At 34.2% G+C, this 72,089-nt stretch overlaps 2 protein-coding genes, 2 long non-coding RNA genes and 2 pseudogenes across 7 annotated transcripts; 3 read left to right on the top strand and 3 right to left on the bottom strand.

Moving 5' to 3' along the window:
* Positions 1-5,888: 5,888 nt before the first annotated feature.
* LOC142644635 (uncharacterized) lies at positions 5,889-9,631 on the top strand. Its single transcript, XR_012845950.1, has 4 exons — positions 5,889-6,093; positions 6,212-6,343; positions 6,436-6,506; positions 9,472-9,631. It is a non-coding gene; the product is annotated as an uncharacterized LOC142644635 (long non-coding RNA).
* An 8,674-nt stretch (positions 9,632-18,305) lies between these two features.
* On the bottom strand, positions 18,306-63,623 carry LOC142643761 (protein HIGH CHLOROPHYLL FLUORESCENCE PHENOTYPE 244, chloroplastic-like; annotated as a pseudogene).
* LOC142643105 (protein FAR1-RELATED SEQUENCE 5-like) lies at positions 36,788-40,377 on the top strand (annotated as a pseudogene).
* On the bottom strand, positions 40,730-43,424 carry LOC142642828 (uncharacterized). The gene is made up of 2 exons (XR_012845743.1): positions 42,744-43,424; positions 40,730-41,017 (listed from the first exon to the last, which is right to left on the bottom strand). It is a non-coding gene; the product is annotated as an uncharacterized LOC142642828 (long non-coding RNA).
* LOC142643758 (uncharacterized) lies at positions 61,216-68,344 on the bottom strand. 4 transcript variants are annotated; one of them, XM_075818474.1, is made up of 11 exons: positions 65,350-68,344; positions 65,018-65,237; positions 64,747-64,927; positions 64,529-64,605; positions 63,789-63,894; positions 63,440-63,690; positions 63,121-63,310; positions 62,537-62,629; positions 62,344-62,439; positions 61,777-61,915; positions 61,216-61,494 (listed from the first exon to the last, which is right to left on the bottom strand). In XM_075818474.1, the coding sequence occupies exon 1, from the start codon at positions 67,908-67,910 to the stop codon at positions 65,367-65,369; it is 2,544 nt and encodes an 847-aa protein (XP_075674589.1). In that variant the 5' UTR covers positions 67,911-68,344; the 3' UTR covers positions 61,216-61,494; positions 61,777-61,915; positions 62,344-62,439; positions 62,537-62,629; positions 63,121-63,310; positions 63,440-63,690; positions 63,789-63,894; positions 64,529-64,605; positions 64,747-64,927; positions 65,018-65,237; positions 65,350-65,366. The 4 variants fall into 4 exon arrangements, with proteins under 4 accessions (XP_075674589.1, XP_075674587.1, XP_075674590.1 ...); XM_075818472.1 differs by having other exon boundaries at positions 65,018-65,215; positions 65,350-68,343; XM_075818475.1 differs by having other exon boundaries at positions 63,806-63,894; positions 65,018-65,215; positions 65,350-68,343.
* A 1,315-nt stretch (positions 68,345-69,659) lies between these two features.
* LOC142644567 (uncharacterized) lies at positions 69,660-70,385 on the top strand. Its single transcript, XM_075819151.1, has one exon. The coding sequence runs from the start codon at positions 69,660-69,662 to the stop codon at positions 70,383-70,385; it is 726 nt and encodes a 241-aa protein (XP_075675266.1).
* Positions 70,386-72,089: the final 1,704 nt, after the last annotated feature.

Below are 72,089 nucleotides of genomic sequence, written 5' to 3'. Positions count from 1 at the left end.
AAAGGAACATCATTATGACATTTAATATGGAGTCAATCATAAATGATTTCCAAAATTTAAAATTAAAAAAAAAAAAAACATTGAGATTCCTTTCTTAAATGACCACATAATTATATATATAAACAATGAATACATGCTAATGTATTAAGAAATAATGATTTCGTGTCTTTGTCTTTGTTACGGTTTGTTTTTGTTTTTGTTTTTTTCTTTTTTTTTCTTTGAGGGAGTTGTTACGGTTTGTTAATACTAAATGAATGCTTATCTTCTTGTGCATAAAGATTTTTTTTAATTTAACAAGTATTTCATATTTTTATCCAATTTTTTTAAAGAAAAATAAAAATAAAAACAAGTACTTCATGTGGCTTTGAAGCCGGCCATGTGAATTTAGTACTACACTGGATTAAGAGCGCTAGTATCTATTGACTGTGCTAAAGTCAAAGAATTATTTCTCATTTTCTATGAGAAACGCGAACGATTATTTCATTGAGCTTGTATGGAATAAGTGACCTACTTTTTAACTTATAAGTGTAGGGTTGCTATTGGTTTAAATTATTACTGATTGGAGGATAGGAAACAAAAAAGGGCGAGAGAAGGAATCCAAATGAATAGCATTCCTCTTTGATGACTGTTATCAGGTATCAAACTTGTTGTCTCTCATTTATGGTTACATTTACAGTTAAAAAATTGGCTTCATTCAGATGTAGATGTCAGTTTGCTTTGACTGTGCTTTGAGATCTTTCAATTTCTTCAATATGTTTGTGAAATAATCTTGCAAATAAAATATGTCTCTAGGGTAACTACATCTTTCACATCCACACCTAAATCTCTCTCTCTCTTTCTTCCCCACATGAATTCACATTGGTTTTTGGCTTCATTATTGTTTAGGGGTGGCAATTTGTGTTTACATATCGAATTCGTGTCGTGTCAACTTATAAGTATCAGACATTCAGACTATATAGTTCAACACTAACCTGACATATTTATTAAACGAGTCAAGATTCCTCAACCCTAAACACAATCAATTCATTAAATGGGTCAATCACATCGACTTGTTTATCAAATTTTATCAAAAAATGAAAAAACAAGCAAATAAATATTTTTAATATAAAATTTAGAACAACGAGTAATTGCATCACAAATAATCATTCAAAATTAAAGTATATCTCAATATCACAAATAATCAATCACAATATATCAAAGAAAATAAACTACAACAACTAATAAGTTTATATACTTAAGGTTTAATTTGAAGGCTATACTGGTAAAATGTCATTTAACTAAACAGGTCAAATGAGTCAAACGGGTTTTATATGTTGAACACTAACTCGACTTGTTTTTTCAAACCTCAACTCATAACCTACTAATTTCATGTCGAGTTCGCGGGTCGTTTTCAATTTTATCACCCCTATCATTGTCTATATATGTTGAATTTTCTTGGCTTTGTTTTTATTCTCCACCGTTTATCACTACAAAAAAAATGTCTATTAGCGACCAAGAATTTTTGACGGACCCAAAAAGCCCTCTCAAAATTTCTTATTTGAGATGGCAAAATAAAGCCCTCGCAAATACTTGGTAAAATGTGAAATATTTGTGACCAACAAAAAAAACTGTCGCAATTATGTGTTATAGCCGTCACAAATACTAATATTTTGGAGGGAAATTTTCCTTCCATACTATTTGCGAGAGACAATTAAAAATCTCTCGCAAAAAGTGTATTATTTGTGACGGTTAAAAAAAAACTGTCACTAATACTACATTATTTGTGAAGGCTATGATCGACCTTCACAAATAATCATTAAAATGTCAAAAATTTTGGAGGGAAATGTTCCCACCAAATTATTTCCGAGAGACCATAAAAAGCCCTTGCAAAAAGTTTATTTTTTGTATGGGTTAAAAATATGCCCTTACTAATACTAAATTATTTGCGAGGGTCACGATTGACCTTCGCAAAACATCAATAAAATATTAATTTTTTTTGGAGATAAAAGTTATTCTAAAATTTAAAGAAAAATAAAAAGAAACCCATAAACATATAGCACTTTGTATTCTTTAGATTAACCTTTTGTTTACAGTAAAAAAAAAAAAAAAAAAACTATTATACACATCCTATATAAGAAAGGTCTGTCCTTATTTTCTAAATAATTGTACCCATAAAAAAATGATAGCACTTTCAACTTTAAAATAGTAGCCTAAAATTCAAGAATTTCAGCCTCTTGTACTCTCTCTCTCTCTCTCCAAAAAGTGAATAAAAATTTCTCCCCATTAAAATAATGCATAAAAGATGAGTTCATAAATCAAATGGTAAATTACATCTGATTGACATGAAAATTGACATGCATGTTAATAACATATAGAACATGTAATCCATGGTTGAATTTTCAAAACATGAATTCAATTATAAGTAATTGGGTGATGTAACTTTTTTAGAGCTACAACACATGTAACTTAAACCCAACTCTATATTTTTTAATTCGATGTGAATTTTGAAAAATTTACCGTCAAATTACATTATCTTCATATATTTTTCAGGCTTATAAAATTTCAAGGTAATCAAATATTAATTGTCATGTCATCAATCAATTGTTTAAATTCAAATTTTTGTAGTTTAAAATAATGCATAAAAGATGAGTTTATAGATCAAGTGGTAAATTACATCCAATTAGCATGAAAATTGGCATGCATGTTAAGAATAGATAAAGCATATAATCCAACGGTTGGATTTTCAAAATATGAATTCAATAATAAGTTATTGGGTGGTGTAACATTTTTTAGTATTACGTCAAGTGTAATTCGAACCCAACCCTATATCTCTTAATTCGATGTGAATTTTGACAAATCTGCCGTTAGATTACATTATCTTCATGTATTTTTCATGCTTACAAAATTTCACCTGATCAAAGATTAATAGCTATGTCATCAATCAATTGTCTAGATTCAAGTTTTAGTGATTTAAAATAATGCATAAAATATGTGTTTATATATTAAATGGTAAATTACATCTGATTGGCATAAAAATTGGCATGCATTTTAAGACCATATAGAACATGTTATCCAATGGTTGGATTTTCAAAATATGAATTTAGTAATAAATTATTGGGTAGTGTAAAATTTTTTAGAGTTACGTCAGGTGTAACTCGAACCCAACCTTATATTTCTTAATTCAATGTGAATTTTGACAAATCTACCGTTAGATTACATTATCTTCATATATTTTTCATGCTTACAAAATTTCAAGGTGATCAAAGATTAATAACCATGTCATTAATCATTTGTCTAGATTCAAGTTTTAGTGGTTTAAAATAATGCATAAAATATGAGTTTATAGATTAAATTGTAAATTACATCCGATTGGCATGAAAATTGGCATGCATGTTAAGACCATATAGAACATGTAATCCAACGGTTGGATTTTCAAAATATGAATTCAGTAATAAGTTATTGGATAGTGTAACAGTTTTTAGAGTTTCCTCAGGTGTAACTTGAACCCAACCCTATATTTCTTAATTCGATGTGAATTTTGACAAATCTACCGTTAGATTACATTATCTTTATATATTTTTCATGCTTACAAAATTTCAAGGTGATCGAAGATTAATAGCCATGTCATCAATCAATTGTCCAGATTCAAGTTTAGTGGTTTAAAATAATGCATAAAATATGAGTTTTTAGATAAAATGGTAAATTATATCCAATTGGCATGAAAATTGGCATGCATGCTAAGACCATATAGAAAATTTAATCCAACGGTTGCATTTTTCAAAATATGAATTCAGTAATAAGTTATTAGATAGTGTAACATTTTTTGGAGTTACATCAGGTGTAACTCGAACCCAACCTTATATTTCTTAACTCGATGTGAATTTTGACAAATATACCGTTAGATTACATTATCTTTATATATTTTTCATGCTTACAAAATTTTAAGGTGATCAAAGATTAATAGCCATGTCATTAATTAATTGTCTAGATTCAAGTTTTAGTGGTTTAAAATAATGCATAAAAGATGAGTCTATAGATCAAATGGTAAATTACATCCGATTGGTATGAAAATTGGCATGCATGTTAAGACCATATAGAGCATGTAATCCAACGGTTGAATTTTCAAAATATGAATTCAGTAATAAGTTATTGGGTAGTGTAATATTTTTTAGAGTTACGTTAGGTGTAACTCGAACCCAACCCTATATTTCTTAATTCGATGTAAATTTTGATAAATTTACCGTTAAATTACATTATCTTCATATATTTTTCATGCTTACAAAATTTTAAGGTGATCAAAAATTAATAGGCATGTTATCAATCAATTATCTAAATTCAAGTTTTTGAAGTTTAAAATAACGCATAAAAGATGAGTTTAAAGATGAAATGGTAAATTACATCCGATTGGCATGAAACTTGGCATGAATGTTAAGATCATATAGAACATGTAATCCAATGGTTGGATTTTCAAAATATGAATTTAATAATAAGTTATTGGATGGTGTAACATTTTTTAGAGTTACGTCAAGTGTAATTTGAACCTGATGATGAGAAAAAAATCAATAGGCTGGATGCTTCAGACTTGAAAGGACTAATGGCTATCTTGATGGCCTGAAAAAGGAAGAAAAACAATCAAAGGTGACCTGGATCGCCAGCCAAGAACCCTCCGATGGCAAAGTTAGTTTTTTTCTCTCAAGTTTTGGAGTTCCAACTTTTTAGGATGTGTAAAAACGTACCTTTTTCTGGTCTAAATGAGCCTTTTTATAGTGTCTAAAGAACAGTTATTAGATTTGTAACCTCTCCCAGTTTTGAGGAGGTGTGAAGGTTCAGTGATAACTTCCATAACTGTATAGGAGTTACATTTTTCTCACATAACGGTCATTGGAAGTTATGCGTGTGATACAGAGTTGCTGTACACACTCAAGAATTTTCCTAAGTGTCAAGAGCTCGTCCAAGGGTCTTTCTGTCGAGCGCGATTCGTTTATGAGGATGGTCGTTCCCCTATGGACGACCTTATTCAGGACGAGGTTTATGACTAACTTGGATGAGACGGCACGGTTTTGCCACTTGGCCATGCAAAGCTCGTCCAAGCATCTTCCTACGCAGACGAGCTTTTCATGGACAAGGTTCTTGTAACCTTCACTTTACTGGCCTTGTCCTGAACGACCTCCATGGACGACGTTGAAGTTGGTATTTTATCATACCCCATCAGAACCCAACTCTATATTTCTTAATTCGATGTAAATTTTGATAAATCTACCATTAAATTACATTATCTTCATATATTTTTCATGCTTAAAAAATTTTAAGGTGATCAAAAATTAATAGGCATATTATCAATCAATTGTCTAAATTCAAGTTTTTGTAAATTAATAGGCATATCATCAATCATAAAAGATGAGTTTAAATATCAAATGGTAAATTACATCCGATTGTCATGAAAATTGGCATGCGTATTAAGAACATATACAACATGTAATCCAACGGTTGGATTTGCAAAATATGAATTCAATAATAAGTTATTGGGTGTTGTAACATTTTTTTTGAGTTATATCAGGTTTAACTTGAACCTAACCCTATACTTCTTAATTCAATGTGAATTTTTACAAATCTAAGTGTATGATGAATATTATACATTTGTGAGTGAATTTTTTTTATCACTCTTTAGTTTTTTTTTTATAATTAAAAAAAATGTAATAATCTCAAATTATAATAAATACAAATTATTAACTTTACCTCTTAGCTACTAGTACAATAGTCCAAAGGGCACTTGAAAACTGCTGCAATAATATTAAATTTCAGCAAATTTTTTTTTTTGCCTTTTCCCGCATAGAATTTCGTTTTTCCCACCCACTTAAAATTTTTTTCAGCACTCCCTCTAAACCTCACTCACTCCCTCACAACAAAACCCTCTCTTTTTCCTTTCTCCTTCTCTCTCTGTCTCTCTCTCACGGCCCAGCCACCATCACCGCTGCCCAGCCCAGCCACCGTCGCCACCCCATCTCCTTCAGCCGCCGCCTCACTCTCTCCCTCATGATCGTTCCCTTCTCTCTCTCACGATCTCCTTCTCCCCGATCTGCCCTCCTCTCTTTTTCCCTTAGCTTTTCCCTCACTGTAAGTTTTGATTTTTGTGAAATCTGAGTTTGGAATTGGTGAAAGTTTTATGGGTTTTGTGGCTTTTTTCTTCTAAGTGAAATTTGACAAACTACTGTATTTTAAATTTTTTCCATAGAGAGTGGCTTGCCTAAGTGTCGAGGTGAGTGCTTGGCTCACCTTTGACTACGCTGAGTAGTAGGAGGGGATCTTGGAAGCTACTGTAACGTCTTTGGCAATATCATTCTCTGATACCTATTGTGTTTTTATGGTGATAGAAAGTTTTAATTTAAAAGAAATTCCTAGTTCCTAAGTTTACAAAATGGCTAAACTTAACTTCTTATTTCTTGTTTATCTGGAAAGGTACCAAAGCGAATGAAGCAGCCTATATATGTGTACTATCAGCTTGACAATTTCTACCAGAATCATCGCAGGTATTCTCCCCTGCCTTTGCCATACCCTCCAAATATTTTCTATATGATTAATGCAAGATACTATTTCATGAAATATGGCATCCTTTCTACAACCAAAAGATTTGCATATAAAATAGCTAGTCCTTTTGCATTTATTTGTTTATTATTTTGGCTGAGGAATTTGGAATAGCTACTAAAAAATTATTGGTTTTGCATATTGTTTATTATTTTGGCTGAGGAATTTGGAATAGCTACTAAAAAATTATTGGTTTTGCATTTATTTGTTTATTACTTTGGCTGAAGAATTTGGAATAGCCACTAAAAAATTATTGGCTATGCCTTAGATTCCACTCCAATCCATCCATAATAAGATTCAGATAGCATATTAAGTCTTTGGCTGTGGTTAGAGACACCAATTGAGTCAATTGACCCAAAACTTAAGCCATTAGATTTGGATCTAATTTCTTCTAAAAAAATAAAAAAAGAAAAGAAAAGAGAGTTGGATACAATTATATTATATTAACCTTATATTATATTAACCAATCTAACTACTCATTTTTGTCGTTAGTTTTCAATGTTAAACTCTATTACTTAACTAACCATACGGCTCATATGTGAAAATTGTAACAATTTAGACATATAAAAATACTTTTTTAGAACCGTTGGGATGTGGTAAGTTATGAATGAAAAATAACAAAGGGACGTTAGTAGTGGAATCATGTGGGAAATCAATAACAACTTATCACCTCACTAGAGTATGAAAAATCGTAAAAAAAATGTTGTGTATCTCGCATTACTAATTTGTTTTGCAGCTATGGATTAAATTGGTCATTATCCTTATCCACCAGCTTTATGCCTAACGTCCCATCTCTACTTTTGGGAATCAATACACCTACATAGAACATTATCAAACATAGAAGCCTATTATTTTACAATTATCAAGTTAATCTTTTTTAGGAGTTAAATATAGGCAAATTAAATCATATATGTACTTAAAAGTGTGGTCAAAAATCCAAATGGTCGCTAATCAAGGAGTTTGCTAGGAGATTGGCCTACATAGTTTTGATTCCCAAGTAAAATAATATGTAAATTATTATACTTCTTAACCCCAATTTACAGTTGTAATTTGTGAGATTGTTTTATAGGGGACTTTGGCACTTTGCCTACCAAAATGCCATCCAATGATGTCTTTGATGAAAATAAAAATAAAATAAAAACTATGTAAATTTGGGAAACCATGCTTTTATTTTTATTTCATGTATATTTTCTATATTTTTTTTTCTTTCTTTGGTGGCCTTTGAAACTTCGATCTCTAAAGAGCAGGAAGTTACGGGTACACAATAGAACATGGTTAATCCTGTCAATAATGGTATGTAGTGAAGAGTGCACCTTATTAAAATTGTTGCTGCACGTTATGATTTAAGAAAGGATTATTGGATTTGTGGGTGCCGTAACATGAAATTTTTTTAATGATGGTTTTCTTACCATTTGAAAACACAATATTGTGCCCGCTTCTTGGTAGGTAAAAATCATTGTAGTTTGTACTACAAGGAAGTGATTCCATTCATTAATTTGTGAAAAATAGCATCACAGAACTATTGGAGCATAAGAATGTGCATCTTATCAACTATATTTGGTTTTTTAGTCATATATATCTATACTGATATTGATTGAAGCTATTTATTTATATATGTTTTTTATAATTAGTTTATTTTTTTTTATTTTTTTTTTTATGTCGTATACAGGCAAATTCAAACTTTTGTATCTTATTGAAAATATATATATTGTGGTAATTTTCGGAACACTATAAAGAATGTTAAATGTAGAAATTTTGTAGAGTTCTCTGATGTGAGTTTTAAATGTGTAAGGCTTGTAGTGAGCTGAAAATCTATAGATTACTTGAAAAAGTTAATTAGGATGACAATGTTGACAACATATTTGTCCAATCTCAATTTTTTGGCTTGAGATTTGCTTTAGGCTGTGTTGATATTTCTATTTTGTGGCCAGATATGCGAATCTTTGGTATTTCTATTTATCAAGACCTAATGTTAACTGTACTAGTTATTTTTAAGAGTGAATAATTATACATGTGTTAGCAACCATTATAGTTGTTAGTTATATAATATGATGCTTTATAGAGAGTAGATAAAATGTCAGTTGATAAATTTTGGATGCATCATTCTACTAGATATATTAATGGGGTTGAAAATTTTCTTGAGTATTCATTTAAACATTCAATAAATAAAGATATGAAAATCAATTATTTGTGTGTTGATTGTAGCAATAAGTATTGTTGGATTGAGGATAAGGTCTAGCATCATCTTATACCAGAGTATCATCTTTTACTAATGGGTCATGTCTTTAACACAATCATACTGAAAATACATATTTATATTATATAATTTCATCATATTAATACTAACTAATAGTAGGTAGACGTGGCAACGACTTATATAAAAAAAAAAAGACAGACATGGCAAGGGAAGGTAAAAGTAAAGGCAGAATCATCACACCAAAAGCTACTCAAGAGATTACTATTCTTTTTTACCAAAAACTAAATGGAGCCTGGATGGCTTTTAGTGAATACCCAAGATCTGAGCTCGAAACTCTATATGCTTGCTATAGAGCTCAACATTTCAAGCATAAGCAACCAGATGAGGAAGTGAAGAATGAATTTGTAGAATTGGTGAAACGTTGTTATTCTGATTGGATGTTTCACATTAAAAATCCTATTTTTAAGAAGTACACAGAGAAAGAAGATTGTTATAAGAATGGTCCTTCCTTCATTCCTACACTCTTTTGGAAAAAGATGGTGGATAAATGGATGGATGGAGATTAGGGGGTGAGTATAAATGAAATACATGTCATGAATTCTCTCTATCTCTCTTGCACTCTCTTTAACCATTATTTGTTATTATTTTTATAAAAGTCAATATTTTAGTGTATGAATTATGTTTAATGTTTTGTTTTGTTTTGTTTTTTTAAGGATGGTACTAGTAGAGATGAAGAGGACAACTCAATCAATAACATGAGAGAGGTTGAAATCAGCTTGGAGGGTAACTCAGAGGAAGACTAGTATAGATCCTGTCACAATTCTAGTTGTTTGAGTTTAAAACAAAGTTTAATTTCAGGATTTCTTTGTATATTCTATATTTTAAAGTTTGAACTTATATGAATTTTTATCTTTCAATTGATCAATTTTTAGTAATTATTGGACTATCGTAACATGATAGTTAAAAAAAATTATATAAAATAATTAAAAATAATTAAATATTACAAAAATTATATAAAATATTATCACCGATGACACAAAAATTTAGTCATAAATAATTTTATAGTGACGACAAAGTCCCTCGCAATTTATAGAATAGTGATGCCAATTAACCCCTTGCAAAAAAATTTTAAGCGACAACTTAATGTCATCACTATTATTCATAACTAATTGCGAGGGGTTAAAAGCCCTCACAAATAAATTTTAGCGATGGCATTATTTTTCTTTAAAAAGTATGTCGTTAATTTGAAATTTGCAAATAACTAATTGCAAGGGTATAAAGGTCCTCACAAATAGTTGTTAACGACGACTGCTTTCCCTTGCTAAAAATAAGTCGTCGACTTTTCTCGTTATTTGGTAATATATTTGTGAGGGTGGATTTGTTCAGTAACAACGGTGGATTGCCCTCGTAAATTATCTATTTGCGAAAGTACGATCGCAAAATCTCCATTAGCAACAAGAGCAAATACGACGGCCTTCGAGGGCCATATGCCCTCGCTAATAACCTTTTGCGACTATATTTGAATTTTTGCGAGGGTATTCTATCCTCGCTAGTAGACTCTTTTTTTGTAGTGTATGTATCCCTGCTAATTTGATTCACCATCTCCTCATCCAGCATCCATTGCTCACTTTGCGAATACAACTCTTTCAATTTCTTCGATTTCTTTGTCTTCTTCTTCGATTTCTTTGTCTCCTTCTGAAGAAATTAAAATTTATAAGACATAAATGAAAAATGCAAACGACAGAATCCGCTAAAATAGAACTCCTCATTCGTTGCTAGCTAGGAAAGCCTAATAATCATGTCCAGTATTAAATATATAAATTTGACTTGAATTATAACAATAATAAATTTTTTTTTTTTTAAAAAAAAAAGAACGATAAGGATACTTATATATCACATTGTCTGCCGAGAAAAAACATGGTAGAAATTGAGTAAAAGTAACCAAATTCAATTATGCTAAGAATTGAGTAAAAATGCTAATAAATATTTTTTTAAATCAAGTTTAAATTGTTGAGGAGATAAACACCTTGGAGCTTCCTTGAGTAATTAATTAATTTTTATTAATTAATTAAGTAATTAATTATTAATATAACATATAGAGACACACTTAAATCCAAAAGCCTAAGTCCAATAGGCATGTGCTCAATTATGTTTTTTATATATATATATATATATATATATATATATATATATATATATATATATATATATTTGAAGCCGGAAGCAACCAATTTTCATTAATTTAAAGCATTAGCATCCAAATACAAAGTATCCACCACAGGTGAGGGATCCTCCTCTAACCAAACAATATCATCATCAATTAATCTAGCAAATCTAGCCAAAGCATGAGCAACACTATTAGCATTGCGCCTAACACAATTAATCGAACTGTATCTAAAGCTTGCAGCCAAGTACCAAATATCTTCATAAATTAATCCAAGCCATGAAAGATTCGGTTTAGCCTGGGAAATCGTCTGCATCACCAACGCACTATCACCTTCCAAAATAATCTCCATGAAACTAGCATCAATAGCAAACTCGAGGGCTTTACGACATGCAAGCACTAAATTGTTTTTGTCTCTCTCTCTCTCTCTCTCTCTCTCTCTCTCTCTCTCTCAAGCAACTTCTTATCTCTTTTTTTTCCAGTTTATATCATTTTTTTTTACCAATATAGGACCAACTTTATAGAAAGAAAAAAATATTAAAATAACCTGTATGATGTCTTTTTTATTTTATTTATCTAATTTTTTTATTAAATGGGATTCATCTTAGTACAACCTTAACAAATATCTGCGCAGTTCTTGTTTACATTTGCCAAAAATATTTGTTATTCCAAAATAAGGAATGTATTAAGATATTATTCAATTAAACTATTCCATGCAAAAATTCAAACTAACAGTTATTTAATATTAACAAAATATATACAGAAATAATAAATTAAATTACTATTTCTTAATACATATCTAATCTAACTAACAGATTGAAACTTGAGGTTATTTTCAAGATTGAAATTATTGAGAAGTTTATTCGACAATAACTTTGGGGAGTTATGACCCCCTACTGTCTATACACATTTTGCCAACGCAAATATTTGTGTTCCACGACTGGCACACAGTTTCATGCAATTCAAGGTTTTCTTTGTTTTGTTTTGTTTTTTTTTTTAAAGAAATAATTATAATATAGTGTGAAATTTACACTTAGAACCATTTCACCACAAGTCATCATTATTCCCAACTTAAAAAAGGTCCACATCAAAAAAAAAAAAAAAAATTAAAAAGGTCAATGGTTTTTCTTCTAATTATAATTACGCAAACCTTTTTTTTTTTTTGTAAGTCAATAATACTATTGATTAACGAAAAAAATATTGTCATTAATTACTAGTGGAGAAATGTAGGTTGGCATGAGATTGAGAGAATGAAATATGGGGGACATAAGTGAGTTTAAATGTAGATAGGTACATGGATCACTTGGCAGTAAAAAACAGTGATAGAAAGAAAATGGAGAGTGTCTTGTGACAATTCTCAAGGCCACTTATGCATAAACAAGCAGTAATTTGAACAAGAAAGTATGGAGTATTTTTGGCCAAAATTGGGAATTAATCATGTTTGCCAAACAATATAATTAGTAAGCACTATTACAAAACTATATTTTTTACTAACATCTTGAGTTTAAAATACTCGATTTTGGGTCTAAAAATCGAGTCTTTGAGACTCAATTTTAGTATTCTGATCACGTCTGATGTGACATTTTTTCCACATGGCATCTACCTAGAAATCGAGTCTGTAAAACTCGATTTCTAATGTTTGAAGCAAACCCTTTACTCTTTCTCATCAAAGAAGAAAGATAGAGAAAAAAAATCCCACAGCATGGCAGCCACCACCACCACCACCTAAAATCCAAAAACACCACCACCGCCAAATCCATACCCACAAACCCAAACAGACTGGACTCCGCCACCAGAGAAGAAAGATAGAGAAAAAAAACAAAAACAAAACAAAACTCACCCATAGCACAGCAGCCGCCACCACCACCTAAAATCCAACAACACCACCACCGCCAAATCCATACCCATAAACCCAAACAAACCGGACTATGCCACCTAATGACCCACCAAAACCCAAACCCACACAACCCACAACCCACTCACTGTTTCCCACAACCCAGTCACCGATGCCGACAACCCAATCACCGATCACTGACTCCACAATCCAGTCACCGAATCCCACAACCCAGCTACCGATTCCCACAACCTAGTCATTGATTTCCATAACCCAACCATCGATTCATCGATTTCACAACCCAGCAACCACCGTGACCCGCACCTCAACCTCGAACACAAACGTCGATGTCCACCACAAACATTGATCTCTACAAACCCACACCCTCAACCACGCCGATCCCTACAAACCCACACCCTTCATGCCAATCTAAGAGAGATGGACCGAGACAGAGAAAGGAGAGAACAAACAGAGAGTGGGGAGAGAGGAAGAGAATGTGTAAAGGGTGTGTTTAAAACATTATAGTTGTTTTGTAAATGGTGGGCTTATATATCAAGTCTTAGAGTCTCAATTTCCAAGTAGACGCCACGTGAAAAAAAAAGTCACATCAGACGTGATTAGAATACTAAAATCAAGTCTTTTAAACTCAAGATGTTAGTAAAAAATATAGTTTGAAAATAGTGCCTACTAATTATATTGTTTTGCAAACAGTGTTAATTTCCAATTTTGGTCGAGTATTTTCATCCTTTTGCACTTTCATGTTTGTTTGTTCGTTTTTTTCTCCCCCTCCCCCTCCCCCTCCCCCTCCCCTCCCCCTCCCCCCTTTGAGATAATTATATATGTATAATAAACATCCGATTTTGACTTTAGCCTAAATTAATTCATGTTTCAATTTAGTTTTAGAAATCTACAAATTGACCATATCTTTACTAAATCTACAAGTAGACGCCACGTGAAAAAAAAAGTCACATCAGACGTGATCAGAATACTAAAATCGAGTATTTTAAACTCAAAATGTTAGTAAAAAATATAGTTTGAAAATAGTGCCTACTAATTATATTGTTTGGCCAATAGTTTTAATTTCCAATTTTGGCTGAGTATTTTCATCCTTTTGCACTTTCATGTTTGTTTGTTCGTTTTTTTCTCCCCCCCCCCCCCCCCGCCCCCCCCATTTGAGATAATTATATATGTATAATAAACATCCGATTTTGACTTTAGCCTAAATTAATTCATGTTTCAATTTAGTGTTAGAAATCTACAAATTGACCATATCTTTACTAAATTGTTTATATATTGGTTTTTATAGGTTAAAAAAAAAAATCTCTTAGCAGGTATCATCATTGTAGTGCAATCACTGTTGATATTTTGTAGCTTTGGATGACCATTCTGTGTGAGTTCTGACGGTTGTTTCATCTTAACATGGATGGCCAAGGTAAAACAAATTAGAGGATTGACCCTACATTAGATTTTGTATCTTAGCATCAAAGTTTGATTTTTTTTTTTTTTTTTTTTTTACTTCTAATTCCGATCTCTTGCTTATGAGAATCCATTTCAATTAAATCTATCTTCACACCAATTGATGTGTTAAATTATGATTTTTTTTTTAGTATAGTCAATGTTAGCGCTCTAACTAATTGACGCAGTTATATTAAAGATTTGGATTGATAAAAGATTCATAAATATTATCCATACTAAAATACATTTTTCTAAAATTAATATAGAACTCATGAACTCATGAATAAGAGGAAAAATAGAAAACTTATGTTATTCCAAACCAATAAAGCAATAAAAATTAATGTTTTTCATATAGCACTTTACGGTTATATCATATTTTGTATTAAATAGTTTGTTTTAATTAGGTTGAACTTTGAAGTATCAAAGCAACTATAATTCATTAGTTTCTAATAATTATTACTCGTAAAAAAAGATGGTTTGTTGTTCAACTTGCAGCAAGTGGAAGATTTAATTAGGCTATTAGTTAAGGTTGACTAGCTATGTCCTATTAGACCATGTGTTTGTCACGCCCCGAACCCAACTATAAAGATAGGCACGTGACAACCGCCGCACGCTTATAAAGTAAGAATCTTACAAGTGTACAAGGCCTTCTTAGCAACTAAAATTTATCCTCAAAAATTAAATCAAATAAATCCAAAATACCTCAAAAAAAATTTTATGAATAGATCTCCAATAATTTAATAGGAACAAAATCCAAACCTCATGTACATAATGTCAATTGGCCAATGAATATAGAACTATTAGAAGACCATCCAATCCTAAAATCACTAAGTTTCTTTTCCTGCCCACAACACAACATCAAAACTCCCAAAATTTGTTATTCTTCACAATCTGAAATTGGAGGGAAAAAAGGGAGTGAGCTGACAACTCAATAAGTAACCAAAATCCTAATAAGTTCTATCAAGTAATAGATTTGTAAAGTAATAAGACGTAATATGAGTTTTCAAAAGTAATAACATACTATGGGTTTTCAAACATAACTAAGAAGTTTCATAGACTTAAAATAATAAATTGCAAATAGATCACATACTTTAAACTTACAAATATATCATAGATAGTTTAGAAAGTAGTCAGTTTTCTATATATCAAAAACTATAACTTACAATAGGTTCTAAAAATACATAAGCAATTTTAATGACTCGAAATGGCTCAAATACTCAAACATTTTCAAAATCACATATGTAATTTTAAGGACTCAAAATAGTTTAAATATTTAAATGTAATTCATATTCTTAACAATCTTATGACTATAGTCACGTTATATCCCTGTGACTGGCATTAGAGTACCAATGTATAACCCTCATCAATTTGGGTATCAGAGCACCAATAAATAACCACCATTGGCTGGGTATCATAATCAATTCATAGTCAGATTGTTCATAATCATATATATGAAATCATAGTTTCTAACAAAAATATATCTTATTCAAGCATGAATATAAAAATCATATACTCAGTATTAAAATATATTTGTAATAATCCTTTACTTGAAATCAGTAATACAATAAAAATAAAAATTCTAACAATTATAAACAATTTTCAATAGTTAAAAATACATTAATATAAGCAAAATAAAACACAATTAGGATAAAGTTACTTACCTCTAAAAGCCATATCAAAAGGAACTTTTCCCTAATACACTTCCTCTAAAATCCTTAGATATCACCTAAACAATTTTTCAAATATCATTTACTCAATAATCTAATATTTTTAAATAAAAATTATATGAATACTTGGCTAAAAGAGAGACTGTTAAAAATATCCAATAATTTTTCACTATTATCTCATAATTTAAAATCCACATATTCATAACAGGGAAATGTTAACAAGTACTGCTTGGTGCTTGTTAAGTGCAAAAAAGACAAAAAAAAAAAAAAAAAAAAAAAAAAAAACTGTCAAAAAAAGTCAAAAAATACACTAAATAATACCTACAAAACTGAAAAAACGACATAAACTGCACACACACACACACACAAAAAAAAGACAAATTTTGTCAAAAAAATTATTAAAAAAAAAATTCTGATTGGTGTCCGTTAACACAACCCTTCATTATATATATATATATATGAGTACACGTATAGAAGATTAGGTAGTGTACTTTTGACCCTATATGGCTATATCTATGGTGTATCTATAGGCATTATCCCTAGGTACTATTAATGGCAGACAAGGGAGGAAATATATATATATATATATATATATATATATATATATATATATATAAAATCTCCACTCACCCCTAGTTCTCTTTGAGATCAGGACAAAACTAGGAAAAAGGTACTACATTCTATATCATACAAAATTAAGCCTACACGGACACCATAACCTTTTACTATTTGTCAAAACCCCAATTCGGTAAACCTATGTGAAACCGGATCCAAGAACCTTCTTTTACACTTAGGGTATGTTTGGTTGGAGTGGAGTGAAAACGGAAAGGATAAAAAATATGGAGAGGAAAATAGGGTGAAAAATGTCATTTTTCATTGTTTGGTTGAGAGGGAGAGGGGGAGAGAAAAGTGGTAGGGCTCACAAGTTTTCTCTCCTCTCTCTTCAAAATACAATCTCTCCAAATTGGAAAGAAAATTAAAGTTAAAAGTGAGAAAAATATTTGAACAAAACTGCTCGATATTTTTTTTAACATTTTTGGCTTCTTTTTTTTTTTTTTTTCTTTTGACTTTTCCTTTGATTTTTTCTTTCTCTGTTTACGTTCTTGGCTTCTTCTTTTCTTTGATTTTTTTCCTCTGTTTACTGACGTTGGCTTCTTTCTTTTTTTTTCCTTTGATTTGTTTCCTCTGTTTACTGAAGTGCTTGGCTTCTTCTTCTTCTTCTTCTTTTTTCCTTTTGATTTTTTTCTTTCTCTGTTTACTAACGTGCTTTGGCTTTTTTCTTTTTTTTTTCTTCTTTTTCTTTGATTTTGTCTGGACATGTTAGCTTTCTTCCTCATCTTTTTTTTTTTTTCTTAATTTTTTGGTGTTCATATGTTTATTTTCTCATTAATTTTGATTGGTTTTTGTTTTTGTTCCCTTTTTTTTTTTTTTTTGAGAACAGTTTTAGGTTAATTTTTTATACTATTTTTTTTTTTTACTTTAATGAAGTGTCCATCTATACACAATTTTTTTAAAAGTATAATGTGTTACTTTTTGTTTTATGTAATAGAGACATAATGGTAAATTTATACAAATTTATACAAATTTTATTTTCAATCAAACAAAAAAGTTTTCCATCCCTCCACTTTTTCAACCTCTCAACCAAACACAAATGAGAAAAACTAAAATCTTTTCTATCTTCTCACTTTTCCATCCCCTCTCCATTTTCTATCCACCTACTTTTCCATTCTCTCAACCAAACGGACCCTTAAAGCAACACAGGGCACAAAGAAAATAAATCAAATTCCTTCTTCGTTTATATCGTTATTCTCATATATAAACAATCTCACTATTGGCCAAAATACTCACATAAAAGAATATTTTAATTCCATATAAAGCTTAAATTTAACGAAGAACGAGATTTCTTAAGTCTTACCTCAAGTGTGCTGTCAATTTTTCACTACTTGAACAAACTCAGAAGTCCTCCTTCAAAATATCTATCGTTATACTCTAACTTAATTAGCTTTTATATATATAGTTAGGATTTCATCCTAATTTTTTAAAAACTCCCTTAATAATATTTATTATAAAAAATTGACCCACAAAAAGATTTACTTAAATACCCCTCTTTTTAATTTTTTAATTTTTTTTTTCGGGTATTACAGTTTCTTTGACTTTAACTTTGTCCAACATGCATCACATCCACATACCTTCCCTGGAAGCCGAGGTGGGCATGGACTGGGCTGGATCAGATTTCAAATGATACATAGTTCTTCCAGTTCCAGCCTAGTTCAAACATTTGGAAACACAAACTTTGAAGACCAGTCCATGCATACCCTTTTCCTGGGTTACACCAGGCCAATCCCTGAAAATGGTGATGTATAAAGAGTAGGAGTTATTTCTACGAGAAACATTAGTGATCATTTCATTGAGCTTGTGGAATAAGTGGGCTACTTTTAACTTTTCAGTGTAAGGTCGCCATTGGGCTAAACCACGACTTATTGGAAGACAAGGAAACAAAAAAGGGGGAGGTAAAGGGATCTAAATGAAAAGCATTCCTCTTTGATGAGTGTTATCAGGTATCAAACTTGTTGATACATTCATGGCTACATTTACAGTTACAAAATGGACGTCATTCAGAAGTAGATGTCAGTTTGCTTTGAATGTGCTTTGAGATCTTTCAATTTCTTCAATATGTTTGTGAAATAATCTTGCAAATATCTCTCTAGGATAACTACATCTTTCACATCCACACCAAGAAGTTTATATGTCTCGTTCATTGAAACAGAGAAAAGAATGTCACTAGTGAGCACCTGCAAAATACAAATGCACCCAATAAGGACATTAGTAGTCTCAATTATGTATACTTGAGCCATTAACAAAAGAAATGCTCCTTCTAATGAAGATGTTGCAATGTGTCTATGATCAAGCGCTGTTTAGCGGTTGAGAACATAACTTCTTAGCATATTATATGCCACCCCTTCTTCAGCTATGCTGTTCTCTTCCATTTATTTCCTCGTTCTTTGTTTTTCAAGTTTATTTGGTTCTTAAATAACACAAGAAGCATATTATTATTTTTATGGGATTAAACAGGAATGAATAATTTATTACCTCTGCAAATGTCAATCTGTCAGCAACATCATTTGTCCACTCAAAAAACCGAGTCACCAGGCGAGTCAATCTCAACACAAAGACTGGGACAATAGTAACATTTGCATCTTGCCCTGCAAGCCTCTCGCACAACGTTATCACCTAAAACAAGAACGCACTTTTAATGTACAATAAAAAAGAGACTGTACATTCACTTTTATCCAAAGCCATTGATCGTTTACTCTCTCTCTCTCTCTCTCTCTCTCTCTCTCTCTCTCATCTATACTCACACACTCACACATAGAGGAGGCCACATAGTATAGGATTTACCCTTCAACAGAGGGTGCATAAAAGTACTGCTGTTACCAAAAGTTAATCGGTTACAAACAATTTGTTTAAAAAGAAATGAAAAGCTAGCCACTCATAAATAGATTCTGGTTTGAGGTTCTTTTTTAGGTGCCATTTCCCTCCCTATGTTGTCTAACAATTAAACAGTTCAACAAGAGTCAAAACTATGAACAGTAGGAAGAAACAAGGTTAGGGTAATGATAGGCAAATGATTATGGTATTTTAAAAAGTAAAAATAGTCTTCTTCACCTCTTGGGTTGTCCATGCACGAGGACCAGCAAATGTGAGAAGCTTCCCATTAATTTCCTCATTGTAAAGCTATAAATGTCAAGCGAGCTATATCCTAATACAGAATGAGAATGTCATTAAAAACTGTCGAGATATTCTACTTGCAAATAGAATATCTAGGTGTCCATGTAAGCAATTTAGGCAATACTTACCTGGGTGTCCATGTAAGCAATTCTTGTTGCAGCATCCCTTGAAGGCTTGAGGTTGAGGTTAGATAAGTATAAGAAGATCCCTTGAAGATGCCTTAAAGAATGCATTTGAAGAAACCACAACAAATAATGTGCCAATTGACCAATTTTGGAGTTTCAAATGAAGAAACGAAGTCCAAAATCAGAATCTACGCGAAAAAACTAAGTAAGATAGGTCATTTCGAAAATTTTGACTTTTGGTCAAAGGTCAACGCAAAAGTCAAAGTCAACTATGGTCAAAGTCAACAAATCAATGCTCATGGGTCAGATCCGGGTGGTCCGGGTCAACAGTGAGCTAGGTGACGTGGTGCTGATGAGGCGACACTGCTGATGTGGCGATCTGTGTGGCTGATGACGTAGCTAGGGCAAACATGGCTTTTGATGACGTCATTAAATGACGTCAGGATGACATCAGCAGCAGTCTGCCGGAGCATGTGGCGTGTGCAAGCAGTCTACCGGCGCGTGGAAGAGAAGCTAGAAATCCAAGCAGCAAGTGGAGGCGCATGTAACACCTAATGACCTCCAAATTTCACAGGTTTGCAGATCGGCAAGCTACAAGGCCATTAGGGCGGCAGGTGCAACTTGAGGAGGATCTGAACCTGAGAAATCCACAGCGGCGCGTGGAGAAGTTGGTCTAAACGGCGTCAACGCGTGCACTGTTCAGTGGAGACCAGACTTCTGGGTTTCTCTCGCGGGAGGCCGTGGGGCACGTTTGTTTGGTTGGTTTTGTTAGGCGAAGGCTTGATGTGCACAAATCTGATGGGGAGAGGCACAGACTATTTGGGCTTGAGGAACTGGACACAGCAGTGAGCCATGGCGGCTGCGAGATGCCGTGGAGTCTAGATCCAGCAGACAAGCATGTGTAAATTCTGACAGTGGTGTGCACATGAGAATCTTCTTTGCTTGCTAGAGAAATTTGTTTGATGCCAAGAACAAAGTTTGACTCTGATACCATGTTAAATACGTTATTATTAGCAATGCAATGTATTATACCATGTTGTATATACTAGAGTAGATACGGAAGGGAAAGTATAGAATAGGAACACCGAGAACACGAGGGTTACGTGGTTCAGCCTTATCAGCCTACATCCATGGAGAAATCCCTTAAGGGCTACATCTTTATTATATAAGAGTGTAGTACAATAACCTGTGTTACTATGAACCCTAACATAGTATATATAGGCGACTAAACCCTAGACTACTAGTACAAGCAGGATTGGGCTTGAGCCTTTTACATTAGGTTAATATGTCTAATATATCTCTAACACCCTCCCTCAAACTCAAGGTGGAAGCTATGAAGGTTTGAAGTTGAATAAGCATGAGAAGATCCCTTTGAGATGCCTTGAAGAATGCCTTTGAAGAAACCACAATGAAGAATATACCAATTGTCCAATTTCAGAGTTTTAAATGAAGAAACGGAGTCCAAAATTAGAATCTACGGAAAAAATTGAGCAAGATAAGCCCTTTCGAAAATTTTGACAAATGGTCAAAGGTCAACGCAAAAGTCAAACCCAAAAGGTCAAAGTCAACGCTCAACCAAAAGTCAACGGCACATGGTCCAAGTCGGTTCTAGGTTTCCGAGTTGGCCAACGGATCGGGTTGCGTCATCCTATGACATGGCGCTAACTTGGCTAGGGCTGATGTGGACGTGCTTGTGTGGCTGGTGACATCATCGGATGACGTCAGATGACATCATCAATGGTTCTTCAGCGCGTGGCTAGAGCGTGACGGCATCCACCGGCGGGTGGAGGATAACTAGAAACATGGCGGTGCGTGGAGGCGCGTGTGAGAGAGATTAACGGCCGGACTTCTCGGGTTTTTCAGATCGGCAAGCCATGAGTCCGACAAAGCTGCACGTGTGGCCATAATCCTATCCAAGATTCAAGATTTGTGGCAGCGCGTGGGAGAATTTCCAAAGCCAAGTGCAGCGCGTGGAGGCGCGTGGCTGGGTTTCAGTTGACCGGATTTCTTGGTTTTCCTCATGGGAGGCCGAGGAGCACGTATACGGGGTTTATTTTGTCAGGCGAAGGCTTGATTTGCCCAAATCTAAAAGGTGAGTGGCATGGCTTTCTTAAGAGATCAAAGACGACGAGGCAGCAACAGAGTTTCCGCTAGAGCTGCGTGATGCTTTAGACCCAGATCTGAAAGAAGGCGTGGACACTGTTGTGGATCTATGTTGAGAGCATGAGAAATTTTTTTGCTGCGTAGAGATAGTTGTTTGATGCCAAGAACAATGTTTGGCTCTGATACCATGTTAAATATATCATTATTAGCAACGCAATGTGTTATACCATGTTGTATATGCTAAAGTGGATGCGAAAGTGGAAGCAAAGAATAAGAACACGAGGATTACGTGGTTCAGCCTTGTCGGCCTACATCCCCAGAGGAATCCCGTAAAGACTACATCTTTATTATATAAAAGTGTAGTACAATAATCTGTGTTACAATGAACCTTAACATGAGTATATATAGGCGACTAAACCCTATACTACTAGTACAAGCAAGAGTGGGCTTGGGCCTATTACATTGGGCTAACATGTCTAATACATCTCTAACAGTAACTAAAAAACTAATAAGTAGGTCACAATAAAGGTACTACAGCTAAAAGAAATAACAACTTAACTACAGTAAGCTGTTATCTTTGACAGCTTATTGTAGCTATATATATATATATATATATATATATATATTATAGTCATTTATTTATTTTGTTATTAGTATTGATTAATATATTTTAGATTAATTTTACCTTCAATCTTGTCTTTTAATTTTGCCCCCAACTTGAAATCCTAGCTCCGTTACTGCGTACACATGGCAGCTGTTAAAATTATCATAAAAATCTTACTCAGAGTATGAAATCCACTAATAATTAAAAATATGGTATTTAGCATATCCAATTCTCCTCTTGCCTTTATTTGAGTATCGTTAATTGTAGATTGTCTTGGACAGTAAAGCTGTTGGTTATGTCCCACAGCCGTAGTGCATTAGAGGCTAATTTGTCAGGCTCCAAGTAATTATGCAAAGCCACATCGGTTTGTTGTATACTTTGCTATGTTCACTTAATGTTATAAATGAATTATATAATTTGTTAACAGTAAAGAGGATCATTGAATTATATAATTTGACTAATTAATCAACTTAACTATCAACTTAGCTATCTTAATATGAGTAGTAATTGAATCCTAAATATTTTATTTAAAGACAAGAGATTTTACTAGTTAAATTATTTAGATACTTCGTCATGTAGTTTATATTAATTTAAAGAGAACATGATTGGTCACATGCGAGTTACCGGTGGATGGAGAAAGGTTATGGTTTTAAAGTGGGTATATAATAATATATCGAATATTATTTAACAATGCTCAAACATCATACAAGCAAGTTACAGATATAATGATAGCTATGCAATCATTTTTGTCAGGATATTTGTGTTAGCACTTAGCTATATTTCGTGTCAAAAAATTTATTTGTAATCGCATTATTTCCATGTATTTAAAATTTTGTCCATTTGTAATTGTATTTTGTCAAAAAGGGATCAAGTAAAGCAAGATATTTGTTTGAGTGAAAATCCCTAGGTGAGTTCAACAGATTTTAAAAAGTGCTACACTCAGAGCATCCACTGCAGATGTGCCAAATGTGCCAAATGCCAAATATTTGGCATATTTGGCACATCAAACACAAAATACCACCATTTATTAGATAGGCTAAATGTTGCAAATTTTTGCAACATTGAACAGTACCGTGACAATTTTGCCACGATACGGACATATGTTGCAAAATATATATTCTTATTTTATTACGTTCTCTCTCCTCATCACAGATATCACTCTCTCTCGGTCTTCTCATCTTTGCCTTCTCTCTCATCTTTGTCTTCTCTCTTCGTCTTCCACAGCACGCCGATCACCAAAGCCCACCACTCGACGTCGCCGACCATCTATTCCGCTTCAGGTTCTTCTTTTTTTTCTTTTTTTTCCGTTCACATTTTTTGGCTATGGTTTGATGATTGGGTTGGGCAATGGGTGGGTTCGGATGGGCAGATCAATGGTGGGTGGGTTCGGGTTGTGGGTTATGGGTTATGGATCGGTGGTGGGTCTTGTGATTTGGGCTTGTGGGTTGAGATTTTGGTCAGTGGGTTGCGATTTGGGTTTCAGTGGTGGTGGCTGGCCAATTTGGGTGGTATTTGGGTTGGTGATTTTCGGTTTGCGATCTGGGTTTCGGTGGTTATGTTTAAGGTTGGTGGTTTTCAGTTTGCTCGCCGTGGGTTTGCAGCCATGGGTCTGGGTTTGCTCGTCGGGGTATGTGTTCTGTTTGCCGTGGGTTGGGTTTTCCTTGGTGGAGACTGTGGGTTGCGTTTTTTTTTTTTTTTTGGTGTTCAATGTTAATGGTAAATTGTGGGTTGCTAGTGGTGGTGGTGTCAAGTGTGTTGTGCAGCGATGGTGAGCTGGTACTAGCGGTGGTGGTGTCAGAAGATTTGTGGTGGTTCTCTATTGTTATGGCGGTGGGTGGGTTGATGATGATGATGGGGAGGAATTTAATATATTATTTTAATGTGTTGTAAATGTTATTTTAATGTATAGAATTGAATTATAAAAATCTGATAAATGAGATGTTGTAAAATGATGTGGCAAAATAATAAAGTAGGATTTTGGTGTTGTAATATGGCATTTTTTTTTTTGCAACATCTGCTACGGATGCTCTTACACAGAAACATTCGCCTAAAATTGGCTCGAGGGAATTTTCACTAGAGACAAAATTTTAGATTTTTTTTTCTTTGTTGATCTTATATATATATCCAAACAAGCCTCAATTATGACACATATATCTACAAAAATTAACCCTAATTAAAATTCAAACAGAAGTTTGAGACTACCAAACTCCTTTGGGGGAGAAATTATTGTAGCCTCTATATCTACACTTAGGAATTAAGATGCATAGACATTTCATCTGGGATGTCGTACCCCTATCAGATTTATGTCGTAACAATGTTTAATCAATTGCATCATGTTACAATATTTTAAAAAAAATTTGTGTCACCATATTGTACACGTACCCAAATCCATATTCGTGTTCATGTCTATGCATCCTAGCCTACACCCTCTCCAAATTGACTTATCCTTTGAAGATAACCCAACCAAACACTCTTGATTCTCTTGAGCATATTGGATTGGTGTTAAAAACCTCATAAGCACTCCCAAACCTTCAAGTGCCTTGAAAGTTGAAAGTATCTATAAGAGATTTGGGTAGTTGGTGTCTTGAATTGCGAAACCAAATGCTATCAAAGAGAAGCAACTAGTGCAGCCTATTGCTAACGGGGAGCTTGGATACAAGATCATCTACATAAATGATAAAACTAGAGGGTTTTGTAAGTTGTTTAATTTGTTTTGCTACAAATTAGTTTGCTGGGTTAGGTCTCGGAGAGATTTTGCCGTTAACGGATTTTTTTTCCCGTAAACACATAATTGTTTGGGTGCAATAGTTGTGGTTTGTTGTGATATATTATTTTATTCTTGTTAATTAAACTGTTATTGGTTAATCATTTTGACTTTTATTTTTTTCTGAATAATCACTTTGACTTAATTTGTTGCTTCCTAGTTCCCACTACCCCATCTCTGTTATTGGCTTATCACACTCTCGTACGTTATACAGATTGATACTAAGAACTAAGAAGATCACCCTTTGTGCTTTATTATGAATGGCCAGCATTGACGACCTAATCATATGGGTCCTACACTGACGACCAAAGCAAGGGACTGTAAAATTATTAAACCATGCTATTTTCTTGAGTTTCTGAGCTGAGTGGCCGACACGCTAAGGTCACAGAAGGATCATAAAACTGTCACATTACATGCAGATAGGGACGGCTGCCAGCACAATCATGAATCAACCAATTTTTACCGAAAAAGAAAACCCAGTCCTTAAAAAAACTTGAATCAAAACTAGTCTATGAACTAAAATCTTTGGTCAATCCATCAAATTCAAACTATAAATGTTATTAAAACTAGCATCTGCAACAAAATAAAAGATGAGTTTTTGACGGATATTTTGATTTTATTCATTAAAAAGAACCTCATTATGACATTTAATATGGAGTAAATCATAAATGATTTCCAAAATTTTTAAAAAAACATTGACTTTCCTTTTCATAAATGACCACATGTTTTGATATATATATATATATATATATATATATATATATATATATATATATATATATATGTATATGTATATGTATATATATAAACAATAAATACACGGTAGTGTATTAAGAAATAATAATTTCGTGTCTTTGTCTTTGTTATGGTTTGTTAATACTAAATGAATGTTTATTTTCTTGTGCATAAATTTTTTTTTTTTAATCTAACAAATATTTCATATTTTTATCCAAAATTTTTCAAACAAAAATAAAAATAAAAACAAGTACTTCATGTGTCTTTGAAGACGGCCATGTGAATTTAGTATCTATTGAGTGTGCTAAAGTCAAGGAGCTATTTCTCATTTTCTATGAGAAACGCTAATGATTATTTCATTGAGCTTGTATATATGGAATAAGTGGCCTACTTTTTAACTTATAAGTGTAGGGTTGCTATTGGTTTAAATCATTACTGATTGGAAGACAGGAAACAAAAAAAGGGCGAGGTAAAGGGATCCAAATGAATAGCATTCCTCTTTGATGACTGTTATCAGGTATCAAACTTGTTGTCTCATTCATGGTTACATTTACAGTTAAAAAATTGGCTTCATTCAGAAGTAGATGTCAGTTTGCTTTGACTGTGCGTTGAGATCTTTCAATTTCTTCAATATGTTTGTGAAATGATCTTGCCAATATGTCTCTAGGGTAACTACATCTTTCACATCCACACCTAAATCTCTCTCTCTCTCTCTCTCTCCACATGAATTCACATTGGTTTTTGGCTTCATTATTGTCTAAGGGTGGCAATTCATGTTTGTATATCGAGTTCATGTTATGTCAAGTTATGAATATCAAACTATATAGTCTAACACTAATCCGACATGTTTATTAAATGGATGTCGGGGGCGAAAAAGTTTTCCTTCCAACAAATGAGATTTACGTTAGGTTAGGGGCCTAAACTGAAACTCAACGATGGGCTCGATACACAGCCCAAAACCTATTGGTGAAGATCCAAAGAATTCACTGTATTCTATGCCTTGGGCCTAGATTGAGACTGACAAGAATAACCCATAAACAATCCCTACAGCAGACACGTTAGCATGATTAAAAAGCATATTGCAAGAAATAGCCTAGCAGTAAAATGTTTCTGCAGTAAACTAGCCCAGTGGTAAAATGTTTCTGCAGTAAAATATCCCAGCAGTAAAGCAAGACAAAACAAAATAAACCTCCAGCTATTAGCTATTTCACAAATTAAGGAAAGTATCTACATTTTCAAACTCATCATCCGTTAGCTCTGGAGAAGAGTCTTCTAATACAATAATATGAGGGAAAAACTCTATTGTAACAATTACATCATAACCTTCAATAGTAAATGAATAGGTAAATATCACGAGCTCTATCATAAAAATAATGAGGAAACTTAGTGTGAGATGAAGGGAGAGAGAGATTTCAGTTAGCGCAACAAGATCATTATGGTGCAAGGCATGCTCATGGATATAGTATAAGTAGTGGGTAATGAGAGACATTTCAGGTAGTATGAGATAGTGTTTAGTAAAGTTTCTGGAACTTTCTGGTAGGGATATATAAGTGTTTATGAGTAGGAGCTATGAGGGGTGTTCGTGAGTTAGTAGCTTAAGAGCTTAGTTTCTAAGCTTGAAGCTAAGAACTCAGTGACTTAGAACTTTGCTAGAGCTTGGGGAAGGCTAAAAATAGAGAGGCTAAGGAAGAACTTCTTTCTATTAGTGTGTCTCTTAGTGTCCCTTCCGGCCCCCTAAGTGTTAATGGAGAGTTTCCATTTATAGTTGAGTTTCAGGGGGTAATTAGCAAATAATCTTTGCTAAATCTTTCTCAATCTTCAGAAAATTCTTAAAAAATTGTTCCTAGGATTTTAGTTAAGAGTGGTAAGCTTAACTTTTAGAAGGTTCTTGCTGTTTTGGGTAATAATAGTTGGGATTCTGACTTAGCATTCAATGCTATTGGCCTTGGCTGATGGGATTAAAGTATGTTTTAGGCTAATGATCTTGGTTATGCTACTGCTAGAATCAGAGCTCCATAGGGCAATTGTGTCACCCCAAGCTAGGTGTCAATCTTGGAGCCCTTACTAGGAACTCTGCTGGGATCCCCTTGATGCCCTCCAAACCACATTTCCCTACGTTTCCCCATTCGAGGGTCATGTGCTTGGTCCATGAACCAGAGAGTACCCGTTTTTGGTATGAAAATGAATTGATTTCAAGTTATTTCAGTAGCTTTCATGACCTGGTCATGACTGCTCTTGGTTCTTGAGCGAATGGGCTAGAGAAGAAAGAAGGGACAGCTGGCTGAAGCTTTCCAGCTTTTTGTCACGTCACTTTCAGCCTTATGTCACATGAGAAATTATGAAATTTCAGCTTGTGAAGGAAGGGTTTAATCTCTAATGGACACGTGTCCTCTTCTGGTCCGATTGGACAAGTTGGAACTTGATGGCAATGGGCTCCAATTGTTAAGTTGTGCTGAATGATGTGCATTGATAATAGCTTAATTTTGCATATTTATATCATTGTTAGAAAGTATTATCATACTTATTTTGAGTTAATTCATGCATGTTATATTTGGTTTTGGAATAACAGTGAATAATTAATTTTGTACTTAATTGAATCTGATTGCGTAAATTTGTCTTTTGTAGGAAAATGAAATTAAATAAGTGGATTTGTGCAAAGAAGAATGCTAATGGACTTTACATTTACAAGGGTTATGATGAAGTTAAATAAGGCTAACTCAATTAAATTTAAGTCTAATTGGAGCAGGGATCAAAGGAAATTTGCATCAAATCCAAGTCCAATTCGGATTAGGATTCTAGTCTGCACATCAGTTAGTATTTTTGGCATAACTTTTGGCTCAAATATCCAATCGAGATGATTCAAGTTGGGCTGGACTGTTAACTTAAAGGACTACAACTTTGTAGTTTAATAAAAATCCGAATTCTGACGTTAAATGGACCAAAATCGTCGGTTAAGTGAAGCCTAAAAAACTAGGATTCTGACCTATTTAAAGGCTCTTTAGGGCGAAATTCAGGGAGGCTAGGGCTAGGGCTGGAACTGAAGTGCAGGCAGCCACATGTGGCTTCCTTTGTGACTTTTCTCTAGCATTGTGACTATTTCTTTCTTTATCTTATTTATTTAGTTTAATGTTTAGTATTTTATTCTTGTGTTTTATTTTAATTACTATGAGTAGCTAAATTTATAATTAGGGTTGAGGATGAAACTTTGTTAAAGATTATTAGTAATATTTATGTGATTTGATTTTTCCCACAATAGTTGTTCTTTAATGATTTAAATTGTTCTTACTTCATATCAATTGACTAAGATGAGATTCTAGATATGAGTTCAATCAGGTTTTTCTCATGATTTAGGATTTTTCTTAATTAATTGAATGCTTAGTTTATTATTTCTTGATTTTAAAATTGGATATCTCTTGTGATTTGTTTAGCTACGGATATAATTGATGATTTGATTTTATACTTAAGAAGAACATGCTTTAGATTTTAAACATAAGTTTTAATGATGATATTTTCTATGATAGCAAGATTGATTTCTAGATTATCATGTAGTGGTTGGGAAAAATTAATTATCATAAATATATGCAAATATGACTTACAAGGCGAATTCTAAAACCTTAATTACTTTCCCTTGATTGTTTACATCTTTTTATTGCTTTATATCTTTTGCTTAGTTTAACCATTTGCTTAATTTTATTATATGCTTAGTTTATTTAATCTCAAAAAAACCAATTTTTTATTAAACTAGATTAGGATTAATTTTGGTTAAGGTTTAATTAATTTTCCTACGTTCATTCAAGTCCCTGTGGGTTCGACATCGTTCTTGTCAAACTATACTTCGGTAATGTTCGTACACTTGCAAGTATTTTAAAATTTCACAATATTGAATTTTGGCTGGTCAGCTCACGTGAGCTTCAGTTGCTGGGATTTGTGTGTGAGCTGGGATGGCTCAGCTGAGCTTTGTAGTTGAGCTTCTTTGAGCTTGGTTATCCCTACAAAATGAAAAGTTTTGTCATAGGTGATATACATGGGTTTTTGTAGTTAGTTGATTATGGAAAAATAAGCATAGTTGTCATAAATTTTGTTGAGAGAAATATTCTTGAGAGGTGAGTAATTTATATTTCCCATGAGTTAGGGATTTTAGTACATATTTTGCCAAGAAATAGTTTTGGGGTTTGAGCATAATGTAATTGTTTTTGCCAAAATAGTATTTGGGTTTTGTGAAATAATGCCAAAATAATATTTGGGCTTTATAAAATAAGTGTCAAATTAGTATTTGGGCTTTGTATAATAAGTGCCAAATTAGTATTTGGGTTTCGTAAAATAATGTCAAAATAATATTTGGGCTTCGTAAAATAGGTGCCAAATTAGTATTTGGGCTTTGTAGGATTTTGTAAAAATATTGCCATGTAGCAACGGGCTTTTAGAGGTGCCGAATCGTAACGGGCTTTAGAGGTGTCATATCGTAATGGGCTTTAGAGTGTCGTATCGTAACGGTTTTTAGAGGGGGTTCTATTGGGCTTTTTTGTGGGGATAGCATAATTTTGTGGTCCAATTGTGGTAGCAATATGGTGAGTATTTTTGTGAAAACCCAAGTTGGATAATATGTGGGATATAGTGAAATATATTTGTGAGAGGGCCCAAGGCAATTTATGGGGCTTATATAGGGAATATTTATGGGAGCCCAATAACATAGATAATATTTGGGTAATATACATGGGGAATATTTATGTGGGCTCAAAATAATTTATGGGTTTGTGTGGGTATTTTTTTGGGAGTGGGCTAATGAAATTAGGGTCCGAAAATTCGTACCTCAACAACGGGTCAAGATTCCTCAACCCTAACACAACTCATTCATTAAACAGGTCAATCACATCGATCTGCTTATCAGATTTTATCAAAAATAAAATCAGATTTTAGAATTGCCGTATCGTAACTGGCTTTAGAGGTGTCGTATGATAGCGGGCTTTAGAGTGTCGTATCGTAACGGTCTTTAGAGGGGGTTCTGTTGGGCTTTTTTATGGGGATAGCATAATTTTGTGGTCCAATTTTGGTAGCAATATGGTGAGTATTTTTGTGAAAACTCAAGTTGGATAATATGTGAGATATAGTGGATAATATTTGTGAGAGTGCCCAAGGCAATTTATGGGGCTTATATAGGGAATATTTATGGGAGTCCAATAACATGGAGAATATTTTGGTAATATACATGGGGAATATTTATGTGGGCTCAAAATAATTTATGGGTTTGTGTGGGTATTTTTTTGGGAGTGGACTAATGAAATTAGGGCCCGAAAATTCGTACCGCAACAACGGGTCAAGATTCCTCAACCTTAACACAACCCATTCATTAAACAGGTCAAATCACATCAATCTGTTTATCAAATTTTATCAAAAATAAAATTATGAAAAAAAAGCAAATAAATATTTTTAATATAAAATTTAGAACAACGAGTAACTGCATCACAAATAATCATTCAAAACTAAAGCATATCTCAATATTACAAATAATCAATCACAATATATCAAAGAAAATAAACCACAACAACTAATAAGTTTATATACTTAGGGTTTGAAGGGCATATTGGTAAAATGTCATTTAACTAAACAGGTCAAACGAGTCAAACGGGTTTCATATGTTGAACACCTGGCCCCTTTTTTTAAACCTCAAGCCATAACCTACTAATTTCTTGTCAGATTCGCAGGTCGTATCCAATTTTGTCACCCCTATTATTGTCTATATACGTTTAATTTTCTTGCCTTTGTTTTCATTCTCCACCGTTTATGTATCCCTGCTAATTTGATTCACCACCTCCTCATCCAGCATCTATTGCTCACTTTGCTAATACAACTCTTTCAGTTTCTTCCATTTCTTTGTCTTCTTCTTCGATTTCTTTGTCTCCTTCATCCATTGCTCACTTTGCTCATACAACTCTTTCAGTTTCTTTGATTTCTCTGTCTCTTTCTTCTGAAACAATTAAAATTTATAAGGTATAAATGAAAAAAGCAAACGAAATAATCCGCTAAAATAGAACTCCGCATTCGTTGCTAGCTAGGAAAGCCTGGTAATCATGTCCAGTATTAAATATATAAATATGACTTGAATTATAACAATAATAATATATTAAAAAAAGAAGATAAGGATACTTATATATCACATTGTCTACCGAGAAAAAAACGCTAGAAATTGAGTAAAAGTAACCAAATTCAATTATGCTAAGAATTGAGTAAAAATGCTAATAAATATTTTTTTTTAATCAAGTTTAAATTGTTGAGAAGATAAACACCTTGGGAGCTTCCTTGAGTAATTAATTAATTTTTTTGATAAATTAATTGAGTAATTAATTATTAATATAACATATAGAGACATATTTTAACCCAAAAGGCTTAAGCCCAATAGGCATGTGCTCAATTATGTTATATTAACTATTTTTTCTTCTAATTTTTATTCAATATGTGACTTCACTCACACATGTACACCCAACATATATTTTCTATAATTAAAACTTTCTATATTTACAAGCTCTATTAGTATCTTATTTTATCATAAAAAATATTTTTATATATAAATACAATCATAATAAATTTTTATTATTACCAATCAAAATTATCAAACTCCATCTTTAGATAAATAAATAAAAAAATCAATTTTTTTAATTTGATTTAAGAGTTACAAAAATTCTAAACTATATTAGTTCAATTTTTTGAGAATTCATAATTTTTTTCATCTATAAACAAATTATAATTAAATCAGACAAGTTCTTTTTCTACAAAATCTTTTAATTTTACTTTTTTATTTATTGATATACTTATTAATTAAATATATCATATATAATTTTTTTTTCATCTTCAGCAAGCACATGTAACCTAAATACTACAGATAAAGTAACATGAAATTGAATCATATTTTCTAAATGGTACCTCTTCTCTTCTTTCGGGAATGATGCTATTCACTTGTTGGTGAGCAGTATCTACACAATAGAAAATTTCTTATTCAGTGATGATCAACAAACCATGTACACAAGTAGCGGAAAAGCTTCAAGATTAATAGACAACAAAAATGGGAGATTTCTAAATACATCGCCACGTATTTTGAATGAAACACAAACCTGATTGAATTTGAAACGGTTCATCAGGTTCAAAAGTATTTAGATCCTCAAAAAATGTTCTTATATAAGGACTCTCGTCAGGCAAACCTTCAAAATATGATGATGAACCTTCATGTCCATATCTCTCTAAAGGAGACGGACCTTCAAAAACAAAATGCAAGATTTCTAAATTCATTAATATTCCCATACATTTAAAATGAAAAAAAAATAGTAATAATCTTTATCGTATTAGTAGGAATCGAAGTAGGATAGAGTCCAGATTTCTATTGAGGGGCCGAAGTATGAACCATTTTTATTATTATTATTATTCTTTGTGATCCAAATTAGCCCCCATAAAATAACTATTTCTTAATACACAAAGCAATTATTCTTTTAAATCTCAGAAATTATGGATGATTAATCTCGTACTAATTGTCATAACAATTTTCATCTCAATGTAAGAAAATCGAAGTGTGTTAAAAAATCATCTTCAATTACAAAATTAAAGAATCTATTAAGATATTATCTTCCATTTTGTTGTGAAACCTTATTTTGATAATATACATTAATGGTGGAAAATACTCATTTCATAGTTGTAGTGAAAATTGGAGGATTAAGTATGATTACAACTATACGATCACTCTATGAACAAATTGGTAGGCTACTAATTTTCTTGTCCTTACTAGCCATTAACACAACTAAAAAATATTTGACAATATTTGACAATTTTTTGGAAGTTCAAATATCGAACTATATTATGCTTATAATGGTGAAAGTCTATTTTTAATAGTAATTTTCGGTATTTTATGAATCTTGTTGCTAAAACTTGCATAAAGAATATTTAATTGATAATAGTGCTCAATTTGTAAAATCAATTTACTAATGTGAAATAAAAATATCCACTAGGTGAAACTAGCCAATTAATTTGTAAGCCGGGTTTGGGTGAAATTTTTTTTAAAAAGCTTTATAGTTTATACTAGACACAAATTAATACCGGGAAATATTTGAGCCAACCAACTTAGACAGGTGCAAAGGAAACCAGAATTATATGATGTTATCATTTCCTTTCTTCCAAAATAATACTTTACATTCTCAAACAGTGATCAGTAGAAGCATATAATGCAAGTGAATAAGAGATTTGGGTGTTTGGTCCTCTGGTCTTCAGTCAGTCATTTTCTCATTTTTAATCTTTCAATTATAGAAACGACTAAATACCATGCAACTATTATCTGATTATTCCACTCCCCACATATTGTAAGAAAAAAAAATTGCCTATTATACATTCCTCCAAAAAAATATTCATTTCAAAAAGAGAAAGAACCAGTAGTCCAAGTAAGAGTCAGTCAATTACAAAAACAAGTACATATACCTTAGAGAGAGAACCAGTACTACAGTCAAGTGAGCTTCAATCAGTATAGTCAAGTGAGCTTCAATCAATTAACAATAACACTTGCATCCTTTCACAGCCAAGGGAATTAAAGCACTTGGGTCGATTCTATATTGTTCAATTATTGAGAAAATAAAATAAAATAACCATTAAATAAATGAAAAGTGATATTTTTTCCCATAGGAAAAAACTCAAAATAGGAGCATATGAACTTGAAATGTATTCAACCCTAATCATTTTTCAGTCTGTGATTATGAATGCAACATATATCGATGGATGAACGTGATTGCTCAAATATATATATATTATTGTCGTCATCGTCCATTATCAGTACAACAAGAAAAGAAAGAAAAGTAATTTCGTAAGGAAAAGAACTCGTTATTTATACCTTGCTCTGGATCCAGTGGAGATTTATCGTTTTCCATTGTTCTTGGATTTGTATGCACTGGAACTGGGTTTTGATCGTTTTCCATCACTTCCAACTTTATGATGCCTGTGGGTGCTAAATCAAAAGAAAAAAGGCGTGCATGATTTGAGCAACAAAATATCTAACTTTTGACCCTATTTCTTTGTTTTGTTTCTTTCTCTATCTCTGTAACAAAACATATGGCACAAGAAAGAAAGATATATGGAAGAAAAGAAAGAACAAAGGGACAATAAACAAGAGAGAGGTGGAAGGAAAAATAGGGTTTACCTCTTAAATTGTTTTTGTTTCTTTCTCTACCTCTGAAACAAAATATCCAGCACAAGAGAAAAAGAGAGAGAAAGAAGGAAGGAAAGGAAGAACGAAGATGATAGATAATACTCGAGAAAAGAGGGAAAGATGGGTTTAGCATATGGTCCGGTTAAACTTGAAAAAACTGTAAAAATCCTTAATAAAAAACTGTAAAAACTATCCCTCTCGAGTTTGCACCAAATCTTTGACGCAAATGTGTCGCTGTCAACCCGCAACAGCTATTTTTCTTTATTCTAATTTGTCTTTTTTTTCTCCCCCTACAGGCTGAGAAAGTATATAGTGTTTCAGGAATTCCACATCAGCACTTAGTTGGTGTTTCTAGGCCCAATAAAAAAGTGACATCTGTCTAAACCTTATACAGCTCAGCAACTCAGGTTACATTAAACAAAAAGGCAGAAATGCCCTCTAATTTTCCCCCCATCCCGCCACTCTTCCTTTTCCCCTTCTCCAAAACCATAAAATTTCATCTTTCTCTCTCACTCTCTCTCTGTTTCTCTCGCCGCACTGTACCACTTCAGTCACCACTCACTATCACCTCCATCTTCCCTCTCTCAACTCCAAACCTTGACAGTCGCTGCCTAGTATCGCCGGTCATCATCAGTTCCGACGAGACCGACCTTTGTCTCTGTTTCTCTCGCACCACCGTAGCACACCAGTCACCAACACCTCCATCTTCCCTCTATCAACTCCAAACCTTGACAGCCGCTACCTAGCATCGCCGATCATCATCGGTCTCATCGGAAAACGCCTGAAATTGTCTTTCCGTTGTTTCCAACCACAACGCCGAAAGTTTTCTTGCCGCTTTCAAATCTGACTTTGCAAGAAGGTTTCTCCTCACTCTTTTTCATTTTATTTTTTGAATTTTCTGTTTACATACATGTCCTGATTAAAAAAAAAAAAAAATTGACATATACATTCTTTTGTAAAAAGGAAACGTACTGTTTACTAAAATGCTTAGTGAGGATGGATACACTAATAATACAAGAAAAGGTTTTTTTTTTTTCAAAAAATTGTTCTTTTGGATTAGATTAAAAGTGGTTAGTATGATGAAGATTCATAAGCAGAGAAATAAACCGCAGTACTTTGTTTATTAGTTGATTTAAAGTATATGATGGTTGTGCTTAATTTTCGTGTATTATTTATTTGTTAGATTTTCTTTCTTTCTTTTTCAGCTATTCATGTTAAAGATGATTTCTTTTAGATGCATTTAAGTTTGCAATATGTGTTGGCTTACTTGGAATTTTCACAATTTTTTTCATTCCTTGTAATGGTATTTATTTTAATGGTGAAGGGATGGATGCAATGCTTTTGTTCTCGTTGTTATTGCCGAAAGAATTGATTTTAATAAATAATTTCGTCCTAAAAGTCTCCTCTCGAGGTATTTAATCTATCTTTTTGTCATTTTTTTAGTTTAAGTCTTTGGTTGATTTATTATGAAAAATTATGATATTTGATAATTGGTATAAAGCCAATTGGAATTTCAATGTGTTTATGGCTGAGGACTAGTGGGTGGCTGGTAGCAATTCTTTTTTATGACTTTACGGTGATTTATGTATATTTATAGTCATCTTTTCATGATGTTTATTCAATATATCTTTTTTTTCCATGATTAGGTTCGACTAGTCATGGATTTTTCAAAAAATGATTTTGTTGCTTGTTGGGGACAATGATAAAAGGGAAAGTTTTGAAAATGTAACTTTGGGTGAATGTGATGAAATTAAAATTGGAATGCAAGTGAGGTCTCGAAGAAGAAGCATATAACCTTTATAATCAGTATGCTTTAAAAAGGGGATTTAGCATTCGAAAAGCGGTTAAGCGAGAGTATAATGGTGTTATTAGGCAACGAGAATTTGTGTGTTCAAAACAAGGTTTTAAATAGTTTGAAGACCCTTCTAATGTTAAAAAATATCATAATTTAGATGTAAGAACGGGTTGTCGTGCTAGGATCCGGTTTGATGTAAAAAATGATATTTGGAGTGTTTCACACTTTAATGACACACACAATCATGAATTTGCAACTCCAGAAGAAAGATATAACTTGAGATCAGGAAGGAAGGTGCTACCTGCTCATGGGAATATAATTAGCACAATGGTTAGTTCGAGTATAAAAGCAACAAAGTCTTACTCATTTTTGTCAAAAGAACTTGGTGGTGCAAATAATGTTGGGTTCTCTAGGCGAGATTGTCATAATTTTATGCAAACAAAAAGAAAAGAAATTATGGAAGCTGGTGATGGGCAAAGTATTATTAATCATTTCAAAGAAAAACAAAGTGAAGATCCAATGTTTTTTTATTCGGTGCAAGTAGACCAAGATAATAGAATTGCAAATTTCTTTTGGAGGGACGGTAGATCAAAATTAGATTATGACTCTTTTGGGGATGTTGTTATATTTGACACCACTTATCGAACCAATAAGTACAACTTAATTAGTGCACCATTTGTGAGAATCAATCATCATTGGAATAATGTTTTGTTTGGTTGTGCTTTTTTATCAGATAAGACAACTCAGTCATTTATTTGGTTGTTTGAGACTTTTTTGACTGCAATGGGAGGTCAACAACCAAAATCTATTTTTACAGATCAAGACCAAGCGATGGCAAATGCTATTAATATGGTTTTTAGTGAGTCTCGTCATTGACTATGTTTATGGCATATTAGTAAAAATGCTCAAAAAAATCTTGTTGGAATCTATGGTGTTCCAGATTTCAATTAAAGATTTAATCATTGTTTATATGGTGGGTGTTCAAATGAAATGGAGTTTGAGTCAACTTAGAGCAAAATGATTGAGATGCATAATTTAAAGGACAATACATGGCTGGACAGGTTATACCAAATTCGAGAAAAGTGGTGCCCAACTTTCAATCTCGATTTCTTTTCTGCAAAGATGAAGTCTATCCAAAGAAGTGAGAGTACAAATAGTGTTTTTCATCAAATTATGAAAACATCTATGCCTCTTATTGAAGTTATTAAATTTTATGAGGAAAAAGTAGCACAAATGCGACAAGATGAAATAAATGAAGATTTTCGTTGTAAAAATGGTGCACCTGGGAAAGTTCATAAGCACGGGGGTATTTTAAGTCATGCTGCTAAAGTTTATACTCTTCCTTTGTTTGGAATGTTTGAAGAAGAGTTTGATTCGGGTATGGGATTGAATTGTGTTGAAACCGATCATAGTGAGGATAACTTTACATATTCACTAAGTAGTGGGGAGAGTAGAAGGATTCATATTGTGCATTTTAACCGGGCTGAATTAAGTATTTGTTGTGATTGCAAATTATTTGAGACTTTAGGGTTGTTATGTTGCCATGCTTTAAGGGTTTTTCTTGTGAATAATGTGAATAATATACCCGACAAATACATATCAAGTAGATGGACAAAAGATGCCAAGAAAAGGTTGTGTTGTTCTATCGATTCATTTAAATCAAATGAGAAATCTACTCATGTATTACGTATGAGCAACTTAAGTCTTTTGTGGTATAAATGTTGTGATATGGCTGCATTGAGTGATCATGGGACCAAAATAGCAATGGATAGTCTAAGTGAGCTATTATGCAAGCTTGAAAAGAGTTCAGGAGATACAAATAAGATGGAAGATATTGGTAAAAAATGTCCTCAAGATCTCATACATGATGATGATGTGCAACCTTGCTTAGATGGTAAGAGACCAATCCTTGATCCGCCACATGTGAGAAAGAAAGGGATAACCAATTTTAGAATAAAAAGTCAACTGGAAAAGAAGCAAAGAAAAAAGAAAGTGAAAGATGCAACCACTTCAAAAGCTCCAAAAGCTATTTCTATGGTACATGGTAAGTACAAAACTAGCACTCAAGCTTTCTTTTTCTTATTTTTTGCTTGTTAAGTTTAACTGTATGTTCTTACTTTCTCTTCTTTTTTTTTTTCAATTTTTTTTTAAAAGAAAATGTTCAATCATCATTTCTTCCCCCGGAGATGTCTATTGTTAATCATGTGGTTAGCTCTACAACAACGCTTCAAGATAGTATGGTACATAGTAAGTACAAGACTAATATTTCAATTTTTATTTTTCTTATTTTTGCTTGTTGAACTTAATCATTTGTTACTGTTTTTATTTTATATAGAAGATGTTCAAACATCATTCTTTCCCCCGGAAATGTTTGTTGCTTATCCCATGTGTAACTCTACAAGAATGTTTCAAGAAAGTACCTCAATGTCACACTTGAATCAAGTACATTCTATAACCTTAAGCTTTTTTTATTAGAGGGGGAGAAGCTTTAATATGTGCTTTTGTTTATTTTTTTTTACCCTAATATTGTTTTCTTTTTTTTAGGGCCCTACTAAAAATTTCTGAAGTATGAAGAAAAACTCTTTTGGATGGTATTTTGGACAATATACTGCACAGCTCATGGACAGCATCTTTGGACAGTTTTTTGGACAGCATTTTGGTCATTATTGCACAGTGGAGGAACCTCTTAGATATTTGACTTGAAAATTTTATAGATAACATAGCTGAAAATTTGAACAAGTGATTGCTTAGCCAAACACTAATTATAGCTGTTATTTTGTCAAGCTTTTGTAACGAATGAAATTACTCAAACATGATAGATTTTGTATATGTTTGAGTAACTTCTAGTTAAGGACTAATTATATGCAAATGATCAAAGTTTTTAATGCAAGAGTACTTTTTATTCTTATATATTAGTTTCTATATGTGCATGGTGGTGGAATTGCAATGCTAGATTGTTGCAGGTGTTATATTATTCCAGTTAAGGGAATGATATAGTGAATGACAATATTTTGGTGCTAGACTTTTTTTTTTTTTGTTATTTTGATAATATAGTGAATGGCAATATGTTGTTATACCTAAAAAATGTTGATTAGATGATGTATTTATATGGGATTTGTAAACATAGGAACCAGACAATTTTTTTTTTAGATTTCTTACAGGGGGAGAGAAGGGGATTGTTTTTATGTTTCCAGGGTTGTGTTTACAAGAAGACTTTTAGAAGCATGGCAGGTTCATTTTGTGTGTGAAGGTTGTTGACACCACTGCTACTACAAGGGATGGAGAAGCAAGGGTTGCTGCTACAAGTGCTGGAGTTGCTGCTACAAGTGCTGCTGCTACAAGTGCTGAAGTTGCTGCTGTTTTATGTAATCCACATACATTTAGTGGTGATAATTTTGGAGCTTTAGGTGATATAGTGTATGTACCTGCAAATATTTCTGGATTTTTTTTTTCTTTTGTTGGTCTTTAATATAATTCTGCAACTTTGGAGTCTGTACCTGCAACATTACTATGTTGCTACATCAATAGCACGGAAACTCTTATGGGAATACCTATTTTGTCAAACTTGAAAATATGTCATTGCAAATTGAAATACTTATTCTATCAAAGCTTGAGCAAGATTTTTTTTCCTGGACACAATTCTGGAATTTAGATTATATATTGTGTTGTTGTTTGCTGTAATACCTATAATTTAGATTATATAAAATGCAACTTCCTTAATCAATGGTGCTGTTTGTCTTTGGTACCCAATGATTATATAAAGGTGAATTTTCATTGAATCAAAAGCTTACATAAAAATAAATTTTCATTGAACCAAAAGCTAACATAAAGATAAATTTTATAATACATCACTATTATTGGCATCAATATTCAAAAAGTTACATCAAGGTAACAACATATAGGTGCTTTTGTTTTGCCAGCATACATAAACACACCAAAACAAACTACAAAAAATAGCCAAGACCCTATTGATGCCTACTTCAGCTGCTTCACAACTATTTTGTAATTATCCATCATTGATTGATACTTCAGAGCTTCAATTTATCCTATTGCTTCATATTTGACATCTTCATCGCTTTAGTGAAAAATCTTACATAGTTGACAACCCCCTACAATAATCCAACAAGAAACAAAAATTTAATAATTAGTATAGCCAACAACAATACCAGATTTTTTTTTGGATAGGTAAATAAAACTCCTCTGCCATTATGATGAAAAAGTACAAAGAAAAAGACAAAGCAGGCAATGTGCTAAGAAACATAAAAAATAGCAAACTAATATGTGGGAATACAAACTGTGTGATATCTTGAAGAGTGCAGAAGTAAAAAAACTCAACGATGGAAAACCTGGATATCATGTTAGAGTTAGGATACAAGGATCATTAACTGAACTTTTTGCTTATAAAACATTGTAAATAGTTTGAGCCATTATTCAAGTGCAGAAGATACAATAGAATAAACTAAGAAAAATGGTCTAAACATTTATCTTCTCAATTGAATTTCAGAAGAAAATATGTTGGTATTATAGAAAATCATGGCTGAAAGAATAAGTGAAACGAATGTAAGTATATGTCTAAAAATTTCACATCTAAACAGACATGGAATTTTACAATCACAAATAGCATATGTCTAATCAATAAAAAAATTTCCCATTCATCCATCTACATGTTAATCTTGTATTATGTTGTAAAAACATTGAAAAAAAATAACATGGCATATTATAGCGGACAGGCATTGCCAGTTTACATCTACTCAGTGTACGATATAAAAAGGAAAGCTAGACAAACGCACCCAACCGATAGACTGATTAAAAATAAACTCAAAATCTAAACTATTTTTTTTATTCATAAGGAATATAGAAAACAATACTTTAAAAGAATCCTTTCAATGTAAACTAGTAGCTAATTGCCCTGCATTCATGGCTAACCTGGACAAGTAAATAATCAGATCCAGCAAAGTTTATTCAGTCTCATGCTATACTCATATAGTATACCAAGGCAGTAAATATACACAAAGAGAACCAATGATGATGCTAGACCTTTTGGAATCACTTTTCCCTAATTTCAAAGCAGCCTCACCAAATAAGTTACAACTTCAAGACATAACTCATTCATGTGGACTGTGGATGATGAAGAAACTTTATCAACACTGGTTAAGACAAGTGAAGGGACATGATGGGTGAAGTTGAACCTGATTGGGGGAAAAAGGTACTCACCACTGTATTCAACAATTCCATCAGATTAGCACTTATCCTATCATCCAATAGAGGAAGCAATAAACATAGATAACCAGTGTTTTAAAAAAAATTTGGACAATGTAGAACAGGTTATAGCTAATTTTCATCAATAATCTTTACAAAAGCAAGATAGATATCCAAATAAAAGCTAAACGCATCACAAGTTGGGCCACATTTTATGTCTACACATGCTCTTTAACTGGACTTAAACTCAAAAGACATGCATCTACCTAAAGTTCATATCTTCTCTAATTCAGGAATTTGCTAACAAAAATGGTAGAACTGACTATGGAATACAAGTGTTTCTTGATATCCAAATCATTAGCTACAATGTACCCGAACAAACATGGTGACCTTAACACATATCATTCTGCTGTAATACCTCAAATTTGTAGAAATATGTCACAAACCCATTATAAGTAGCATAATATTATGCAAGAATTATTCTTAAAATTCACAAAAAAATTAGTAAAATTATGGACTATGCGAAAAAAGACATTTTGGCCAAATATAAAGTTACCCACAAAAGAAAAATGGCAAATTTGACATGTATGGGAAAATTATACAAGAGAAAGAGAGTGACATGGGATGTGAAAGCACCGGTTTTGTCATTGATGTTTGGTTTCTCTGTTTCTTCATCTCTTTGAGGGTCGAGAGCTTGGATGGGAATCATGCTTTTGACCGTTGTCCGTGAGAACTCAAGTGAACTGGGTTCTTGAAGAAGAAGTTGATTGTACTGGTTCTCTTTGCAAATTCAGGTGTTAGAAGCGGCAAGAAAACTTCTGGCGTCGGTGGTTGGAAACAACGAGAAAGAGAGACAGTTTTGGGCGTTTTTCTGATGAGACAAAGGTCGGTCTCCAGCGACGATGCTAGGCAGTGGTTGTCAAGGTTTGGAGTTGAGACTTGAGAGAGAGAAGATGGAGTCATGGAGGTGCTGGTGTGCTCTAGTGGTGCCGAGAGAAACGGATAGAGAAAGAGATGAAATTGTTTTGATTTTGCGAAAAGGGGAAAAGCAAGAGAGGGCGAGTATTAGAAAAAAATTTCAGCGGCAACGCTAGGCAGTGGCTGTGGAGCTTTGGAGTTGAGAGAGAGAGAATATGGTGGTGCGGTGAGAAAAAGCAGAAATGGAGACTGGAGAGTGGGTTTTGATTTTGCTGAAGAAGGGGAAGAGGGTGTTAAAGGCGGGGATTCAAAATTTTCAGGGGTATTTTTGTCTTTTCAGGTGTATTAGGGTGTAGTATGCTGAGCTGTATAAGATTTAGACAGATGTCACTTTTTTATTGGGCCTAGAAACACCAACTAAGTGCTGATGTGGAATTCCTGAAACACTATATACTTTCTCCTACAGGCTAATACTGTCACCTTTACGAACCAATGTAAAATTCTCTTCCAAAAAAGTATTGGCGTAACACTTTTTTTCAGCTTTATATCTTTTTTTTTTTTGGTAAACAGAGGAGTATATTAAAAGAACTAAACAGCCAGAATAGGCTCAATACAAGATCTATTTAAGTACAAGCCATCAGAATCAGCTTTCAGCAGCTCTCTAATGTCCACAGGCGGACTACTAAAGATAGAAAAATCCTCTAAATGATTGGAGCCCAATCTTGCTAAGACATCAGCACATCGATTCGCTTCACGGAAGCAATGTTTAATTCGAGTCTGAGGGAGTTGAGTGAGAAGGTACCTGCAATCATCCACCAGTGCCGAAATAACATTTTTTGCATTCTTAGAGTTATTCAGCAGATCAACTATAGCTTTGGCGTCAATCTCAATCTCAACAGTGTAGATGAAGACTAACACACCGCATTAAGCCATCTCTCGAGCCCCCATAGTTCGCCGCAAAGCTCGTTGTGACTCCAATCTTCCTAGCATACCCACGCCCAATCTCCATCTTCATTTCGATGAGGCCGCCACTACCAGCCGGGCCTCGGATTACCCGTCGAGGACCCATCCGAATTGAGTTTGAACCACCCCGCCTCGGTTTCTCCCACCGATTCTCTTCACCACTTGCCTAGTAGTTGCTCTCGGAGTCCTTGCACAGTGCTCATACTCCATGGCTTCCCTAAATATTTCATGACCCAGGTGATGTTGTATGGGCTTGTTGTGAAAAACAACTTGGTTCCTATGCTTCCATATGCGCCATAAAGCAAAAAGGAAAGACGTTCTCCATGGAGGGTGGTCTTTATGTTTCTTCCAATCAGCCCTTCCATTAGTAGTGACCCATTGTTGCAAATTCCCACTAAAAAAGGAGGTGTTGACAGCCTCTGCTCCAGTTGAGCCCAGAACTTTTTAACTATTCTACACTCCCTTAGTGCATGGATTATGGACTCGCATTGGGAAAGGCATAGAGGGCAAGTTGACTCCACCTGGACTCCCTCCTTATGAGGCATTCTTTTACACCAATACTATTGTGCAAACACATCCACACAAAGGTTTGAATACGGGGAGGATATTTGTTTTCCAAACCCATTGGCCAATAAAGGAAGACTCCCCTTCCCCTCCTCCAATGGCAAGCTTATAGGCACTTTTAAGCTCAAATCCTCCATGCATGGACATACCCCAAGTTAATCTGTCCCGACCTCGGGCTGCAAGGGAAATTGGGGTAGCTTTTAGCTTAGTGTTGATATTATCTGGTATAGGAAAGGAAACTTTAGACCAATCCCATCCATTTACCGTGACCACCTCCTTCACTTTAAGCTTCCCCTCTTCTAGAGACAAAGGTCCTTGTACCAAACTTCTAAGAGGCCCATCACTACACCAATTATCAAACCAAAAGCTCAACTCACTATTCCCGCCCACAACCCATCTTGTCCCTTTCCGAAAGATATCCTCACCTTTTTTCATTGCCGACCATACTGGAGCAAGGCAGCCTCACAGGATTCTTGGCATTCAGCCTTTGCCTATTACAATATTTGCTTCTTAAGACCTTACTCCATAACGAATCTTTCTCAGCATGAAAACGCCAATTGAGCTTAGCAAGCAGAGAAAGGTTTCTACCCTTTGCAAGGTGAAGACCGAGCCCACATTCAATCTTCGGACGTGTGACCTTTTGCCAACCCTCCCAATGCATCATTTTCACCGACTCAGAGGAGCCCCACAAAAAGTTCCTATTTACTCTATCAATGTTATCAAGAAGATTACTCGGGAGAGCATTGCATTGCATAATATATGCTGGAATGGTCGAAGAAGATGCCCGTACAAGGACGGTTCTCGCCAAGTGATAGAAGATTGGCCTTCCAACCTGCTAGTTTTTGCTTGACTCTTTCAAGAACAAAATTGAAGTCTTGGTCGTTGGATCCTTGATGCCTAATGGGAAATCCTAGATATTTCCCTGTGTTAGGAGTTGAAGAAAACCCCAATATGTCAGAAAGGGCTTCCCGAGTGTCTCTGTCCACATTAGGAGAGAAAAAAACTCTAGATTTGGCTTCGCTAATTGATTGGCCCGACCTGATACAGAACTCATCCAAAGCCTCCCTAACAGCTAAACAGTTGCTGCCATCTGCCCTTGCGAATAATACCAGGTCATCCGCAAAAAATAAGTGAGAAAAAGCTATTCCGCTTCTAGAGGCTTTAACAGGATTCCATTTCTTATCTCTACACTTCTCCTCTATTAAATGGCCCAAGACTTCTATACACAGAATAAAGAGGTAGGGAGACAATGGGTCCCCTTGCCGAATACCTCGAGATGGCCAGAATGGGTCAAGGTTACCCCCATTAAATAACACAGAAGTGGCGGTGGAAGACACACAGTTCATAATGAGGTCAACCATATCTTTATGGAGGTTTGCTTTCAATAGGGTTTCTCGGATAAAACTCCATTCAAGTTTATCATAGGCTTTTTCGAGATCCACTTTAATTGCCATGTAGCCCACTCTTCCTTTCTTTTTGCTGATAGTATGGATGATCTCTTGCACTATGATTGCATTATCGATCCCTTTTCTTCCAGGCACAAAAGCTGACTGAATAGGAGAAACGAGCTTGTCTAACACAGGTCTGAGTCTGGCCACTATAATCTTTGTGATCATTTTATACACTGTATTACAGAGACTGATAGGGCGATAATTTCCAATGGTTTCAGGGCTATGAATTTTTGGGATAAGAGCCACATTAGTTTTGTTAAGGAACTCAGGAATTTTTTTTGTCTCAAAACATTTCTTTATTTCTTCCACAAATAGAGCCTCCAACTATCATCCACAAGCGCAGAACAAATCCAGCATGGAGACCATCCGGTCCCGGGGCCTTAAAAGCCTTAATAGACCAGAGAGCTGATTTGATTTCTTCCACAGTTACTGGCTCATACAAACTGTCTCTCTCCATATCAGAAAGTGTCGCTTGCCAAGGAGAATTGGGACCCAGATGCAGTTTTGCTTCAAGGTGGCTAGTGGTGTACAACTTGGCGAACCCCTCTCGAATGAAACTCATTATCTGGGCCTCCTCATGAATCCATTCCCCAACACTGTTCTTTAAACAAGAGATCCGGTTCCTCCTTCTTCTCACAATGGTGGACACATGAAAGAACGACGTGTTTCTATCACCAAGAATCATCCAATTCACTCTAGATTTCAGTGCCCATAATTCCTGCTCTTGATTCAGAACCTCATCTAACTCTCTCTGGAGGGCTTTTTCTAATTCCACCAGAGAGTCTGAAGGCCTTTCACCTAAAGCTTTCTGAACACCATCTAATCTGGCCATGACACGTCTCTTCTTCGCAAATATATTGCCAAAGTGATCTCGATTCCAAGCAGTAGCATCTCTGGTAAATTTTTCCACTGCTGTATTAAGACGGTTTGACTGGCCCCAAGCATCCCTTACTATATTAGGAAAGGACAGGTCGTTGAGCCAGAAGCTTTGAAATTTAAAGGGCCTGTTCAGCCTGATGCTAGCCCCCGGCTCAAACTCCAGCAAAATTGGGCAGTGATCCGAATGAATGCGAGTTAGATGAGACACCCTTGCATTAGGGTACAGGGTGCACCACTCAGGGTTCCCAAAAATTCTGTCCAGCCTTTCTTGGATGAGGTTCCGAAATTCCCGACGATTAGACCAGGTGAATCTTGGTCCTGAGAAACCCAAGTCCACCATATTACAAGCATCCAAGCAATCCTTAAAAAGAAGGGCCCGATTAGCATTCACTACCCTACCCCCATATTTCTCATCATCTGCCAAAACTTCATTAAAATCCCCTGCAATAATCCATGGACTACTATGCAAACTAGCCACATTAACAAGATTATTCCACAACACACAACGTTCATTAAATCTAGGACTAGCATAGACAGCAGAGAAAATGCATTCAGAGTCAGAAGGTCTCACCTTGACAGAGACATGAATTTCTTGCTCGGTGGTGGCAAGTGGTTTTACTATGACCCTATCAGACTTCCACAGCAGCCACAGCCCTCCTGCGTACCCTATAGTTTCTGTATGGATGGCCTCGTCGAAAGGAAGCCTATCTGTGATCTCTTTAGCTCTGTCCCCGCCAACACGAGTTTCCATTACAATAAGCATGGCTGGATTATGGTGTTGAACCAACTCCCTTACATGGTTCTGAAATTCGGGCTTCAGAGCACCCCTACAGCTCCACGCAATGATATTCATGACTAACCAATGACTGAGAGAGCGGCGATCATCACAGGGAGGCAGAAGCCTCGCCTCCGCCATCAAAATCCATCCCATTTTCCTCACAGGATTCATTGTGTTGCCCAATAACTTGGTTGCAAATAGCTATTTGATCAACCTTCTCCTTGTCAAGAGAGTCATCACCGGACCGATTACATCTAACATCGCGATTTGATGAGTGATCTCCCCAATTAGCTTCCATTCCTCCTCTGTCTTTGGTTCTTCGGACAGGTGAGACCACCATGGTTTCATCATTGCTCCCCACGCTGGGTCCGAAAATGGAAGGCTGACCAATCTTGCACTCCGACGAATTTTCGTTAGCGGCGAACTCCATCTCCATGCTTCCTTTAGCTTGTACTTGATCACCATCGTTTGGATTTCCACAACCTTTTCCTTCAAGCATATTACCCATTTCATTTCGTGACTTGCTGAGAAAAAGAAATTCTCCATTATTGTTTAGTGGTAGGTGTTCTTTCGTGGGAGGCCAAATGGTCTTAGGAAGCTGCCTGCCTTTGTTACCTTCTCTAGAATCGGCGCTTCTAGAGTTTGCTGAGGCTGCCCTAAGTCTTGCCAAGACTTTTTTACCCCTGATGGATAATGGGCCTTTATAACTTTTATTTGTTCCTTCCTGAAATAGGCCCAATTCGTTTGGGCTTTCAACACTTCCCCTTTCTCCTCTAAGACCTGAGCATTCTTTGGATGATTCTCCAACATTCACCAGCCCATCATAAGCTTTCCTTTTCCCTTCAGTAATTTTTTGACTACCCGAGCCAAGTGTCATCTTGGCCCCTCCTTTCGTGGTAGTACGCTTCTCAGTGCCTTCATGCCATTTAGCATGCATGGAATTAGTGGGACTGGGACTGGGAATGTACCATTTGTCCTTTCTACTACTGGTTTTTTTTGCGACTCACCACCATCCAAGGACCATACGTGTCGTCCTTTGGGTCCACATCATGCGTAACGCATGGCCTGGGTTCCTTAGCATAGCTGTCTTCCCTGTTTGGACTATCTTGGGCTCTCAACACTTCCCCTTTCTCCTCTAAGGCCCGAGCATTCTTTGGATGATTCTCCAACATACACCAGCCCATCATGAGCTTTCCTTTTCCCTTCAGTAATTTTTTGACTACCCGAGCCAGGTGTCAGCTTGGCCGCTCCTTCCGTGGTAGTACGCTTCTCAGTGCCTTCATGCCATATAGCATGCATGGAATTAGTGGGAGTGGGACTGTACTGTTTGTCCTTTCTACTACTGGTTTTTTTGCGACTCACCACCATCCAAGGACCATACGTGTCGTCCTTTGGGTCCACATCATGCGTAACGCATGGCCTGGGTTCCTTAGCATAGCTGTCTTCCCTGTTTGGACTATCTCGATCTTCCGGTGTGGATGGATTTTCCGGCGTTGGCTTCTTAACCGTGTAGAAACACTCCTCCCTCCGGTGACCGATGCGACCACAAGAGAAGCAAAACCTGTTGAGACCTTCATAAGTTACTGGTTGTTCAAAATTATCGACCAACACCGCATTCGCAAGCGGTTTCTCAATGTCCACCTGAATGCATAATCTTGCATATCTACCCCTTGTCTCAGTTGCTGTGTGAGTGTCTATTCTAAGAACATTCCCAATGGCTTGGCCGATGATAAGAAGGGCTTCCGTGTCGTAATATTCGATTGGAAGTTCATTAAGGCGGACCCAAACGGCTACTGAAGACACCACCGCCGTAGCTGGTTTAAAATTTGGCACCCAAGGTCTTATGGACAGGAAGTTATCTCCTATGAACCACGGCCCATTCTTCAATACAACATCATGGTCTTCCTTAACTAAGAAGCGGATGAGAAAGAAGTCCTTGCCAAGATCAATGCAATCTATTCTTCCTACCGGCTTCCATAAAGCAAGGATTTTGGCATGGAGAAAGTTATAGCCCACTGTTCTCCCATACACCTTAACAATCAGAGCCTTGGACCACGGTGCTCGGATGCGTTGTTTTAAGCTCTGGGAAATTTTTGCAGTAACAAGACCTTCCCTCAGTTCCCTTATCGCATCGCTTTCCATGTCCGTTTCATTGGAACTTGGTGTCATTTCGGTCTCCTTTCTATCCCTCAGATCGAAAGCTTGTGCAAAAGCTCCTGGTATCTCGCCTATAAGTTTATCCTTAAAGGACAAACGTGGGTGGATAGCGTCAGAAGCAGCCAGTGGCTCAACGGAGGCCTGCTCAGTTGTATCGTAATGTTTATCTTTAACTTTCTTGTTACTACGGATGAGTTCATTTTTTTCCTCACTAGAAAGGGAGAGAGCGTTTTCTCTCGCCATTGTGTGGGCTAACATGGAACACATAAATTTTCAAGATATGTTATGCTTGGAAATCATTCGCTTTATATCAGTTATACCTATTGGCACTATTTGGATATTAATATTTTAGTAGGTCTGCGTCTTGGAATCCAAACGCTTAACTTACTTTTCTGCGTCAACAGTATATCCTATATTACTTTTTAGTTATTTTTTCTTAAGGAGATTTTCATGTTACTATTTACACATTTAAATATTTTTAATTTTCAATTATATTGAACTTTTATTTAGTCAAATTTTTGCTTTTTGTGGGATCAAAACGTTTGTTTGGCTGAAATGTGAAAACCACGTAAAAAAGAAAAGAAAAAGAAAGCAGGGACAGTCCCAGAAAAGTGAGAGGAATGCCTTGAAAAGCGCGAGGGAGCATCCCTCTCGCTTTTCTGGGGACTGAAATCCCTCTGGGGACAGAAAACCGAGAGGGATAGTCCCTCTCGGTTTTCTGTCCCTGCCTTCTTTTTCTTTTCCTTTTTAGCAAGAGGGCTAGTCAAATGCTATCAACACATTAGAGACAACGTGATCGACCATTATTCACAGTGCACGGAATCAAATCTCATGCTGAGTTGTGTGAGCACTAAACTTAGTTCCTTAAAATTTTGGTATTTGATATTTCAAGTTTTTATTTTTACAGTGAGTCCAAATGTTTGACTTAAATTATTTGATCTTAGAAAAATAGATGTATATTAGCTTAATTTATTGTTAATGAGCTAATTGTTTTGTCTTGCATGAATTTTTAGATGAGTTCGTGGCCATGTTTAGGGAGAAAAATGTTGCCCAATTATATAGCTACACATATGGTAATTGTTCTTGATTTTACCCATTTGAGAATTATGTATTTTGATACAAACCCCATGGTTTTGGGATTACAGATTTTATAAGTTTACCAATATTTAGAGAAAATTGCATGACTTTTATATAACTTGAAGTGAAAAGACCCTATGATGTTTAATGTGATATGGAATGGTTATATATTTCTTGTGATTTAAAGAGTTAATTAAAGTTTAATGTGCCTTTATTATTATTTTTACCATCCCAGCCGAAAGAAAATAGGGGCAAAAAAAAAAAACTAGAATCAGCAGCTTTTACCATGTTTAAATCATCTTTGCTGACATTATCCCACCAAGAAATGGATGAAGTGGTATTCCTTATCAGCTAATTATTGTGTCTCATTCTATTATTTGGGGAACACTCTATATAATCATAATCCATGTGGATGTTTTTTCTAGCAACATTGGGACTTAAGTGATGCAGACCACTTTGAAACTAGCTTTTAGAGAATAAATTAGTTTGGAGCTTCCATCTATGCCACCCTGATAAATTCTTAATTCAACCCTTAAATCACTATTACCTTTTAAGGTATATCAATATTGAATGCAACATGTGCGTTTGAATGCTTTAGGTAATGTTTAACGAACAAAAAAAATTCGACCCTCATTATCTATTCAAATGGAAAGAACAACAAAAAAGGATAAAGCAAAAAATGCATTTTGATCCCTTGAGTTGAGTTGATATGTAATCGCAATTTCTAGTAATAGCATGAGATACATGTGAGGTGATATGTAGATAGTAATCAATCACAATTTCTACATTATTCATCACATAAGTTTAAAAGAAACTATCACCTAAATAGTTACATCATATAACTCTCACATCTCCTAAAAAACAATCTTTCAATCATGTAAGTTTCTTTTTGTTTCACCTCATAATGTACACTGATTTTATTTCATTGTTAAATCGATATTTAAGTCAAATAATGTACACACCAATTTTATTTATTTGTGTCATCTTTATTATAACCAAATAATGTACACACTAATTTTATTATTAATATGAGGCTACACTTTATGTTCTTTTTGTGCATATGCTACACTTTCTTGGGCACAAAATCTTATGATATGCACTAAGGTGTTCATGATTGGCTAGTAAACAATGGTGAAGTGATTATTTATGTCTTTCTCATTAAGTTCTAGTCCTAACAATTAAAAGCATGTGACTTTTTCAAAATCAATAGCATGTGATCAACAACGATAAATAACTCTCACACAACATGCACTACATAGCTAAACTAGCAAAGTATAGTAAAATAAGCTCATCCAAGCTAAACATGGTACACAAGCATGTTATGTAAAGATAATAGGCCAACCTTGATTATAAAATCCAAGATATATGATACAAAACACATTTTTTCTTCCCCCTTTTTATTTATTTTTATTTATTTAGAAAAATATCATGAAATGTATGAATGTAATGCAATGCAAATCCTAAAAGCAAAACAAAAAAAAAACAAAAAAATTGTCAAAAAGAGTATTGAGATGAAGCACAAGGACCATGTCAAAAAGACTCAATTAGATTGAGTCTTTTGCATCCAAAACTTCTTAGATGCAATTCTTGGTCTGGAGTTATTATTCACATTAGAATGATAAGCAACTCTAGGATTGGTATAGAGGTTTAAAGTCTTTACTAATTCACCAATAAGTACCATAGGATCTTGTGCTTGAGACATAGGTACTTTTGGCTTATTTGTTCACTTTGCAGCTTGCAACTTAAAACAGTTTGGGCGAGTATGCTCAGCCTTTTCACAAAAATGACAAACCCACAAAGGTCTATCATGCTTCTTATCCTTAGGGAGGTTAGGATTCTTAGACTTAGACTTTTTAAGATCAACTATAATCTTCTTAGGAGGTAAAGTACCTTCTACCGATTTGACAGTCTCACTCTTAGGAGGCTTAGAAGAAGGAACAAAGTTTGTGAAATGAGTTTCAGAGACCGAAATACTTTCTACAAAACCTAGACCAGTTTTGTCTAAGGAAGACTTCTAAACACTCGACATGTGATCAAGTTTAGAACTATCAGACCTATTTGTTTGTTCTCTAGCAACAAATAATTCTAGTTCCAAGTTCTTAATCTTATCAAGTAATAACATGTTCTCAGTCTTCACCTTATTAATCAAGGTATTAGAATTAAGCAATTTAAATAACAAATTTTTCTTATCAAGTTTAAGGGAGTCAATCTTCTTTAAACCTAAGTCAACATTCATTATATTCTTTGCAGCAACCTTGCATAGCTTATTGAAAATTTTTGCAAATCAGCACATTTAGAAAGTTCCCCATCAGAAGGGTTCTCTTTAACCACAACACTTTCATCAATTACAGCAGTAGCTATGAAAGCAATGAAGTTTCCATCTTCATCACTACCAGACTCATGATCAGAAACTTCATCATCACTAAGGGTTACAGCCATAGCTTTACCCTTTGATCTCAAGAATGTTGGACATTCTGATTTCACATGACCATACCTTTGACAACCAAAACATTGTTGACCTAGAGAATTACTAGAGATTTGACCAACTTTTTCTTTTGATTTATCAGTATTATTAACCTTAGTTGGTTCATTCCTCTTAAAGTTTCTAAGTTCAACATTGTTTTTACCTCTTGCCTCTCTGTTATTGTTCCTAAGAAAGTTTCTAAAATTCTTGGCAAGATAAGCAATCTCTGTAGAAGAGAGTTCATCATCAAATTCATTCCCACCAATATCATCAACTAACTTAAGAGTAATTGATTTGGATTTGTTTGTCTTAAGTATGTCTAGCTCATAGGACTAGAGAGATCCTACAAGTTCATCAACAGGGATGGAGTCCACATCCTTACTTTCAGTAATGACAGTCACTTTGAGTCTAAAGTCCTCAGTCAAGGATTTAAGTATCTTCTTAACAATCTTAGGTTGATCATAAATTTCACCCAAATTATAAACAGAGTTAACAATATCATTCATTTTAGCATAGAATTCATCAAAACATTCATCATCAGACATTCTAATGCTTTTAAATCTAGTAGTTAACTGTTGTAATTTATTAATCTTAACTGCCTTTGTGCTTTCATGCACAGTTTGGAGAATATTCCATGCAGTATGAGCAACCTCAACATGTGAGATTCTCTTGATTTCCTCCATAGAAACAACATTAAAAATAGCATTCATAGCTTTGCTATTAAAAGCAGCTACTTCTTTTTGAGAAGTTGACAACTCACTTACAAGAGTAGTCGGTTTCTCCCATCCGTATTCAACGGAGTTCCAAACTCTCTCATCAATAGATTTCAGGAATGCTTTCATCTTTACTTTCCAGTAAGCATAGTTGTTCCCATCAAAGTTGTTAGGGCATATTTTTATATATTTGGCATATTATTTGACAAAACGCACTTTACTTGTATTTGGGTAAATCTAAGTAGGTTCAAGATCTAAGTAGGTTCAAGATGATCATTACAAGTGGTTAAATTGAAGACATAAAGATTACTCAAGAATTACTCAAGAAAAGTGCAATCTGCAAGTCTTGATACCTCCTCGACAGAAGCTCAATTTGTCGAGATTCATTAAAACTCGACACATGTCTCGATCTATCGAGCTTACGGGATTTAAATTATAGTCAGCAACGTTTTTATTCTAAAAGGTTATTTGTTTATGGGTTTGTATAATCCTTATAGGACTAGAAAAACCCAAGGTTTGTGGGTTTGTATAATCCTTCTTGGACTAGGAAAGCTCAAGGTTTGTGTAAACCTATTTGGAATAGGAGAGTCCATTAAAATCCTATTTAAAGGAGATGGAAAAAGGAAAAACTTAACCCTAGAAAGCTTCATAAGGTTTTCGTTTTGAAACCCTAGCCTCCTTCTATAAAAGAAAGAGTTCTTGCTACGTTTCTTGTACGTCTTTGGGTTCTGTAATCAAGCAAAGTCTCTTGCACCAACATTAAATCTTATTGGTGTTTCTATATGAAGTTTCTGCAAATCAACTATAACAATCAAAGGGTTGTTGTGGTGTTAGTCACGTACTAGGATTCATGCAAAGGAGTAAGTCGCGTACTGGGATCCACGCATCGATTGGTTAGTCACGTACTGAGAGCTGTGCATCAAAAGGAGAGATTGTCACTACAGAACAAATCCAATTGGGTATTGGGGTAAGGGTTCAACTATAGATGGGTATAAGGTATTGGGATTTCTTTACTTGTAACTGCTTGTTTTGATAATAGTGGATTCTCGAGAGTGGTGACCTTAAATTCACCCGATGGGGTTTTGCCTCGGTGGTTTTCTCCATTTGTAAACAAATCGCCGTGTCAAATTTAATTTCCACTGTATTTAGTTATTTAGTGATTTATTTGTGCTACCACGCTTATTGCATGTAATTGAATCTAATTAATTTACTTAGCTTAATTGATTGATTTAATTTACGCAATGAGTCAATACATTCTTGGCCTATCAAAAGTAAGATGTGATCACAAGAGAGTGACCTTATTCCATGACAACAGGGGTCAAGGATCGACTCTTAGATCAAAAGATCTAGACATTAGATCTAACCCGCTCTGATACCACTTGTTAAGTTTTAGATCCCTTAAACACAAGTTATTTAACATAGTTACTTAGTCAAGTGATTACTTAGATAAATTATTCAGTTCTAGGTTAACACATATAAATCATATCATGTAAATAATGCGAAAATATAAAGAACACAATAATATGATAACCTAGGAAAACCTAACCAGTAAAAAACCTTGGGAGGATTTAACCTAACTATTCTCAAGGTAAAAACAAATCCACTATGAAAGAATTGAAGTTTTTACAATAGAACTTAGACCACTAACATCCTATTACTACCTTGTGTAGAAAACTTACTACCACGACCACATGACAGCTCAAAGTCCACGAACTAATTCTTTCCTTAATCTGCAGCAACCACAAGTTCTCCCACTTGTGACTTTGAGACTCCACTCAAAAGTTTCAGATTTTCTTTAAGTTCTCTAAGCAACAACTGAAGCGATTATCAAGCTCTTGATATGAATCTTGATCTCAATAACCCTATGTGTGTATATGAAGGTAAACACCTCTAGATCTCACAAAAGATTCACCACATAACACTCAAAAAGCCTCTAAAACGTAGCTAGGGTTTTTCCTTTTATACTTGGAATAAAACATAAAACCCTACACGTCAAACGGGCTTGAACTAAATTGGAAAATCTGCAGAAAAATAAATCTGCACGTGATTCGATCAATCGAGTCTAATTTTCGATCAATCAAGCCTTGCAGATTTTGTCCAATAAATTCTGCAATCACTCGATTCTAATTTTACAATTAAACATACTTTGAGCAAACCTAAAGCTAGACTCTATGTTTTGATCATGGTTTGCCAACACAATACATATTGAAGTTCTAATACATTAGTCCCTAAGATCTTAGAACCTAACAAAAATGTAATGTATCTCCTATACTGCTAACTTGTTATCTCATTTGTTTATCATCTTGTGATTTTTTGCAACTATTTTTGTTTCTTTAGATCACAAGCGAGACCAAACTAATGAGCCATAATGGATTGAGGAATGCTGGTGAATTTGTTATGTGGGCTGGTAGGCTCATCGTACATTACTTTTCAAGACTTTTGGTGATTTAGTAAATTGCATGTGTCTTGGTGATTAAAATTATTTTACACCAACTTGGAAAGTTGGAGGAGTTCTTCCTTTCTTTTGCATTTGGTGATGGACTCTCGACGTAATATGTTGCTGCTGATCCAGAATTTTAGGTGCAGGTGATTCTTAACATTGACTTTTGATGCTTACTATGTAAAGGAAGTTTTACTTTCTTACTATGGTAAATGGTGATTCAAATGAAAACTTAAGATCACCTTTATTTATTTATTATTATTTAGAAGAAAAACAAATGAAGTTGCTAATATTATTATGCCTGCATCGTAATTATTTGTGTGTGCAAGAATAATTATAGGTACTGATAATCTTTTTTAATTTGAAAAAGTACAAAATTTATATTGGCATTTCTCAATGTACCTATGTGAATTAGCTTTTTGCTAGAGGAATATTGTTTATTGACACCTGTCAATAATAGTACAAGTCCCTCTTTAAGAGAGCTTTGGTTGATACATTTAGTCTGGTTAAGAGTGCCCATTTCATACTTCTCATTTTCAGTTTTTTGTGAATAATTAACTACTGACATCCTTGTAAAACTTGCAGGAGCAAAAGATTAACGCTTCCCTTGAGGTTCTTATCTTATTCTTGCTAATGACGAATTGTGGGATGCTGTCACATATGAGGTTTGTCATGCTTTCTCTGTAATTATTATTATTGTTGTTGTTTTTAAGTTTTCCCGTCTTATTGAGATCCTTGTGTATTGTGAAAGGCCAAAAGTGGTTCTTGTGTCTTATTTCAAAAAACTATTCGTTGCACTCTACCTCATTTCTAACACAATGGAGATTAATCTAGCATTTTTATCATTTATAGGGGAAAAATGTTATTTCTTATTTTATCAATTTTTGAATGGATGTCAAGTTTGACTTTTGAATTAATCAAACATGCTATTACCCTTAACCTTTAAAGCTTCAACTCTCTAATTCTTTCCCCCTTTCTAGGCAGTTGCTTTGGTTAAAACCAATCTAGGAGCTGGAACAGTCAGCAAAGAGGTTGATGTATGAAGCATACCAAAGAGGTTGTGCAAGATCAAGGAGATTCCTCTCACATTAGATGTGGAAGCACCCTTCCTCAGCTTGATACTAAGGTTTGGTTTTCTACAAGAGTGGAAGATGAAGTGCAATAAAATCAAGTGGTTCACAATGATAGAAAATCATAGTGTTGTGCTATTGAAGGTTAGAGATGTAAACAAACTCATTAGAATGTGAATGTGTACTACATACTATCACCTTCTAGATAGAGCTATATCTGAAAGCTTAGTTTCTATAATGGTTGAATTTAGCTAGAAAACATGCCTTATTTGATTTTGTAAAGAACCATTGGCTAAAGTCAACTATACATAGTGCTTGTTAGTGGATGTGGCTAACTATATTTGGCAGTGATACTTTGTCAAGGTGTTTTAAATTTCATCAATGATCAGTTAGAATCCTGTTTTCTTCTTCTTCTATGGGGTCTTATGGGTTTACAACATAGATTATTAACGGATTTTAAGGACTTGTTTTTACTAAATGTATTGCTACTTTTGGATTTACAACATAGATTAATATGGGATTTTAAGGACTTGTTTTTACTAAATGTATTGCTAATACAATTGGATCAAAATGCTATTTTGGATTGGTTAGTTGTCCATTACACTTTAAATTTTTACACTAACATGGACAATGGGATGGAAATTGAAAATTTAACACTAAAATAAGGTGTCAACTTTAAATTTTAAAGCTCAAGATATATTTACAAATACCCAATGTATACACAAGCACGTGCTTTGCACGTGCAGCCCACACTAGTAATTATAATATACTGTGAACTTTAAACAGTAAGTTATTAATGTTTCATCATTATGCCCAAAGAAAAAAAGGTCAATGTTTAATTCATCTACTAACTATAATTACACAAACCTATCTTTTTGTAAGTCATTAATGCTTTTTATATTACATGTCTCCATAACATTGGAAGTGGGACCCACCATTCATGTGAGAGGAGGGAGTACGCTTTTATGGTGTTCCGGGAGTACACAATAACTTCCCCACAGCATCAATATCAATCGTGTCTTTACTATTGATTAACGAAAAAATATTGTCATTAATTATTATTGGAGAAATGTAGGTTGGCATGACTCATGAGATTGAGAGAATGAAATATGGGGGACATAAGTGAGTTTAAATGTAGATAGGTACATGGATCACTTGGCAGTAAAAAAGAGTGATAGAAAGAAAATGGAGTACCTTGTGACAATTCTCAAGGCCACTTATGCATATACAAGCAGTAATTTGAATAAGAAAGTAAGGAGTATTTTCATCCTTTTGCACTTTCATGTTTGTTTGTTCGTTTTTTTCTCCCCCTTTTTTGAGATAATTATATATGTATAATAAACATCAAAATTTGACTTTAGCCTAAATTAATTCATGTTTCAATTTAGGGTTAGAAATCTACAAATTGACCGTATCTTTACTAAATTGTTTATATATTGGTTTTTATAGGGTTTTTTTTTTCTTAATCTTTTAGCGGGTATCATCATTGTAGTGCAATCACTGTTGATATTTTGTAGCTTTGGATGACCATTCTGTGTAAGTTCTGACGATTGTTTCATCTTAACTACTGTTTTAAAAACCGGACTGGACCGGCCGGTCTGATCAGTTCAACCGGGAAAACCAATGCAATCCGATCCGGATAAATGCCTCAACAACTGGTCAAAAACCGGAAATTTTGAAAAAAAACAGTTTGATTCTCGATTCAGTTTTTAAAACCATGATCTTAACATGGATGACCAAGGTAAAACAAATTAGAGGATTGACCCCACGTTAGATTTTGTATCTTAGCATCAAAGTTCGATTTTTTTTTTTTTTTCAACTTCTAATTCCGATCTCTTGCTTATGAGAATCCATTTCAATTAAATCTATCTTCACACCAATTGGTGTGTTAAATTATCGTTTTTTTAGCATAGTCAATGCTAGCGCTTTCTAATTAACGCAATTATATTAAATATTTGGATTGATAAAAGATTCATAAATATTATCCATACTAAAATACTTTTTTTATTTAGTATAGAACTCATAAATAAGAGGAAAAAATATAAAACATATGGTATTCCAAACTAATAAAAATTCAATTTTTTCATGACGTTATGGCTTTATCATATTTTGTATTACTGTTTGACTTCAGTACTTTTTTAACTTGATATATCTTTTTGTTTTAAATATACAACGGCAAGTGATAGTAGATTTTAAATTTTAATCCCCACCTTTTATTTAGTTAGTTGATAATTTAGCAGTCTCTCATCTATATATATATATATATATATATATATATATATATATATATATCCGAAGTCTCTAAAACTCCCACAATTTTTCACATCATCATTTTAATTTATAAAAAAATTTAATTTTTTAAACTAAATAGTGACTCTCTCTTTTCCTTAATCCTAAAGTTTTTTTTTTTGTACGTGAGTCTTTTCTTCTTTTTTTTGAAACCTAAAATGAGTCCTTTAAAAAAAAATTCTAACATGTGATCTTTGCTAAAACTAAATAGTGAGAGAGTCTTAACAGGAGTCTCTCTCTCTCTATTTTCCTTAATCCTAAAGTTTTTTTTTTTAACGTGAGTCTTTCTTTTTTTTTCTTTTTTTTTTTTTGAAACCTAAAGTGAGTCCTTTAAGAAAAAAAAAAAATCTAACGTGAGGTCTAATTAAAAAAAAATTATAATTATTTTTTAATCCTAATTCTAACGTAAGTCTCTCAAAAAGTCAAAATTTTCGATTTTATATTATATATAGATAATAATAATGATGTGGCAAGTTCTAAGGATATGAGAATGTAATTTGTAGATCTACTATCAAGATAATATAGATTAGATTAGTGATGAATAGTGGATTTTATTTCAGTTGAGTATTATGTGAAGTCATCACCATAGAATAACTCACGCGGAGATGTGTTATATGGAACCAATAATATGAAAGAAAAAGAAATTTTCTAAATTATTATATTGAATAAAAAAATTACTTATTTTTATTCATTTTCATGTTATACATTTTTGAAAGTAAAGTCATGAACCTTTAAGCAAAATAAGTACTTTTAAGTTTTATATAACTATCTCGTGCATTACACCGATTAACAACTAGTTAAAATAAAAGAGATTCATTTTTAAAAAGTAGTGAAGATAAACCCAACCCTTTGTATTAGATAGTTTTTTTTTATTAGCTTGAACTTTGAAGTATCAAGTCAACTATATTTTATTGGTTTCTAATAATTATTACTTGTAAAAAAGAAGGTTTTTGTTGTTCAACTTATAGCAAGTGGAAAATTTCATTAGAGTTAAGGCTGGCTAGCTGAGTCCTGTTAGATCAAATGTTGCTTTGACTTTAACTTTGTTCCCTAAAAAAAATGAAAAAAAGAGGTGGTCATGGATTGGGCTGGGTCAGATTTCAAATGATATATAGCTCCAGCCTACTTCAAACATTTGGAAACACAAACTTTGAAGGCCGGCCCATGCAAATGGGATGCATAAAGTCTGGAAGTTATTTCTATGTGAAACGCTGATGATTGTTTCATTGAGCTTGTATGGAACAAGTGGCCTACTTTTTAAGTTTTAAGTGTGTGTAGGGTTGCTATTGGGCTAAACCATTACTGATTGGAAGACAGGTAAAAAAAGAAAAGGGTGGGGAGGTAAAGGGATCCAAATGAATAGCATTTTCTCTTTGATGACTGTTATCAGGTATCAAACTTCTTGATACATTCATGGTTAAATTTACAGTTACAAAATGGACTTCATTCAGAAGTAGATGTCAGTTTGCTTTGACCGTGCTTTGAGATCTTTCAATTTCTTCAATATGTTTGTGAAATAATCTTGCAAATATTTCTCTGGGGTAACTACATCTTTCACATCCACACCAAGAAGTTTATATGCCTCATTCATTGGAACAGAGAAAACAATGTCACTTGTGAGCACCTACAAAATACAAATGCACCCAGTAAGGACATCAGTCATCTCAATTAGGTATACTTGAGCCATTAACAAAAGAAATGCTCCTTCTAATCAAGATGTTGCAATGTGTCTATGATCAAGCGCTGTATAGTGGTTGAGAACATAGCTTCTTAGCATATTATATGCCATCCCTTCTTCAGCTATGCCGTTCTCTTCCATTTATTTCCTCATTTATTCAGTTCTTAAATAACACAGGAAGCATATTATTATTTTTATGGGAATAAACAGGAATGAAGAATTTATTACCTCTGAAATTGTCAATCTGTCAGCAACATCATTTGTCCACTCAAAAAACCGAGTCACCTGGCGAGTTAATCTCAACAGAGACTAGGACAATAGTAACATTTGCATCTTGCCCTGCAAGCCTCTCGCACAATGTTATCACCTAAAACAAGAGCGCACTCTTTAACATACAATAAGAAAGAGACTGTATATTCACTTTTATCCAAAGCCATTGATCATTTACTCTCTCTCTCTCTCTCTCATCTATACACACACTCACACATAGAAGAGGCAACATAGAATGGGATTTACCCTTCAACACAGGGTGCATAAAAGTACTGCTATTACCAAAAGTTAATCGGTTACAAACAATTTGTTTAGAAAGAAATGAAAAGCTAGCCACTCATAATTATATTCTGGTTTGAGGTTCATTTAGTTGTCATTTCCCTCCCTATGTTGTCTAACAATTAAACAGTTCAACAAGAGTTAAAACCATGAACAGTAGGAAGAAACAAGGTTAGGGTAAGAATAGATATACATCCCCAGGCAAATGATTATGATATTTTAAAAAGTAAAAATAGTCTTCTTCACCTCTTGGGTTGTCCATGCACGAGGACCAGCAAATGTGAGAAACTTCCCATTAATTTCCTCATTGCGTAAAGCTATAAATGTCAAGCGAGCTATATCCTAATACACAATGAGAATGTCGTTAGAAACTGTCAAGATATTCTACTTGCAAATAGAATATCTGGGTGTCCATGTAAGCAATTTAGGCAATACTTACCTGGGTGTCCATGTAAGCAATTCTTGTTGCAGCATCTGTTCCCCATACAGATTTCTCCTCTAGTATAGGCACCGCATACTGTCCAATGAGGCCCTAAAAAATTGGTATGAAGCATTTTCACTTGATTTCTAATATGAAACAAAAGATTTGAAGCCATACACAAAAAACTTAGAAGCAGGAAAGAATCATCCACACACATACATACATAATAACCAACTGTTTCACACAATCATCTCCCTGGCTCAAGTCATTTTAGAGCATGAACATTTATATGGCATTGTATTTGTATGCATACTAGATAGATAATATTAGAAAAATGTCAGCCTAATTTTCTCCATGAAACTATTAGCATACTCAATATATACATCTCTTCAATTGGCAAACTTATCTCAAGGAAGCAATAGTTTCGTTAGAAATAACTATTAATGATCAGTTTTTAAGGAGGAATGAGAAAGAATAAGGAAAAGGGAGGAATATTGTATGAGGACAATAACCAGAAGCACAGAGTTAAGTAAAAAATAAACTATGCCACAAATCATACAATAGAAGAGCATGTCCAAAATTTTCATTTAGATGATAATTACTTGCATGAAGCCACATAACCAGATTATGATGTGATTTAGGCCTGAGTCCTGAAAAACTTCTCAGTGCAGTACTTTATCTCCATTAGTGGAACTTGAGGATGCTTGTCACAGCTGTGGATGGAAAGGAAAACATACTTCTGGATTCTCATTGCTTTTGCACATTGTATAAGAGAAACTTTTCCTTCCCAGTCTACCTAAACAGAAAAAAAAAAAAAAAAAAAAAAAAAAAAAAAAAAAAAGGTTTAGATATGGCCAAACAACCCATCATACAGCACTGTTTGCAACACATGAAAACTTCTCAAACGTCAGAGGAGAGGACTTTCTTTTTTATATTCTGGGACAATTTATTGAAAGGAAATCATCACACACTTGTTCCCCTATTTGTCTGGTTATTTTCAAAGATGCTAGAACACAGCACTGGTAGCATTTTGGATTACACTTCCTTGGAACACGCATGGTACTCAAGACTTTCCCTCCGTTTGGTGGAATTACTGGAATCTCTTTAATGATTTTAACATCTTTTGAAAGAAGGAGATAAATTGGTCCACATCAAAGAATTCAGCAAACTCACTGCAGCAAACACCAGATTAAATGAGTTTGACAGCCTATATATATTTTCTAATTTACTTATCAAACATTGGGCTTGAAACTAATTATAATTTACTTACCAAACATTACAACAAACCTGGTATCCTTCCAAAAAGATTTCTAATCCAGTTGGGGAACAACAAGAGTAGTATTCAATATGTAAGCTGCAACAACAGCATCTGTTATCTGCAGCAAGTAAGGTAAAAATCAAAAACCGATTCAACAAAATACCCATCAAATCATGGCCCATGATTCATTCTTGAACACTGAAAACAATAACTATTCATTCAAAACCATGATTCTCAGAAAGTTACATGTAAACAGGGTTTCACTAATTTCACTTACCAACCAAGATAATATTTTTCATCATTTATTAAAAAAAAGTCAAAATTGGAAATTTAGAACCAGTCTAAAACAAATCTAATTGACACAGCAAACACCGCCAACACAAAGATGAAGTACTACTACTGTACAACATGAATTGCACGGGAAAAACTTATCACAAACTAATACAAAACTCTTATCTTCGATTCATTTCTTAATATTTTAGCTGCAATGAGCTGCCCAAGTCAAGCCAAAGTCCACATTTAACACCAGAAGAACCGTAAAAATCAATTAAGTAAATGACAAAGCCTAATATTTTAATCCTTTTGAATCTAATCACAGGATCCTACATAAAATTTCTTAACAATCACACCAAAGTTAGACTAATTCAAACCTAAAAGACTACATCGAAATCAAATTCGGCAACTGAATCTTATACTAATAATAAATAAATAAAAGATTTAAAAAATTAAAAATTAAAAATTAAAAAACTCACCCCTGTTCTTTGTTGATTCAAGCCTCCACTAGTATCAATCAACAAGTACCGATTTGGAATCGTTTTCACATTAGCCCCTGCAGAATCAAAAACCCAGAAGAATAAAAGCAGTCTTTAGAATAAGAATGGAAAACGAAGATACAAACCCCATCAAATGTAAATATAGAATAATCATCATAAGCTTGAGGAAAAGATAACAAAGTCATCTAATCAGATACCTTAAGTGCAGTAACAAGTTTTTCAGGTTCAATAAGTGCAATTTTCCCCAGAATCCTGGTGTTCTGCTTCAACATTTCTAACACCTTCTTCCTCACTTTCAAAGTGGATAAATAGTAATTTAAGAATCTTCTCATCACCAGAATCCTGGTATTCTGCTTTATCTGATTGTCTTAATATGACCTGCAAGATGGGAATGGGATAAAGAAATTTAAAACACTGTATAGGATAATATCCAGCTCTAAGATAGAATGCTAATTTGAAAGCACACACCTCCTTCAAAGTGAAGCAGAAGATATTGTTTCTTCTGCTGATTATCAATCTGGTCCAAGATGAAGGCAAACACTCATATAGATAACCAACAGCAATATTGCAGAGAGCATAGGAGGCGGCTGCAGAAGTTCCACGATCATACTTGAATCTCAAAGAGAAGGTTACCAACGACTGTTCCATGGTTTACAATCAGCTTCCCTAAGAGAAAAAATAAAATAACCTAACTAACAGAACATGGGCTGTCAATTAAATATAATAAATTTGTTTAAACAAGTTGAAGCAAAGATTTGTCAGAATATAAAGGCAAGAAAATGTCAATTATAGAACCCAACCTCTTGAGATTTCATGATTAGTCTTGATTTGCAATTGTTGAGGGCTGAGGCCAATTATGAATCAATGTGGTATACGTAATTTCATCTAAAGATACTCCTCCATCGGACATTTGATTGCACACTTCAAATGCTTCATCTATCTTCCTTTCTTTGCAAAACCCATTTGTCAAGGCATTATATGTGACAGCATCAGGGAGAATTCCCCTTTCTACCATATCATGTAAAAGCTTAGTTGCTTCTTCTGTTTTTCCCAATTTACAATACCCATCAATCATGACAGTGTAGGTAATTTTATTAGGATGTATGTTACACGAAGACATTTCCAGCAAGACACTCCGAACTTTATCCATCAGACCAAGCTTACAATAACCGCCAATTAGTGCAGTATAACAAACAACATTTGGCAGCAAACCTTCCTTTCTCATTTCATCAAGAAGGTCTTTTGCATCCTCAATACAACCAATGTTGCACATTCCATGTATAAGAGAAGAATATGTGTTACAAGTAGGTGGAATGCCCTTGCTTTTCATGTCATCACGAAGTTTAAATGCAGCAGTCATATTCCCATTTCTACAGTATGCTCTTATTAGTGTATTATAAACAATAATATTTAGCTCCATGTTTTTATTAACCAACTCATTGAATAGGTTTTCACCCTCTTCAATTCTATTCGCCTTACAATATCCATCTATCATGACCCCATATGTATACACATTGGGAACCATACCATTTCTATTGCAGTCATCCCAAAGCTTTACTGCATCATCCACTTTACCAATGTTACACAACCCATGTATTAGCAAATTGTAAGTATGGGTGTCTGGCGTAATTTGTCTCTTAACCATCTCCTCCCTAAGCTTAAAAGCTTCCTCCACTTTACCCTGTCTGCAACACCCTAAGATAAGTGTGTTATATGTGATCCTATCCAATACCAAACCCCTCTCCAGCATCTCCTTGAGCAGTTTAACAGCCTCTTGCATGTTTCCCGCTTCACAAAGTCCATGAATTAGAGCATTTGAGGTCACTGTATTGGCTGCCAAACCTTTATTCAATAGCCTAAACCAAAGTTCTACTGCTTCTGAATGCTTTCCATCCTTACAAAGTTCAACAACCAATGTGGTGAGCAACCCATCACTGGGTCTGAGGTTTCTTGTTAGCATCTCCTCAGTGAATTGTAGTGCAGACTCAAGCCTAGACTTCATACATAATCCCTTTATGACTGCCGTGTAAGTAACCTGGCTTACATTTAACCCTCTTAATAACATTTCCCCTAAAATATGCTCAGCACGTTCTATTTCATTACTCTTGCAAAAACCCTGTGTAAGAGAATTAAGAGTGACAGAATTAGGCATTATCCCCTTAAATACCATATCATCCCTTATCTTCAGTGCCTCACTAATATTTCCTGTTTTACAATACCCATCAATCAGTGTGTTATATACAATCTCATTCGGGACAAAACCCTTGTCCAACATTTCTTTCAAAACACAATTCGCTTCATCAAATTTTTCCAGCCTCATGAAACCATTAATAAGTACACTATATGTTATAAGACTAGGTTTCACATTGTTTCTTAGCATCCTTTCTTTGAAGTGGAATGCTTCATCTAATCTCCCATTCTTACATAGCCCGTGAATAATACTATTGTACGTAACAACATTTGGAACAATACCCACCTCCTCCATTTTCAAGAACAACCCAATCCCATCCTCAACCTTCCCACCCTTACAAAACGCATTAATAGCAGTACTAAACAAGTAAACATCAGGAGAAACTCCTTGACAAGTCATTTCAAACACTTCATAACTCTTTGAAAGCTCATTCGCCTTCACCAAAGAACTCAACAAAAAATTGCAAGTTTTAATAGACGGAAACATACCCTTTCTAGCCAATATGCAAAACACATCAACACCAAAATCCAGATTTTTAAACTGGGTACAATAAACATGTACCAGCAAATCCGATACCTGAACCCCAAGAGCCCGCTCAGGCGGTGTGGTCGAGTTAAAATCTGCCATCATAGTGGCAATCTCAATATGTAGTAGGTTCTTTGTGTTAGCATAGGATAAAACAGGCATTTTCCCATCAATCAAACGAATCAAAAGCAATCTTGCAGGCGAAACCAAGTTGGATAGAATAAGCAAACGAATCAAAATGCAATAAGATCTCAAAGTAAAGCGAAAGTTAAAAGATTGAGACGCAAAATAAAAGAAATTGAGAGTGGTTTTTGGGTTGGGTTTGGCATTGGAGTTAACAAGAGCTACAGAGAATAAAATAGTATCAAAGTGGTGAGGGGACAAATGGGGTATGAGGGATTTACATTTAGAAGAATCTAGAGATGGGTTTGAGAGAATAGAAGATACCCAATTGAACAAACTCTGATTGGGAGGCTTTGGTGGATCGCTCTCGAGCTCTAATGGCGGCAATGGCGGCTGAGGCTGAGGCTGGTTTTGGTTGTTGTGGGAGGCTGAAGAGGTCGAGGTCACGCAGGTTAATGGGCGTGTGATGGGGTAGAAGATTGGGGTAGGTTTGGTGATAGTGCAAAGCCTCCTCAAATCCATTCGATAATATTACAAGAAGATTTGCATATAGAGAGAGAGAGAGAGAGAGATTTGGATGTTCTGTTCGGGTTTGTTTCGTTTGTGGGTTTTGAAAGATGTACGAGGAGACACGTGGCGTCCTCAAGATCGTCTTGGAGAACGTGATTCGCTACGCAACGAGGAAGACCGTGACGGCCATGGACGTCGTCGTCTATGCCTTGAAGAGGCACTCTACGGGTTTGGGGGTTAGGGGGGGGTTTTTGTGTTTTGTGTTTTGTGTTCTGTGTTTGGTATGGGACTTAGGGAATTAGTCTTGCTGTCAAGAAAGTCCGATGGTGGTGTTTTTTTGTTTTGTAATTAGAGGGGTGGTTCTATTTCAAATATGTGGGTTTTTAGGGTTTGGTTTTAGGTTTATTTTGGTTTTAGTTCTACCAGTTTGTGAATCAAACTCTGAATTGCAAGTTATGAAGATTTAATGCAAACTAGTATGAATGGTTGCAATGGATTGTCTTTATTTTTAAGTGTTATATTCATCAAAATAGAAAGTGCAAATGTAATTGTAAAAGAAGAATATTGAGTTGGGCCCATTTTTTGGAGGATGTGAATGAGACACGATTACATACAATATATGTGATTTTGAGGGTAAGAAGCGGTCTTTGGTAGGGAACAAGTTTCGTTTGTTTTCCTATAATTCTGTTAAGTGTGTCTAACCTGTGGACTATTATTATGGTGTGGAAGAAACTGCAAGGGTGGGAAGGAAAATTACTATCACAAGCAGGGCGAGAGGTGTTAATTAAATCGGTAATTCAAGATATCCCTTCTTTTGCTATGGGTTGCTTCAAAATTCTGATAGGACTATGTAATGACATTAAAGTGCTGATTAGAAAGTTTTGGTGGGGTGAAAGGGGAAATAAGTGAAAGATTCATTGGATCAAATGGGATGAAATGACGAAATCAAAAATGGTGGGTGGAATGGGGTTCCGAGATTTGGAAATGTACAATGACTCACTTTTGGCAAAACAGGCATGGCAACTGCTGACTAACAAAGACTCCTTGTTCTACAAAATTCTCAAAGCAAGATTTTTCCCTCATTGTACCATCATGGAATCAAAGGACTCAAGATCAAGCTCTTACGCATGGAAGAGTATCCTCCATGGCAAAGATGTAATACTAAGGGGGGCTAAATGGCGCATTGGCAACGGAAAAAAAATCCAAATATACAAACACAGGTGGCTGCCTCAAAAGAACCACGATATGATTATGTCTCCGGTGGTGGAATCAATGGGGGAGGCAACAGTAGATGTCTTAATTGACACAGACACAAAACAATGGAACAATGCCTTGTTGGAGGGCCTCTTCACCCCTCAGGAAGCTGAAATAATAAAAAATATACCCCTTGCCCGAAACAAAATGGAAGATAGTCTCTACTGACCCTTATCACATGATGGCAAGTACACTTGTAAATCGAGATACCGCTTTCTAAAGGAAGAAGTAGAACCAGCTCTTGAAAGGACACATGGAGCCCTTGAAACCCAACTGTGGAAGAAGTTATGGACGCTGAAAGTTCCTAACAAAGTCAAGAACCACGTATGGAGAGTGTGTCATGACTAATTGCCCACGAAACAAAACCTAATGCAGCGTACGATCATCTCAAACTATCTATGTGATCGATGCAAGCAGCCCCCTGAAACAACGTTACATGCAGTGTGGGCGTGCCCCAAATTAGATGAGGTCTGAACTGAATCAAATCAATGGAGTTTTCGCCAAAACATGAGGTTTATGGACTTCAAAGAGCTGTTCTCATGGGTGATACAGGAACAAAAGAATGTGGAGCTATTTGCAATGATGGTGTGGTCGGTCTGGACTCAAAGGAACCAAGTTCGACTCAATAATCCACACAGCACGCTTTCTCATATTGCATCCTCGGCAAAGGCAAGATTGGACGAGTTTATTGCAACTCAGCCCGCAGCAAATCTACCCCAACGCAGCCCACGTGTCTCCTGGCAGCTCCCTCCTTGTGATTTGTATAAAATCAACTTTGACAGCGCCACTTTCGAGCATGTAGGAAAGTCTGGGATAGGAGTTATAATTCAGGACTCATCAGGTGTGGCCATTGCTTCTCTGTCACAGCTAGTTCCTCGTGCTTACCAGGCAACAGACATGGAGGCAATTGCAGCGACCAGAGCGCTGGAATTTGCAAGAGAGATTGGGATTACTGATGTTATATTGGAAGGTGACTCATGGCTTGTCCATCATGCTTTAACAAGTAGTGAACAGTCCTTGTCTCCGTTCGGTCTGTTGGTGGAGGATGTTAAACTTTTTTCAACTAGATTTCATACGTTACTTTACTCTCATACAAAGAGAGAAGTTAACAAGGTAGCCCATGGATTAGCTAGACACGCAATTTATGTTTCAGATTATGTAGTATGGATGGAGTATGTTCCTCCACTTTCTTATGCTGTATTTCAAGCTGATTTAGCTAGTATTATTCAATAAAATACTTAACAAGCCGGATTCTCAAAAAAAAAAAAAGTTCTTTATGCACGACATCTTAAGAATCTTTTATTTTTTTTTTTTTTTTTTTTTTTTTTTTTTTTTTTTGCAATTCTAACTTTTTCAACTTTTCATCTTCTTCAACCATTGTCTTTTTAAGTCAATCTTTCATCCCTACAATTTTTTTTTTTTTTAGCTTTCATTTGATTTTCTTCAGATTTTTTTTTTCTTTATGTCTTCTTATATTCTACAGTTTTCACTTTGTTCAACCTTTTATCTACTTCCACCCTTCCTTTTCCATCTTAATTTTCATATGAATTTCTTCTTACTTCATTTCCACATCTCCCCTATTCCTTCCAAGTTATCCACAACAAAAAGGTCAATACTCCCTCTCTTTCTCCATTTTTTTTTTTTTTCTGTTTTGGTAGATTTTTTTTAATTGTTTCAACCACTTTTTTTTTTCTACTAATGGTTCTTTTTGTTATTGTTGACTTAATTATCACATCACATTTGTTTATCTTTTTGGTAAATTTATATCGACTTTTATGCATATTTAGGCAATTTGGTATTCCTATTTCCAATCACAAGTTCTTTTTCTTTATCCCATTGGTTTAATTTGATTTGGGTTAATAATTAATTATTTTGCAAGTTAGAATTTGAATTTTTTATAGTTATCAATTTAGATGTTAAACTATGAGACTATACTAATTTTTGTTTATTTTTTAATCCTTTAGGGGTGGACAAAGTACTCTTAAAAGTTGTACTAAAAGTACTCTATATTGCTTTTTATTCAGATAAAAGCAGAGGTTAATCAAACGAAAATAATCGAATGGTCGAATGGGTGACATATTTTAGCTTTTACAATTGTATTTTAATTATTATTAATATTTTATGACAATGCATATATATATATATATATATATATATATATATATATATATAAATTTAATTCTTAACTTTTGCTAATAATTGTTTATTTGATAATATGTTTTGGGTGGACAAAATTGCAATTTTTGCAAAGAAAATAAAATTAATAGATTATCAACAACAAATTATTTTCTTAATTGGTCTAATTAATCATCGTTAAGTTTTATTAATTTTTTAGTTATGACTTTCAATGTTTTGGATTGTTGGGCAGAAAAAATAAGATTTGAGAAAGTTTGTTTAAAAAAAAAGAGTAATTTTCAAATTTTATATTCTTTTTTCATGATTCACAAAATGTTATTAGTAACTTTTATTAAAAAATAAATATTTTCATTAACTTGCCTTTCGAATTTCTGAGAAAAATTATATTGTTTTCATTTTGGTACGACAAAATTTATATTTATGATTTATGATTATTCTTATAATAAATAAAAATATGAATTTCTAAATTAATATTTATGATTTATGATTGTTCTTATATTACATTTATGATTATAAAGTACATTACTCTTTATTAAATTAGTCCAAATTGTAAAAAATAAATTTAATGAGATCACTCTAAAATGATTATCACGCGCAACGCGCGGATTCGCGACTAGTATATATATAAAAGCAGAGACCTCATGCAGCAAAGCATGAAGTTCTGCTATGTGGCACACTCTATGAAGAGAATTGAAATACTTTTAAGTCATATCATAGATAAGAACAAATTTAAAAATAAAGACTCTTTATTTCCTTTGGTTCAATGTTTCAATACTACTTTTTGTTACATTTTTTATTCAA

This window comes from Castanea sativa, chromosome 7 (assembly GCF_040712315.1).
Source record: "Castanea sativa cultivar Marrone di Chiusa Pesio chromosome 7, ASM4071231v1".
Lineage (NCBI taxonomy): Eukaryota > Viridiplantae > Streptophyta > Magnoliopsida > Fagales > Fagaceae > Castanea > Castanea sativa.
Note: the sequence above shows the minus strand (reverse complement) of the source record. Positions and strands in the feature narration are given on the sequence as shown.

Bases quoted from the DNA above. Each gene is read 5' to 3' on its own strand.
- LOC142643758 (XM_075818474.1), bottom strand. From the start codon at position 67,910: ATGGATTTGAGGAGGCTTTGCACTATCACCAAACCTACCCCAATCTTC.
- LOC142644567 (XM_075819151.1), top strand. From the start codon at position 69,660: ATGAGGTTTATGGACTTCAAAGAGCTGTTCTCATGGGTGATACAGGAA.